Below are 72,089 nucleotides of genomic sequence, written 5' to 3'. Positions count from 1 at the left end.
TGATGATGGAAAGGCGGCTCACTCCCCTCCCTTAGTGTCTCCCCATCTGCCTTCCCTATGCAGAGTCCTGAGCGGAGTGTAAATGAACGGCTACTCACCCATGTCTTGGCATTCCACTGACAAGATCTCCCTTCAGTTGGGGCACCTCTGGCTATCTAATACTTGGGGGCACCTCTAGTTGTGTTCATCTTCCTCATTTTCTACATGGTGCCTTTACTTGAGCCATGGTAATGCAGAGTCCGTATACTCTTTTCTGATATAAGCCATGCAGTATACAACATAGTGTCATTTGTCACAGCGCAGTAGCAGGTGTAGCATTACCCACTCGAAACTGCTGGTTTATATTGAATTCCCCTCTCTTCACAGTGGTGACCTACTCAACAGATAAAACCAACACAAAGAGAAAGCATTAGGTGTCCTTTATGCTTCCCAGTTATTAGTATTAAGTAGCCATTGTGTCCCACAGATGACAGTATCATACAACCTTTGTGCCTCATGCCACCCTCACCACCAAGAGTAAGGAAGCAGAGTAAGGAGCATTATTAGAGCATGGTGAAATTGACTCGCCTGTCCTGCTGCCATGCACCCTCCACCATCCAATCAGCATTCCCAGCCTACTGTGTCTCCTAGCTGATACCATATCCCTGTTTCCTAGTCAGTATGTACAAATGGACGTCGCATTTCAGAGAGTCCTGGGAGCAGAAACCGATGCAGCGGGAAGCCATGGGGGGATGGGACATGCTGACTAGAGGAGAAGGAAGGACCATCCCAGCTAGACAGGCGAGGTTCATCCCCCCCCCCCCTTTAAGAAGGTTCTAGCCTTTTTGCTACCTAAAAAAAACAATGTGAGGATGCCCCCACTGCCATATTTGTTTATTTTAAACAATACAGATTACCTTGCTGTCCTACTGATCATCTGCCTCTAATACTTTAAGTCATAGACCCTGAACAAGCATGCAGATCAGATGTTAGACTTGAAGTATTAGTGCTTTTGTCACATGCTTGTTTCAGGTGTGTAATGCCAGGCAACTGGCATGGTTTAACCCTTTTGGGACCAAGGACGTTACAGTTACGTCCTGTTTGTGGCTGTATGCTGCTGAAGGGACGTAGCTGCAACGTCCCTTAGTCCAACTGCGCACACCCGAATGGGGGAGATTTAGCTAGCTGTCATATGACAGCTGACATCCCTCTTCATTGATCAGGAGCCATGGCAATTAGCTCCTGATCACGTGATCACTATGATCGTTGCTAATCGTAGTGATCACTAGGCAGCGGCGGAAGAAGATGACCCACTCAACTCTCCTGACATTCCTCTGGTGATTGTCGCTCTCCCTCCACTCTGCCCAGCATCTAACCTCCCACTGCCTCTAGTGTCGGATCCCGGCATGATGACGTCATCAAGCCGGGACCCAGAACTTAGCTGCATGTGAGGCTAGATGGTGGGGACAGAGGAGGCGGGGGAGAAGCTCGTTGCTGGATCTATGGGAGGTGAGTTATACCTGGCCTCCTATACTGGCAATACCTATGCCTGGCTAGCTTTTTAATATTGTGGTTAAAGAAAATAAATGTAGCAACCTCCATACTCCTCTCAGGTCATTTGTCCTTTGTGTGTGTTAGTGCGTGCGTGCGTGCGTGCGTTTGAGGAAGAGTGCAAAAATCCTAAAGGAAAGTAGTATCTTCTCAAAGCCAGTGGTGGAATATCATTAATTTCACTTCACTTTTACAATGGCAAATCGAATTGAATCGAATCCCGATCGGACATGTTGGATTTAACCGGATAGTAATCAAATCGTATAAAGAATCGTATAGTGTAGATTGGGCTTAAGAATTTTTGAGCGAGACTAAAAAAGGTTTAAGCAACCCAAATTGTTAGTGGTAGTTGCATGTGCTAAGCACAACCTGTCTGTCATAAATTCCATGACAGATCTACATGCAAATATGAAATCTCAGCTCTGCCAAGCCTACATATGGTTAGGGATGGTCAAAATTGGGGCAACATTTTTTTTTTAAATCTTGTCTAACTCTTCGGACATACTGTACATGGGCATGTGCACATGTATGGTTGTCACAAACTTATCTAGTAATTATTATGTGGATGGTTTGCTATTTATGACCAGCAATGCACAGGATAATGAGCACATGCATGCCAGTAGCCGCAGGGTATGCTTCCAAAGTGAGACAACTCACATTTAGGTTTATTCTGCCCTTCACACCCAGGGCTGGATTTCCACAAAGGACAGGGTCTTGAACTATTGTTGCCCTAGGACAGTGGCGTAGCTAATGAGCTGTGGGCCCCGATGCAAGTTTGACAATGGGCCCCCCCAAGCACTTTATACATAACAATTGATACGGCGCACCAAAACCTGCCAATGGCAACTACAGCGTCAGAGGTGCAAGCAGGGTATGGGGACAGTTTGTTAATGATTACTACTATTCAAAGTATCTATAGAAATGATTATTATGAGCACAGGACCAACAGAGAGCTAATACTGTAGGGCCCCGATGCGGTCGCAACCTCTGCAACCCCTATTGCTATGTCCCTGCCCAAGGGGATGGCTGGGCGAAGAAGAGGGACTGCTGTGTATGGAAGAGGAGGCTGTCAATAGGGAGCAACTCATGGAAGAGGGGAGCTGTTTCTCAAGAGAGCTGTGCGTGAAATAGAAGGGCTGCTTTACTTGGATGGTTTACATGGAAAAGGGGGTGCACATGAAACACATAAATTAGGGGAAGGCGCTGTACATGTATTACACCTGACCGGGGGGGGGGGGGGGGAGGGGGCAGGGAGTGTCAGGGCATGGAAGAGGAGTAACAAGAATGTTGACCTAGTGCAGTGATCTGCAAACTTGGCTCTCCAGCTGTTAAGGAACTACAAGTCCCATAATGCATTGCGGGAGTCTGACAGCCACAGTCATTATTCATAAAGGCAAATGCATTGTGGGACTTGTAGTTCCTCAACAGCTGTAGAGCCAAGTTTGCAGATCACTGACCTAGGGGCTCAAAAAGTAAAAATCAGGCCTCGTTAACAAAGTGGTTAGGCAATCCCAGGAACGCCGAGCTGAAGGATTGTAATCTCCCCAGCTTAGTAAATGAACCTCTATAGATGTCACCATTCTCTTTCCTTAGTGTTTATGCAGGGGTCCGTGTATAAGAAGCTGGAGCCTTGTCTTAGACCTCTGTTCCCTGTCTAGGCAACTGCAGATTTCCAATGGAACTGACTCCATTTACAAAACTGTATAGTGCATGGCAAAATGGTAAAGATGAATAGTAACCAGTCTTGTGAGGTTTCATTTTTTTTTTTTTTTGAAATTTCACCAAAGTGTTTGTGTACTGTATTCATGTGTTCATTTATTGTCAATGACAAATACAACTGTTAATCTAATACTTGTTGCAACCTTTTTATAGAGACCATTTATTAAAGTTCATGTACTTGACCTGATTTAACACTTCTGGTCATGCCTTGTGTAATACTTTAGTGCAGCCACCGTAGTGAATAGATTAATTAGCTTACTCTGGTCTAAGGAGGTCATCAGACTTGGCTTCAACATGAATCAGCAGGACCATTCAACTGCAAGGAAAATACGGTTCCAGCTGGGTGGATAATGATCGCCTTCATCTGAATTTACTTATTTTCTTTTCTTATGAGTTTTACACTACCATTTTTTTTTTTACAGAACAAAAGTCATCCCACTTTGAGTTTTTGAGACAGGTTTATTCAAGTAAATAAAATCAACATAGTTATGCAATGTAGTAGTTATGCTTTATCAGTTACCATTGAATACGGAAAAATTAGTAGTGTGATTTGTAGTCTAATTATGATGTGTAGATGGATAATATATGAAAATATATAGTTTACTTTCTTAAAACAAAGTATTTGTGAGAATTCAGGTTGGAGTGAGCTCCGAGATGTCTCCCAGTGCATCACTGCTGAAATATGCAAATCAGGGGCTGAGTCCTGTGTGAAAGCAGGTGGACGACGTCCACCTACTTTTTTCAGAGAGTGGACGTTGTCCACCCTAGCATGTGCAGGGAAGGCAACGCAGTGAAAGGGGAGTGGTGGGCACAATGGTGGGGAAGGGTTGGCGTCTCCCCCCTTCCCTTAACTTGGGGCTCTCTCTTCCTCACTCTCCCCTCCTGAACTAAACTTTGCGGGCAGCTGCTAGCGGACGTCAGTGGGCTGGGACTTACCTCCTCATCGTTCCAAGCACCAGAAAAAATTCTGCATGCCGCTGCTCTGGTCTAGACCAAACCAGACTAGCGACAATGCATAGCTCCCTCTGGTGCCCCCGGCAGACCTTTTACACCACTGCTAAGGTCATGTATATTTCGCCTCACCCATTACCACCCCCACACGTTGCTGCATGACCGCCCATTTTTTGGCATGCCGCATGGCACAGGGGTTTTTAGGGTGAGTCCACTCTCTTCTTTTCTCAGGACTAGACCCCTGTTGCAAATCAAACATTGTTGTCCTTGGAGGTTTTATCAATAAACTGTAAACTGAAGTGAGAAAGAAAACTGATGAGATGCACATTTATATCTATAGTCTGAATCTGGGCTTTTCCTAGAATCCCGTAGTCTTATTTTGCTCCTCCCTGAGGAAGATTCTCATTGGTCTATATTGACCATTGGAAATCCTCCTCAGGGAAAACACTCATTGGTTCACACTGTGGACAAACGTGGAGCCAAAGAGGAAGGTTCAAAGGTGCTTGGCATAGGCTCCAACTGCCAAAATAGTGAGTGAGTTGGTTGGCTGGCATCTTCATATAGATACTTCCCAGGAAGTGCTTTTGTCAAGAACAAAGGTAATACTGAAAATGTAAATCAAAGAATTGCAAACACTCTATATTTTCGGCTGTATGCCAACATATTAGGCCGTTATATGTCCCCACGCTCGTTTTTCTATTCCATCTGGAATGGGGAGCCAGGAACCTATCATTACCCCCATCAATATAAGGAATAGCTTTTGTTTGTATGTGGATTTAAGCAACTTGTAGGTATAAATATGATTACAATATGTATGCACATTCATATCTGTGCTGAAGATAGGCAGACACAAAGATAAACAGGTAGCCTTGCTATTAACCTCCTTAGCAGTAATCACAAGTCTAGCTTGGGTTGGAAAAAAACAAGCTAGGAGCGATTATCCTGAGATGAACTTGTGGTAGCTGCCGGGAGGTCTATGCAGAGCAATGCGCCGTGTTTTTACTCACCTCCTGGGGGATCCCAACGTTGGCTGCCATTCTTCCTCTCCTCCAAGGCTCTGCTTCCCCCTGGTGAGATCGCCCTCTGTCGTCATGACGACAGCCAGCAATCTCACTATCGGGGTTACAGCGCCACCTGGAGGACGGAGGGAGAACTGCAGTGCTGGATCTGAGGAAGGTTAATGACTGATGGTGCTGCTGCAGATCTCTCTGCGGTGTGATTTTTTTTTTCTTTTTTTCCCAGGCTTTAGGGTCTAAAAGCATGCTAAATAAAAATTGCACCGCTTTTAGACCCTAAAATCCAGAAAGTATCAGAACACCAAGGGGGTGAATTTTTTTTTTTCTGTTTAAGGCGAAACTAGATAGTTGTCCAGTGAGTTTCTTTTGCCTTGCAAAACACCAAATTGCCTCTATCCTCTAGGTCTTAATAAATTAACTGGTTGATCCCATAGTTAAGAAATGGCTGCTAGCTTTCATAGTCTCAATTCATTGCTTTCTCTCCCTGGGTCAGGGGAAATTTGCATACTAGGATTGTTAGTAGTAGTTTTTTTTTTTGTTCAACCTGCTTTTATTATGTAAATGGTCAAATAAATGTTCAAATTAATAAGTGAATGACTAGTCATCTAACATTGAAGTTATCAATCCATCTGTGCAGGTCATCCTGCTAAATATACTTTAGTAAAGAATACTAGCAATGTATACACTGTGACCTTTAGCTAGAGCATGACTACAGTAAGCTATATCACATGGTAAAATACATGTACATATAAATGGTAGGCATGGCAATTCCCAAAGGACAGAGCACATTCTTTGTGGCTTGAGTGCCATATGCAATAAAACTTTGTATGCTTCAATGTATGCTTCAATGTTGTATGCTACTTATCATTCTATCTTGTATAGGACATAGCACTTCTTTGGTATAATATGTTAAGTGATTATATATATTTAATTTTAATAACTATTTCATATATAGGTGTGTTGTAGGTAGGGTTGCTCGTCGGATTCCGCGGAATGGAGATTTCCACGATTGTGGTCGGAAATTGGCAATTCCATTCTGGTGAGCCGGAACGGAAAAGCGGTAATCGGAAATAGCGGAATTTTGTCGAAATTTAAACAGAAGCGTGTAAAAGCTGTATTAGCCAATCAGAAAAATTGGATGGGATAGACTCATCACAGAAGCTTAAAACATGCTGATTTCTGCATTAAAAACTGAATTTCTGTACCAATTAGAGTCTTAAAATCCAACCAATCCTACGTTCGCAACCAGCTCCTAGCTACCTATCATCAGCTATCCCACCCATTTTGTATATGAGAGAGGTGTGACAGTCACAAAGCTTGTGGGTTTCAGTCTGGTGTTGGAGAGAGGAGAGACAGACCCATATTAGTTGTTTCAACATAAAACAATTGTATTTTTAAAGACTGTACATAAAACAAAAGTCTTTTTAAAGACTGAGAAAGAGAAGTAGATTGAGTGTGAGCTATTAGTAGTAGTAGCTAGGTGTATTTGTGAGAGAGTGACAGTAGAGTGTTAGTTTGAGTGATAGATTGAAGTGAGAGTTAGGTGATTGATTAGTTGAGTGTAGTGCAAGTTTTTTTGTTGTTTGTTTGTTTTCGAAGTTCATTATTTTTTTGTTTTCTTTAGTTTGTTTTTGATTTATTTTCTTTATTTTACCACCTTATTTTAGTATCTGTTTTTTTAGTTCGTTAGGTGGATTTATTTTACTTTAGTTCTGTCGCTCATACCCCTTCCCCAATAAAGTTTTTGGCCCCACAACAATGGAGCGAGAGCAGCAGCAATTTCCTGCCACTCCTAAAAGAAAATGGAGCGATGGTGGTGTTAGTGGATCACGTCAAGTACGTGATCAGGCTGAGGGTGGCAGCAGCAGCAGGAAACGTTCCACCCTGATTTCGCACTCAGGAAAATGTTGACAGAGGAGCAGGCGAACAGAGTAGTTATTTCGATCAGGAACCCTCTACCCAGTGTGAGGAACTTGAAGCTAGCGGCAGCAGCACCAGTAGTGGCCAGGTTCCTCATGACCAGAACCCGACCGCAGCTGCTTCTCTTGACGAGGTTGCTTCCTCCCAGTACTCTCTTCCAGAATTAAAGCACACCTATGTCGATGAAAGAGATGTGCAGTAGGATTGGGATGAGGCATTGGAGGAGACCATGGGACCAAGGTCCCAAGAAGTGGTGGGTTCTGTGGTGACAGAAATGGCCCCTGTGTTTTATTCATCCAGTAATCCACCACCAATCAACATCACCAGTCAACTACAGAGTTTCGTGGTTAGGTGGAGGGTCCAGAATAGTCACTTATGGGTTCCAGTGCTTTGGTTGAACTGGATGATGTTTTGGAGAATGAGTTGGCTGATCCAACGTGGTCGCTATCTGGTGGGTTAGGCATTAACAGGCGTGAGCAGCATGGAGAAACCGAGCAGACGGTTGGCCACTAGCCTGTAAGTGCTTTCCCGTCTGTCAGTACCCACCAGTCCAATGCTGAGCATCGACGTGCTAGAACAGGTCACACCACTGCTCCGTCCCCTGCATGAAATTATTTTACTGTTCTGGAAGAGGATGAATCCAGGGCAGTCTGTTCTGTGTGTTGTAAATCGGTGAGCAGAGGCAAATCGGGCAGCGGGTTCGGCACTTCAGGGCTTATAAGCCATCTGCGCAACCACCACAGACGGGAGCTCGAATATGTAAAGAATTTCAATAAGATGGGTGGAGGAAAAGCAGCAGCAACAGGCCCCTCCTCTTCTTTTTCTAGTCGTCCTGTCCCTATCCAACCTGCATCCCATTCTACTTCAAATCCCTCTGCATGCCAGGCTGGAAGAGGGCTCCAGACCTCGGCAAGCACCTCATCATCACCCTTGTTGGTTTCCTCTGAATCACCAGTGTTCCAGCGTCAGGCCTCTGTGCTAGAAATGTTGCAGAGGAAGCGGATGCTCCCTGCAAGTGATCCTTTTGTTGTCAAAAATAATGCGCTCCTGGCAAGGCTGTTGGGCCAACAGCTGCTGCCCTACCAGTTTGTGGACTGTGCCCCCTTCCGCAGACTGATGAACAGTGTTGCTCCACAATGGCGGGTTCCCCAGCCGCCATTAATTTGCCAGGAATGCTATCCCTGTCTTTCACCAGCACATAGTGGAGTGTGTTGGACGGTCTATGGATCACGCTGTCGGTGGCAAGGTGCACTTCACTATGGATGGCTGGAGCAACAGGCATGGGCAGGGAAAGTATCTAACTTTTACCGCCCATTGGGTCACCCTCCATGGTGCTGCTGAGGAGTGTGCAAGATCTGGGGCATCTCAGCCGCCATGTGGGTTGAAGGGGAGGCCTGTTCTACTTCCCTCTGCTACCTGTTCTGTCCAAGGGCAGCAGAGGCGTAGCTAGGGTTTTCAGCGCCCGGGGACAAAGACTATTAATGCGCCCCCTAAGGTGAAGGGGCGTGGCCAAATGTGGACGTGGTTATGGGGGGAGCCAAATGTACATGGAGGTTAGCAGGCTCACGCTCACCCACCCTCCCTCAGTATGTACCTTCCAGCATGTTCCAAGACAAATTCAGCAATCATGAGCCCCCCCCCCATCAAGACAGATTACGCAATCATGAGCAAACATGAGGCCCCCAACATGACCAACTCAGCAATCATGAGGCCCCCAACAAGACAAATTTAGCAATAATGAGGCCCCCAACAAGACAAATTCAGCAATCATGAGGCCCCTAACAAGACAAATTCAGCAATCTTGAGGCCCCCAACAAGACAAATTCAGCAGTCATGAGGCACATAAATAGACAGCATTTCACATAAATAGGCAGAATGCCCCCTTAATATGGTAGACCCCTCTCACCTGGCATCAGTTCCCCAAAATACACTCAATCTGACAGCAGTGGTTCCCCAAAAATAGATAGCCCCAGGTCTATAGGTGTCCCCATAATAGGTGGCCAGCAGTATAGATGTCCCCAGAACAGGTAGCCAGGGGTAGAGATGTCCACAGAACAGGTAGCCAGGGGTATATGTGCCCAGTATATGTAGGCAGGGGTATGTGTCCCCAGTATATGTAGCCAGAGGTATATGTGCCCTGTATATGTAGCCAGGGGTATAATATGTGCCCAGTCTATGTAGCCAGGGGTATAATATGTGCCCAGTCTATATAGTCAGGGGTATATGTGCCCAGTATATATAGTCAGGGGTATATGTGCCCAGTATATATAGTCAGGGGTATATGTGCCCAGTATATGTAGTCAGGGTTATATGTGCTCAGTATATGTAGCCAGGGGTATATGTGCCCAGTATATGTAGCCAGGGGTATATATGCCCAGTATATATAGTCAGGGGTATATGTGCCTAGTATATGTAGCCAGGGGTATATGTGCCCAGTATATGTAGCCAGGGGTATATGTGCCCAGTATATGTAGCCAGGGGTATATGTGCCCAGTATATGTAGCCAGGGGTATAATATGTGCCCAGTATATCTAGTCAGGGGTATATGTGCCCAGTATATGTAGCCAGGGGTATATGTGCCCAGTATATGTAGCCAAGGGTATATGTGCCCAGTATATGTAGCCATGGGTATAATATGTGCCCAGTATATATAGTCAGGGGTATATGTGCCCAGTATATGTAGCCAGGGGTATATGCACCCAGTATATGTAGTTAGGGGTATATGTGCCCAGTATATGAAGTTAGGGGTATATGTGCCCAGAATAGGTAGCCAGGGATATATGTGCCCAGTATATGTAGTTAGGGGTATATGTGCCCAATATATGTAGGCAGGGGTATATGTGCCCAGAGTAGGTAGCCAGGGGTATATGTGCCCAGTATATGTAGGCAGGGGTATATGTGCCCAGAGTAGGTAGCCAGGGGTATATGTGCCCAGTATATGTAGTTAGGGGTATATGTGCCCAATATATGTAGGCAGGGGTATATGTGCCCAGAGTAGGTAGCCAGGGGTATATGTGCCCAGTATATGTAGTTAGGGGTATATGTGCCCAGTATATGTAGGCAGGGGTATATGTGCCCAGAGTAGGTAGCCAGGGGTATATGTGCCCAGTATATGTAGTTAGGGGTATATGTGCCCAATATATGTAGGCAGGGGTATAGGTGCCCAGAGTAGGTAGCCAGGTGTATATGTGCCCAATATATGTAGTTAGGGGTATATGTGCCCAATATATGTAGGCAGGGGTATAGGTGCCCAGATTAGGTAGCCAGGTGTATATGTGCCCAATATATGTAGGCAGGGGTATAGGTGCCCAGAGTAGGTAGCCAGGTGTCCCCCTCCCCAGCAGGAGGGGAGCAGCGCAGAGAAGAGGGAGAGCTGTGAGCAGCGGTAGGGAAGGGGGGCAATCTCCCCCCTCCTTCCCTCACCTTAGGTGCTCTCCCTCCCTCGCTCTCCCCTCCATTACTGTCCGGGTGGCTCGTGGCTGGCAGCGGCGGGCGGAACTCACCTCCGTCTCGTCGCAGCGCCGGATGGATCTGCCGCTGCTCTGGTCTGGACCAGACCAGAGCAGCGGCAGATCCATCCGGCGCTGCGACGAGACGGAGGTGAGTTCTGCCCACCGCTGCCAGCCACGAGCCACCCGGACAGTAATGGAGGGGAGAGCGAGGGAGGGAGAGCACCTAAGGTGAGGGAAGGAGGGGGGTGATTGCCCCCCTTCCCCGCCTTCCGCACAGCTCTCCCTCTTCTCTACTCCCCTCCCCCCCAAAAGAAAAAAAAATCCGCAGCTCAGCTAGGCGGAGGGCGCCCTTGGGGACCCGGCGCCCCGGGGCACTTGTCCTACCCCGACCCCCCCCTAGCTCTGCGCCTGAAGGGCAGTCCGCCGTTGCTAAACCTCCCAGCAAGTGGTCCCGCTCCTACACTGGTCTGCAGCACCATCGATGCCAAGCAGTGCTGAAACTCGAATCCATGGACGAGAACAGGCAAACCGGATCTGTAATCCTTGCAAGCCTTACAGGATCAGATTCGGCAGTGGCTTTTCCCCCTGAAAACTGGGGACAGATGTAGTGGTGTCTGATAATGGTGCCAACATGCTGGCCGCCATTTCTGAAGGTGGCTACTAGTGTTGATCGAACAGTGCTTAACACTATTTGATATTCCCCGAATAATGGGCCATTCGGGTTCGAGTCGAACACAGCCGAACACCGCATGGTGTTCGTGACGATGCTTTGGCACGCTGCTCGAACTCCTCCCCCCCTACTGTGATTGGCTGACCGTGCACCGAACTTGGCCGAGCAGTCACCCGAACGCGCGGCTCGCGCTGTGATTTGCCGAGCGGGTCACGTGGTTCGGGACTATAAATACCCGAACGCGCGTTATCGACGCCATTTGCTTTGGGGTTTAGCTTTGGGTAGGTAGGAGGGAGCGTCAGCGTAGCGCACTTCAAGCCAGGCCAGCCACAGGACCCTGGCCCCCAGCCTCACCGCTGACAGTAGCACCCACAGGGCCTCTGCCTCACACAGCACTGCTGCAGGCCTGCAGCCACAGAGGACAGAGCCTCTGCCTCACCCCTGCCAGCCAGGCCAGACAGGCCAGCCACAGGGCCCTATTCTCATCGCTGACAGCACCTACAGGGCCTCTGACTCACCACTGCCAGCAGGCACTGCCAGCAGCAGTGTTGCACCAAAAGACAGTACATTCAGTGGCAGCTGGGATCAGTTGTCTCCAAAAAAACACACTTTCTTGCAAATACTGTGTTAGCGTTGCCGGTCCCATTTTCAGGAATATCTTATTTCTATTACATTTATCACTGCATGGCAACAAAATGCATTGCTTTACGCATGCATTTTTTCCTCAGGCAAGGCCTGGGTTGTGTCACAAAGTGTGGCCTTGCTCTCCTGTACCTCCTCTTCCATCCTGTGTGCTGGCTTAGCGTTGCCGGTCCCATTGGTACTAAGAGAGCTTTTCAGGATCTCATTTGCCCCCCCCCCCACTATTTCCAAGCCATATTGCAGAAGTTTCCCTCATTTTTGTGTGTGGTTTTTCTGCCCTGCAAAGCAGGAATATTTGGGTTCCTATTTACTTCCATTATGTTCGGGATTCGGCACGAATATGCCGAATATCTGGACCATGTTCGGCCGAACCGAACCCGAATATCTGGATGTTCGATCAACACTAGTGGCTACACTTACTTAACTTGCTTGGCCCACGTCTTCAACCTTGTAGTCCAGAAATGTTTACGAACTTTTCATGGGTTGAAGGACGCTGTGGCCTAAGCGCGGAAAGTGTCAGCCCACATCCGTCGCTCCGCAACTGCCACCGCAGCCTTGGAACTGCTGCAGCGCCGCCATAGCCTGCCACAGCACAGACTTATTTCTGATTGTCCGACGTGGTGGAACTCCACCTTCCACATGCTGGAGAGGTTGTGGGAGCAGCAAATGGCGGGCAGGCTAGTGTTGGGCGAACACCTGGATGTTCGGGTTCGCGAACGTTCGCCGAACATGGCCGCGATGTTCGGGTGTTTGCGCCGAACTCCGAACATAATGGAAGTCAATGGGAACCCGAACTTTCGTGCTTTGTAAAGCTTCCTTACATGCTACATACCCCAAATTTGCAGGGTATGTGCACCTTGGGAGTGGGTACAAGAGGAAAAAAAATATTTGAAAAAGAGCTTATAGTTTTTGAGAAAATTGAATGTAAAGTTTCAAAGGAAAAAATTTCTTTTAAATGCGGAAAATGTCATTTTTCTTTGCACAGGTAACATGCTTTTTGTCGCCATGCAGTCATAAATGTAATACAGATGAGAGGTTCCAGGAAAAGGGACCGGTAACGCTAACCCAGCAGCAGCACACGTGATGGAACAGGAGGAGGGTGGTGCAGGAGGAGAAGGCCACGCTTTGAGACACAACAACCCAGGCCTTGCATGAGGACAAGAAGCGTGCGGATAGCAATGCATTTTGTCGCCATGCAGTCATAAATCTAATACAGATGAGAGGTTCAATAAACAGGGACCGGAAACGCTAACCCATCACAGATGTTCATTGTTCATGTTACTTGGTTGGGGTCCGGGAGTGTTGCGTAGTCGTTTCCAATCCAGGATTGATTCATTTTAATATGAGTCAGACGGTCTGCATTTTCTGTGGAGAGGCGGATACGCCGATCTGTGACGATGCCTCCGGCAGCACTGAAACAGCGTTCCGACATAACGCTGGCTACCGGGCAAGCCAGCACCTCTATTGCGTACATTGCCAGTTCGTGCCAGGTGTCTAGCTTCGATACCCAATAGTTGAAGGGTGCAGATGGATTGTTCAACACAGCTACGCCATCTGACATGTAGTCCGTGACCATCTTCTCCAGGCGATCGGTGTTGAAGGTGGATCTGCACGCTTGCTGTTCTGTGGGCTGCTGCATGGGTGTCAGAAAATTTTCCCACTCCAAGGACACTGCCGATACCATTCCCTTTTGGGCACTAGCTGCGGCTTGTGTTGTTTGCTGCCCTCCTGGTCGTCCTGGGTTTGCGGAAGTCAGTCTGTCGGCGTACAACTGGCTAGAGGAGGGGGAGGATGTCAATCTCCTCTCTAAAGTCTCCACAAGGGCCTGCTGGTATTCTTCCATTTTGACCTGTCTGACTCTTTCTTCAAGCAGTTTTGGAACATTGTGTTTGTACCGTGGATCCAGAAGGGTATAAACCCAGTAATTGGTGTTGTCCAGAATGCGCACAATGCGTGGGTCGCGTTCAATGCAGTCTAGCATGAATTGAGCCATGTGTGCCAGAGTCCTGCCAGAATCCTCCTCATCCTCTTGTGAGCGTTATGATAGTTGTGATGCATCATAGTCGTCACCTTCTTCCTGGTCTGCTTCTGCTGACCATTCGCGCTGAATTGTGGAAGTCCAACGTGCACCGCTCTGGCCCTCGTCAGTGGTGGCATGAAATTCCTGCTCCAACTCCAGCTGTTCCTCCTCCTCTTCTTCGTCATAGCTGCTGGGGCCAGCGTTTCCTGAGGCAGATGGCCTGATGTTGGTATCATCACGCTGATCGTTTTCTCCTTCAGATTCCCCCAGTTGCATCATGACAGCTGTTTCCTTGATTTTCAACATTGACCTCTTCAGTAAACACAGCAGTGGTATGGTAATGCTGACTGAAGAGTTGTCACTGCTCACAAGCAACGTGGATTGCTCAAAATTTTGGAGGACTTGGCAGAGGTCCAACATGTTGGCCCAATCGGATCCACAGAAGCTTGGCAGCTGTCCGGATGCGCCTCGGTACTGCGCCGTCATGTACTGGACCACTGCACTCTTCTGCTCGCAAAAGCGGGCTAGCATGTGCAGCGTAGAATTCCAGTGCGTAGGGACATCACACAGCAAGCGATGGTGGGGGAGATTGAAGAGCTCCTGCATCTTGGCGAGAGCCCCCAAAGCAGTACTGGAATTTCTACAATGTTTGTCCACTCGTCGCACCTTCAACAGAAGATCGGGCACGCCTGGGTATGTCCTCAGGAACCGCTGAACTACTAGGTTCATCACGTGCGCCAGGCAAGGGATGTGTGTCAGCTTAGCCAACCTTAAAGCGCGAATGAGATTACTCCCATTATCACACACAACCATGCCCGGTTTCAGGTCCAGCGGTGCCAGCCACAAATACGTCTGTTCCTTTATTCCCCTCCAAATTTCCTCCCCTGTGTGCTGCTTATCCCCAAGGCAGATCAGCTTCAGCAACGCTTGCTGACGCATGCCAACAGCTGTGCTGCACTGCTTCCACGATCCTACTGCTGCTGGGTTAGCGTTTCCGGATGAGGTACAGCTTTGAGATGCGTTGGAGGAGAAGGAGACAGAGAGGTAGGTGCTGCTGTTGTTATCCAGTGGGAGGGATGGCGGTGCAGCTGTTTGCGGCGTGGGCAACACCCGCGCTGTAGCAGGTGAGGAATCGCTGCCAGGCTCCACAAGGTTCACCCAGTGCGCGGTAAGGGAGATGTATCGACCCTGGCCGAACGCACTCGTCCAGGTGTCAGTGGTGAGGTGAACCTTGCAGGCAACGGCATTCTTCAAGCTTCGGGTTATTTTGCTGACCACGTGCTCATGCAACTCAGGCACTGCAGAGCGCGCAAAGTGGTAGCGGCTGGGAACCATGTAACGTGGGATGGCCACTGACATCATGCCCTTGAAGCTGTTTGTCTCCACCACTCGATATGGCAGCATTTCGCAGGCCAGAAGCTTAGCTATGCTGGCTGTTAGTGCCACGCCCCGGGGGTCATTTGCTGGCAATTTCCTCTTGCGCTCAAACATCTCAGAGACAGACAACTGAACCGTAGGGCTGCACACTGAACGGCTGTTGGTTGTTGTGTTTGATGAAGACTGGGAGACCTCAAAAGCACTATTCCGGAAAGTGACAGTGTCAGCGTCGTCTGATGTTTGTGAATGTTGTTGTGAACCACGCAATGGCTGGGCTACTGCTGCTGCTGAGGAGGGTCTGGTGGTGAGTCTGGTGACCCCAAGGGAGGCAGTGTTGCTGGTACCCTGTCCTGCCGCGTTTGCCCACAGAGTGGGATGTTTGGATACCATGTGGCGGGTCATGCTGGTGGTGGAGAGGATGTTAATATTTTTCCCCCTGCTCAGGCGGGTCTTGCACACCTTGCAAATCACCATGGTACCATCCTCACTGCAGTCTTCAAAGAAAGGCCAGACTTTGGAGCACCTGCCTTGCTGGCGATTTCGGTTTGCGCCTCTTTTGCGTCTCACTTGAACTTCCACGCTTGTGGTGCCTGAAATTTCGCGCCGCCTACCTTGTGGCACAAGGCGAACTCGTGCAGCAGTGGGTTCTTCAACAGACTCATCTGTGCTGCTACGACGGCGATGTTCTCCTTCACATACAAAATCTGGGTCTGTAGAGGTATTGGGTGAAAAAACAAGAGAAGTCCGGGAGCCCAATATGGTGTAGTACGTTAGTGGGTATGAAAAGATTTGAGTAAATACAAATTTATTACTCACAAAGGTAGGTTGCTGTATGAGGCAACCACTCGTTCGCGCCAGTGGGGAAGTACCGTCCCCACTCGGTCTTTGTTCTTGGTCGCAGCTCCAAAAAGTTAGATTTATCGGAACACTCCGATAGTAATCTTCCCCTGAGAGAAGGGGTTAGGTAGAATTATGGAGAGAGATGTCCCCTTTCGGGAAATATACAAACTGGGGTTTTCTTTTAAATGACGATTTTATTTTGCACAAGTCTTGTGCAAAATAAAATCGTCATTTAAAAGAAAACCCCAGTTTGTATATTTCCCGAAAGGGGACATCTAGAAGGTAGGACCACACCATTTAAATATTGAATGCTGTATCTACTTTAGAGTGAATTTATACTTCCTTGTTACCGGGCGCCTCCTACTCCCTCCATAAAATCTGGGTCTGTGTCCACATTGTCCAAACCCTCCTCTTCCATCTCCTCAAACTCGTCATATGTGATTGTGGGCTGCCGCCGTGGAGTAGAGCTCCCCAGAACAACCTCTGCGCAGCTCACTCCAACGTCGTCTTCCAGATCTTCTCGGCCGACCTCCTGCAATTGAAACCCCTCCTGCCCAACTTGCTCTGGGATTTGGGTTTCCTCGGACTCGCCTTGCATTTCAGTGCGCAGTGCATTTCCTATAGTAAATGGTTGTGAATCCGGGCACAACATTTCTGGCTGTTCCATTGACCTTTGAAAGGTGGAAGTTTGTTGGGCTGGGAATAGCTCCTGCGAATACCCCATTGTGTCCTGAGGAGATTCTTCGGACTGTTTTTTTGGCAGTTGTGTGCGTGGTGTCGCTGCCGGTTGTGTCAGCTTTGTGCCCACTGGCTCCTTGTAACTGGCTGAGGACTTGGACCTCGTGCGTGATGTGCTGGTGCTGCTTAACCCACTGCTGGACGCTTGAGAGGTCATCCAATTAATTATCTGGTCCTGTTCTTTTGGATTTGTGAGGGTTGATTTCCTGGACAACATGGGCGGTATTGAGTGGGTTTTCTTCGGTGCTCCACTGTGGCCTGTACGTGAACCGTCAGGGGACACACCTCTTCCCTTGCCCCTCCCTCTTTCACAGGATTCTTCTTCATTTCACTTATCCTTAAAGTACACGCTGACTGGCAGCAGTACAGTGGCCGTACAGAAATGCTATATAGTGGTGGGTGAGCGGTTTACTACTATTCCCAGCAGCGACACAGAGCACAATGCTATACAGTGGTGGGTGAGCGGTGTACTACTATTCCCAGCAGCGACACAGAGCACAATGCTATACAGTGGTGGGTGAGCGGTGTACTACTGTTCCCAGCAGCGACACAGAGCACAATGCTATACAGTGGTGGGTGAGCGGTGTACTACTGTTCCCAGCAGCGACACAGAGCACAATGCTATACAGTGGTGGGTGAGCGGTGTACTACTATTCCCAGCAGCGACACAGAGCACAATGCTATACAGTGGTGGGTGAGCGGTGTACTACTATTCCCAGCAGCGACACAGAGCACAATGCTATACAGTGGTGGGTGAGCGGTGTACTACTATTCCCAGCAGCGACACAGAGCACAATGCTATACAGTGGTGGGTGAGCGATGTACTACTATTCCCAGCAGCGACACAGAGCACAATGCTATACAGTGGTGGGTGAGCGGTGTACTACTATTCCCAGCAGCGACACAGAGCACAATGCTATACAGTGGTGGGTGAGGGGTGTACTACTATTCCCAGCAGCGACACAGAGCACAATGCTATACAGTGGTGGGTGAGCGGTGTACTACTGTTCCCAGCAGCGACACAGAGCACAATGCTATACAGTGGTGGGTGAGCGCTTTACTACTATTCGCAGCAGCGACACAGAGCACAATGCTATACAGTGGCGGGTGAGTGGTGTACTACTGTTCCCAGCAGAGACACAGAGTGGCAGTAAACACAATGCTATACAGTGGTGGGTGAGCGGTGTACACAGAGTGGCAGTAAACACAATGCTATATAGTGTGGGTGAGCGGTGTACTACTGTTCCCAGCAGCGACACAATGACTGGGGGGACCCTGGATAGCCTGGCTGGAGAGAAAACTACCCTGCCTGCCTACCCAAAGCTAAACCCACAGACAAATGGCGGAGAAATGACGTGTATCGGGTATTTATTTACCCGAACCACGTGACCCGTTCGGCCAATCAGAGCGCGTTCGGGTCCGAACCACATGGCCCGTTCGGCCAATCACAGCGTTAGCCGAACGTTCAGGGAACGTTCGGCCATGCGCTCTTAGTTCGGCCATATGGCCGAACAGTTTGGCCGAACACCATCAGGTGTTCGGTCGAACTCGAACATCACCCGAACAGGGTGATGTTCTGCAGAACCCGAACAGTGGCGAACACTGTTCGCCCAGCACTAGGTCAGGCTATACCTGTCTCAGACATCTTCCTCCAGAACAGGGCCACTGGACTACATTACTGGGGACCAGTGGCAGCTGATTGGACAGGTGTGTAAAGTCTTGGAGCCATTTGAGCAGGCAACAAAATTGGTCCGTGAGGAGCACTGCAGCATATCAGAAGTGCTCCCTATTGTCTTGGGGGAGTGAGTGAGCATGCTCAAGTCCTGGACGAGGAGGCAGAGCTTGTGGAAGCGGAAGAGCCCATTGTCCGGGGGTTGGAGCATGATGACAGTTCCGACAGCCAGGAAGAGGTGATTAATGGCAGACATCTCTTCCCTATGGCTGCGCATATGCTCCAGTGCCTCCGTAGGGACCCCCGGATTAAAACTCTAAAATCAAGGCTCGACATGTGGGTGGCCACCATCTTAGATCCCCGGGGGAAGGGGAAAATGCGGCAGTTCATACCCCCCCCCCCCTTCCCAAGCAGATGACAGGATGAGCCACATCTGGGATGCCCTTCTTCGTTGGGCTTTAGATGCATTTACTGAACCTGTATCCCGGGCCCAAGCTACCAAGCCTCATCATACTCAGCAAAGGTCTGGTGTTCCCACTCCCAGCAGCAGCACCAATAGCCAATCTGTGAACCTGCTGAGTATGTTGAAGGAATTTTATCAGCCAATGTCAGATACTCCTTCTAGCAGCAGCACCACCAGCGGGCAAAGTAGTCACCGCCAGCTCCTGGCCCGTATGGTGAATGATTACTTGGGGTCAGCCAGTGCTCCAGACAATATGGAGAGTGATGACCCCATGGAGTATTGGACAAAACCTGGATACCTGGCCTGAACTCGTTCAGTATGCACTAGAGGTTCTTGCATGCCCCGCCGCCAGCGTTCTTTTTGAGCAAGTATTTAGTGCTGCAGGTGGGGTGGTCACCGACCAACGGACCCGTCTGTCCACAATGTGGACATACTAACGTTCATTAAAATGAACGAGTCATGGATCAGTGTTGATTACAAGGCCCCGCTCACTGATTCATGATGAAGATTAGACAGACTAAATTAAAATGTTGCTGTTTTTCAAGCCTCAAGTGGTCTCCCTTCCTTTTTTTTTTTTTTTGCATTTTAAGATCATAAAAATGCAGCTTTTGCAGCTGTCTGGCGTTATATTCTACCCTATATTTTGGCCTACTGCTGCTCCCAAAAAAAAAATTGTAATCAGGATTGTGATTCAGCCACCACTAAAACTAAAGTTATCAGCAGGACTGCCAGGGAACTGGTATTTGTTTAACCCCCAGAGACCCAGTGTTGTAATATTACAACATCACATTTAAGGCTACAAAAATAAACCCTCCCCCATTTTTTTTCTTTTTAAAACTTCATGTACATTACTAATAGAACCTATTGTTCAGTTCTGCAACACCATTGGATGGTTTAATGTGTAAATAGGTCTGTTTATCTGGCCATGAACTCATACAACCCTGTTGCCTGCTTTGGAGTACATCATCTTGTTGTTTTGGACGGGATACATCAGGACTAAAGTAAGTGAAAAGCTTGAAATATTTTTTTATGTGATCATTAATATGTGTAGATCATGCAGATTTTATGTCATCATTGAATATACTGATTTTAAGAGATTTAGAGCTGGTTATTTCTATGTTGTAATTTTACAACAGTGGGTCAAAGTGATAGCAAGGTTTTGTCTGCACTTTAAACTTGAGAAGGTGATAAATCTCTAGGAGGTGAGGATTAAAGTGTTTGCATGTCTAATTGAACAATAGGTCTACTTGATAGAAGTTGTGGAATGGAAAGTGTGAAGTTTTAGGAACATGTGAATCTTTGCATTAGAATAATTAGTTAATTTGCTTTGTAGTTACTTAGCTTTTCTTTCAACTTTCAGAATGTCTGAAACCAAGAAAAACCAAATCATGTATAGTGTGCAGGATGTAATTGAGGCCATCCAGAATGGGGACAGTGACTTGGAAATGCCCTTTGACACAGATTCAAGTGACGAAGAGGAATATGGAGTTATCGGTGAAGTGGACAAGGAAAATAAATTACCCGATGACCACCTAACTTCTGATGTTCAAATCATCCCAACAGAGACAGAACATCCTGATGCCAAGGCTGGGCCCCGTGACAGATATCGATGGCTGAAAAAGAATTTCATCTCTCCCAGTACTGATTTTTCTGGTCAGGATGTCAGTAATGATGTCCATTCCCTCTGCACACCACTGGAGTACTTTCAGAAGTTTGTGACAGAAGATCTGATCAACGCTCTGGCAGATAACACAAATCAGTACAGTTTTCAGAAGAAAGGATCATCTATAAACACAAACACAAAGGAAATAGAGCAGATGATTGGCATGTATCTGAAGATGGGTCTTGTCCAAATGCCTGGAGTCCGTATGTACTGGGAAGCAGACACAAGATACAGTCCTGTCGCTGATGTAATGTCACGAAACAGATTCCAGTCTCTGTTGACATCATTACATTTTGTGAACAATCTAACCGTGTCTGAGATGGAACAAAAAAGTGACAAACTCTGGAAACTCAGACCATGGCTTGATGCTTTCAGAGAGAAATGCCTAAAAGTGGTCCCTGAAGAACATAACTCTGTTGATAAAATGATGATCCCTTTCAGGGGGAAATTCAGCAGTATCAAACAGTACATGCGTGGCAAGCAAAACCCATGGGGGTTCAAGCTGTGGGCAAGGACTGGAATCTCTGGTATACTTTGTGATTTTGATGTGTACCAAGGCAGTGTGAATGGAATACGGGCAAGATCTGAACTTGGACTATCAGGGGATGTTGTGATGAAACTTGCTTCCACACTTCCACATAGTCACAACTACAAGATCTACGCAGACAACTTTTTCACCAGCATCCCATTGATAGTTAGGCTGCTGGATTGTGGAATTCATTACACAGGAACAGCCAGACAAGTGCGCCTTCCAAACTGTAATCTTGAGGATGAGAAAAGCTTGAAGAAAAAGGGAAGAGGAAGCTTTGATGTCAGAGTGGAGTCAAATCACAACATTTGTGCTGTGAAATGGTTTGACAACAGACAGGTTACACTTGTGTCTTCCTTTGCTGGCCCACAACCAGTGGAGAAGATTCAACGCTGGGACAAAACTGCCAAAAGATTTGTTGAAGTTGAGAGGCCTTATATCGTGGCTGCCTATAACAAATTCATGGGCGGAGTGGATTTGTTAGACTCATTTGCAGCAAAATACAAGTTTCCACTGAAGTCCTGCCGCTAGTACCTTTACTTCTTCTGGCACACCATTATCCTAGCTGTGATCAATGCTTGGCTCCTGTACAAAAGGGACTGCAAAGCTTTGGATATCCCAAAGAAACAGATGCTAAACAGGAGAATGTTTCAGGCCCAGTTGGCATCTTCTCTTATCCTGATCGGAACGGCTGGGTCAGTGTCAAAGCGAGGGCGACCATCTGCAAGCCCAGTTTCATCAAGAGGGGGCACCTTGACTTCCCAAAAGAGGCAGTTTACAGATGATGGAGGTTCTTCAGCTGCCATGACAGCCAAAAAGTCAAATGCACACCCTCCAAAGGAAGTTTGCAAGGACATGATTGGACATTTTCCCATCAAAGCCGATAGAGGACGGTGCCGACACTGTGCAAAAGGCTATACCAACACACTTTGCAGGAAGTGCAATGTTCGCCTCTGCTTTTCAGAGCAAAATAACTTTTTTTTGGAACTACCATAACTGAATAAATGAACAAATAAAACATGCACATATAGGGCTCGATTCACAAAACCGTGCTATGAAGATAGCACAAGTGCTATTTTTGCACTAGTGCTATTTCATAGCGTGGCCGTTTTTGCCCGTATTTGCGCTAACATGAAATTTTTTGTGCAAAAACACGAAATTTCTTGATTACCGCTGATAGAAGTCAATGGGCGCTTCACAGGGAAAAATGTGCGTTTTAGCGCTAAGCGCAAAAAAATAACGTTTACACACAAACAAATTCACAATAGTGCGAAAACGCAAAAAAAGGTGTGAAAAAGGCTGTGCTATGTGTTTTCATGGTTTAGTGAATCAAGCCCATAGTCTGGGTCCAATTTTTTTTATATGATACTCATTTTTTGTATTAAATTGATAATAAAAATTACTTTTTTCTTTATTATACTATTGTTGTTGTGTATATACATAAACTTAGGTAGGTCTTTATAAGCTGTAAAGTACAAATAAACTTTTAATTATTCCTTACATGTGTTCAAGGAGAGAGAGTGACACTATTGAAATTCTGCTACCTTACAGGCCCAGCGTTGCAATTTTACAACATCCTCCCCAAAAGTTACTAAAATGTCAAAATAAAAAAAAAAACACTGATTTAGGGATCACAAGCCTCCTATAACAACATGTGAACGTTCGAAAAAAAATTTTTACGTTTTTTTCTATATTTGGGTCTCTGGCGGTTAAAATGAAACATCCATTAGGTTCCCTTTAACATTGTGGAAATGGTTCCGCTGGAATATGGAATTCTGCGGAATACCACGGGGATCCGCCGGAATGTAGCGGTGATGGAATTTCGTTACAGCAGAACGCTGAATTACCGCGATATCAGAAATCGCCTGTTCCAATCATCCCTAGTTGTAGTATAATGGCGCGTGTGCATGGCAACGCAGCGCACAAAACACACGCTAACAGTGGCAGTGAAGCCTATTTTTTTATCAACTGTATACTTCACTGTATGTGACAACACATGGATAGCGTGTAGTGCCACTTTTCCTATCCGGGTGCATTCCTCCTGTGGCAGGGAAAACAATGGCCACTGTGAACCAAACCTCAGGGCTCCTTCACCTTGAGGCCCATGTGTGCTGCAGTCAGTTATGTCCAGGGATGGATTTTTACTCTTTACCATCCATGACAATGGTCAGCAGCTACCCCCTTCAGTATAGCCAGATGTCCCTCCCCCCCCACCCCCTCCAGTATAGGTAGCCCATTGACCCTTCCCTCTAGAATAGACAGCCAGATGACCCCCCCCCAACACCTCCAGTACTCCAGTATAGGTACCCAGATAACCCCCCCCCCCCCCTCTCCAGTTAATAGTCTGACCCCCCCACTTTTGATGACCCCTCCCCCTTTTCTCTAGTGTAAGAAGCCATATGGCCCTCCCACTTCTGTATAGAAAGCCTGCTGCCCACCCACCGCTTGATCCTGTGGTGCCCTTGGCCATGGCCTATGTGACCTTGGCTTAAATCCGGCCCTGGTCATGGCACACTGCACATAGTGTACAGTCTACATGGTAACATGACAGGCCAAAGACTCTTATGTTACCATTTACAGTACAGCTATGCATTCCTGTGTTCCTGTACATAGTAATGTAGCACTGCCAGGAACATTTTATTGTATGAAGCCTTTTGCAATTCCGATTTTTTTTTTTCCTCTAAATCTGATTAAAAAAAATCTGATTGTATAAAAAATTGGAATCCCAGGTACAGATTGCCCGAACGGTTCCAGGCGAAATTTGGGTGGAACTTTTCCGGAAGTTCGATTCACCCCCATAGTGCACCATTAGGGTCAACTTTGACCCTCTACATCACAGTCAGCAGGCCCGTTGTAGCCAATCAGGCTACACTATCTCCTGGAGCCACCCCCCCTTATATAAGGCAGCCATCGCTGGGCATTACAGTCGTTCGTCTCCCTGCAGTAGTTAGTGAAGGGAAAGCTGCTGACACACTCTCATAGGAAAATATTAGTTAGGCTCTTGTAAGCTTGTTAGCTTGCTCTTGGCTGATTGTTATTCCTAAAACAGCACCCTACAACAGCTCTTTTGATAGTTAATCTTGTTCTTGTGGTTTTTTTTTTAATTTGTTTTTTTTACCTCCCCTCCTCCCTCCCTCCTCCCCCCCTCCTCCCCCTCGAAAGGTTGGTGGTTCAAGCCCACCCAGGGACGGCCTTGCCTTTTGTGAAGGGAACTAATGTACCCTTCTTAAACTTGAAGATTGTATACAAATGTAAGCCGACTGCAGAGTGGCGAAGCGGAAGTGTGCTGGGCCCATAACCTAGAGGTTGATGGATTGAAACCATCCTCTGCTAGGCACGATTTCATTTTTGCACCTCGCTTTATCGCATGGGCAAAGCGGTTTCCATAGCCCTGTAAGAGAAAGTGTAATAAGGGCCCTGCCGTAACATAGATATTACGGTAGCTAAGACAACTCCTGGGCCTTTCTTGCAGTTGAAGAGATGAGTGAAATGGCTGGCTTCAGCCTGTAATGTTAGTTGACCTGGGTTTGATTCCTGGCCAATGGTGGTATAGTGGTGAGCATAGCTGCCTTCCAAGCAGTTGACCTGGGTTGACCTGATTGATGTATACACACGCAGTAGTTTAGGCCTGCAGTTTAGCATTGAATGTGATTTCTGCCCTTGAAACACTGCTTTGTGTGAAAACTAATTTTTTTTTTTCCGGGACTTTTGACGTCTATCCCAGTCAACCATGTCTCCCTCCAGGTGTTAGATGCTTTGTAACCTCTTTTCCATCACTTTTCTGGCCAGCATAATTTTTTCTAATTTTTCAAGTTCGCCTCCCCATTGAAGTCTATGGCAGTTTGCGAACCTAAAATCGGCGTTTTGGGCCATCTCTAATCCCAGGTAGTATGCAAGAGGACTGACACACTTTTTGCTCCAGCCGCATACAGTGAACAGGATAGGGTCTGCAAAAAAATCTCTCTTTTCTATATAGGAGTAAACCGAGAGTCTTATCTATTTGTCGTAAATACCTCACAATCCTTGCAAGATCTCTTGTAATTAGATTAGATCAGATTAGCTTCACTGCCTTCTGATTGTTCTAAGATTGTCAGTCATCTGGAATAGAGTCTGAAGAAGGTTTACAAGCTAAAAGCTTAGTTTTTCTTTTAAGCTAGCCAATAAACTAGAGCTTGCATTTTATGCAATGCTTAGCTACTAAGATAAGGAATTACACAGTGTTTCTCACCCTCCTGCCCAGTGATGGGCTGAAATTTTGCATCAAAATTCGCATTTCTGCATCATAATCGTAACGTGAAATTTCAGGGCAAATCATAAATGATTTTGTATGTAATAGTAGTATTTCATAATTTTGCTTAATTTTTCGTGAAATCTTTTGCCGACTTTGGCAGTTAATAGCAAAGCCTCCCTACATACTATTGCTACATATTTTAAGGAGAATAGTGGGTACAAGTCAAAAAAAGAACTTTCAAAAAGACGTAATTTTAACCACTTCACCATTGAGGGGGTTTACCCCCTGACCACCAGAGCAATTTTCACCTTTCAGCGCTCCTTCCATTCATTCGTCTATAACTTTATCATTACTTATCACAATTAAACGATCTATATCTTGTTTTTTCCACCACCAATTAGGCTTTCTTTAGGTGGGACATTATGCCAAGAATTATTTTATTCTAAATGTGTTTTAATGGGAAAATAGGAAAAATGTGGGAAAAAAAAATATTTTTCAGTTTTCGGCAATTATAGTTTTTAAATAATGCATGCTACTGTAATTAAAACCCATGAAATGTATTTGCCCTTTTGTACCGATAATAAAACCGTTTAAATTATGTCCCTATCACAATGTTTGGCACCAATATTTTATTTGGAAATAAAGGTGCATTTTTTTCAGTTTTGCGTCCATCCCTAATTACAAGCCCATAGTTTATAAAGTAACAGTGTTGTACCCTCCTGACATAAATATTTAAAAAGTTCAGTCCCTAAGGTAACTATTTATGTATTTTTTTTATTGTACATTTTTTAATTTTTTTTTTAATTACAAAAAAAAAAAAAAATTGGGAGTGTGGGAGGTAATGAGTTAATTTTTTGTGTAAAATTAATTTATTTGTATGTTAAAAATGTGTAGGGTGTAGTTTTACTATTTGGTCACAAGATGGCCACAGTAACTTTTTGTTTTATTGCGACCTCCAAGCGTCCTTCCAAAAGCTTGGAGGAAGTACTTGGAGGCTGGGTAAGTTTGTATCTTTTCACAATGATCGCGCTGCCCATCGGAGAGCAGCGGATCATTGTGGGGCTTAGATCAACGAACGGGAATGAATTTTCCCGTTCATTGATCTCCGGGCGGGCGGCGGCGTGTTTACTAGCGGCGGGCGGCTTGTTTACGAGCGGGAGCGCGGACAGCGGCGGGAACGCGGAAAGTACAGATTTCTCCGTCCCTGGGGGTTAAAGGATGGAAAAAGGGACGGAGAAATCCGTACGGGCGGGGGTAAAGTGGTTAAAAATGCAGTTTAAAAACCTTTGCATTTTTTAAATCGATTTTCTCAAAAACGATATGGTCTGTTTGGAAAATTCTTTTTTTCCCTTGTACCTACTATTCCCTTTAACATAGGTACTCATTTTGGTGTCAGTACCGTGTATGGGGGCTTTGCGATTAACCTCCAAATTCGGCACAAAATTACTCAAAAGTGCACGAAAATTATGCAAATTTTTATGCGAAATTACGAATGACTGCGAAATCAATTTAGTTTGCAAATCGTAATTACGTATAGACGTAATTGCGAAAAATGTATGTGAAATTTTGCAAAATCGTAATTTTGCTGATTACGATCATCGCTGCTCCTGCCTCTTCACCCTCCCCTTGCTTGTGGAGTCATGAGACAGTCTGGGGGATGGAATTATTTGTCTGTGATCTGTCTACACAGGAGCAGCTTGCTGGCAAGTCAGGATTAAAACATGCCAGCAAACTAGTAAAGTACATCTGTAGGTAACTTTTCTTCAATAATGGCACCATTATTTGCACAATCTGCGCTGCTCAAAAGCCTCTGAGTTCTGATTGTGATGTTGGTATCTATCATTGCTGAACTAGTTAGCCTTAACTTTATCACCTAAGTTAGGCAAAAAAAAATCTAAATCTCGCCATACAAAACATCATCAATTTTGATCACCTAAATGGGCCTCGCCAGCCAGCCATTGACCCCCCCCCCCCCCCCCCCCAAAATGAAATAAATATATAAAATAAAAAGAAGTGAAGCTGGCTGGAGCTTCACTGGGTGGTAGAGAGAAGAATCGACTTTGAACAATCTGGGATCTGGGGGAGGCAGCAAAAAATGTAAATGTTAAATTATTAAAGCCCCACGCAGGTAATATAATTAGAGAATATAAAGAAAAATACATAATCATATGATTCCTACAGTTAAAGCTACATGCCAACATTCAGTAGTTGCAAAAGCTGGAGCAGATGTAAAGTAGAATTGAGAATAAATCCATCTCCAGTCATCAGCACATTAAAGTAGCAATACGAAAGGTCAAAGAGGAGAAACTTACTCCAAACACTGCTTTTCTTCTGGAAGTCCTATAATAGTACTAAGATAAGATACTAAGGAGGAACACTAGCTCAAAAATTGCAATGTTAAAAATAAATATCGCTGGAGCCAGGCTGAGTAATGTATAAGAGGCTGGATCAGGGGGATCAGAAGCGAACGGGGTGTGCTGGCCATCAATACTAGTTAGCCTAGTGCTAGCTAAAGCTTTTGCAGGAATGTGATCTGTTAGATTTATACTGGGGGACTATGAGGCTGCAAAACCTCCTGAGCGGCATAACGCTCAGGAGGTTAAACAATACGAGTTGCCTGGCAGCCCTGCTGATCTATTTGGCTGCAGTAGTGTCTGAATCACACCAGAAACAAGCATGCAGCTAATCTTGTCAGATCTGACAATGTCAAACACCTGTGTAAAATTGGGAAGGGTAAGGGGAATTTTTGGGACCCAGACCACATTTTCTTTGTTTTGCACTGTAAGTTAAACCTAGCCCACACTATTGTTTATAACAATTGGACACGTGACAAGGGCCAAACAAGTTAGAAAAATGGTCATTTATTAGGTAATATGCAAAGTTTAAAAGTGTACAGCAAGACATAACATAAAAACAGCGATGTTGCAACTACCACCACACTCCACACTGATCTGATCACACAAACAGCCACAGCCTTGCCAAGCGCATGCGGGCCCCAAAGTTAGTAAGGCTACCTCACAGTTAGGGTCATGCAGGTCCGATGGAACTTAAGGATTTAACCACTTTACCCCCGCCCGTACGAATTTCTCCGTCCCTTTTTCCATCCTTTAACCCCCAGGGACGGAGAAATCCGTACTTTCCGCGTTCCCGACGCTGTCCGCGCTCCCGCTCGTAAAAACACGCCGCCCGCCGCTAGTAAACACGCCGCCGCCCGCTCGCCCGGAGATCAATGAACGGGAAAATCCATTCCCGTGCGTTGATCTAAGCCCCACAATGATCCGCTGCTCTCCTATGGGCAGCGCGATCATTGTGAGAAAAAACTCACGTGTCCAGCCTCCTTATACTTCCTCCAAGCTTCCGGAAGGAAGCTTGGAGGTCGCATTAAAACAAAAAGTTACTGTGGCCATCTTGTGGCCAAATAGTAAACTACACCCTACACATTTTTCACATACAAATAAATGATTTTTACACAAAAAATTAACTCATTACCTCCCACACTCCCCATTTTTTTTTTGTAATTAAAAAAAAATTCAAAAATTTACAATTAAAAAAAATACATAAATAGTTAGCTTAGGGACTGAACTTTTTAAATATTTATGTTAAGAGGGTATAACACTGTTACTTTATAAACTATGGGCTTGTAATTAGGGATGGACGCAAAACTGAAAAAAATGCACCTTTATTTCCAAATAAAATATTGGCGCCAAACATTGTGATAGGGACATAATTTAAATGGTTTTATAACCGGGACAAAAGGGCAAATAAATTTCATGGGTTTTAATTACAGTAGCATGCATTATTTAAAAACTATAATGGCCGAAAACTGAAAAATAATTATTTTTTTCCCCACATTTTTCCTATTTTCCCATTAAAACACATTTAGAAAAAAATAATTCTTGGCATAATGTCCCACCTAAAGAAAGCCTAATTGGTGGCGGAAAAAACAAGATATAGTTCATTTCATTGCGATAAGTAATGATAAAGTTATAGACGAATGAATGGAAGGAGCGCTGAAAGGTGAAAATTGCTCTGGTACTCAGGGGGTAAAACCCCTCAGTGGTGAAGTGGTTAAAGACAGTTCAAGCACAAGGCCACATTCATAGCAAATTGGCACCAATCTCTTAAAGAAGGTAGGTGCCAGAAGCCAGCAAGCGAACAGGCACAGTATCCACACGTCCAACCGGTCATATGTAATCCTCACTCTGGAGTTAGCAGGTTAAACTTACGCCCCTAATTGCATCAAAGTCCAGCTGTTTTACTCACGACACTCAGGAGAGTAGATTTCAATCCAGGTCGCCTCGCCGTTAACAAGCATGCAGCAGATCAGATGTTTGAGCTTTTCTAAGGGTCTATGGCTAAATGTAATAGAAGCAAGAGGGTCAGCAGGATAGCCAGACAACTGGTATTGCTTAAAAGAAAAACTCACAAGGGCAGAGTTTTCACCCTTTTACTAGCATGCACAACACAAAAGTTGAAACGCAAACTGCAGCACAAGTACAATGAGATAAAAATTGAAGTGGAACTTATTACAAGCACACGTCGCACAAGACGGATGAGAGGATTAGTTGGGAAAACACAACTTGAAGTGAAAATTGGAAAAGGTTCACCTTATTACTCAAGTCCTTTCCCATAAGAAACTTCCAAGAAATCGACTCCTCAAATAATGCAGAGGTACTACTGACCAACAGAAATAAATAGATGAACTATTACACTCCAAAAGCATTTAGATTCCATTTTTTGATTGGATGTTATTTGCCAATCCCAAGGGTGCCATGAATGATTAGCATAGTAACCGTGGTTTTATTTTCTCACTGGTTCAATTTGATTTCCCGCTAACAGCAAATGTAAAGCATGTAGCATTTTTACGGGTTTGCCTTTTGGTTAAATCTATGGGAATGCCAAAAGACTGCATAGAAAATGTAGCGCTATGTGATTTTCTTGTAATCTCGCAAATTCAGATTTTGTCCCCGTACACAAGGTGCAAATTGAGAAAATTGCAGCAAAATTGTGTTGAAGAGCTTTCAGGGACTAGGAAGAAGCAGATATACTTAAACACAGCAATGGGAGTGAAAAGCTATGCAAACTCAATCTGTTACCCTGCACTTTCCAAAGCAGAAATGCTGCTGCCAGTAAAATTTCAAAGCTGATTATAAGCAAAGGGAAACGCAGTATTCAAAGATACTACGGTATATTAATATAACAGATATGACATAGGCGTACTTTTGGCATCCCAATGTTCCTTCAACAAAACGGGAAAGTGGAAAACTGCTAAAAATGTAAAAAGCAGGCAAGGCATCTGGAGTGGAATATCCTGTAGGAATCCCAAAGAGAGATCTGGAAATGCATGCAAGTATTTCTGATCTTAAGAACATCTGAAGGAACACCTACAAATGTGAAAGTCTAGTTACTAAATATGACACCACTACAGTCTCACCTATAACAAAACTGAAGAGGTAAAATACTGAATTTGATATTCTTAAATCAAAGTTATATTGTCATAGAGAGGTTTTTGGAGTAATAAGGTATGGTGTGGTTTCAATATGCTTTATAATATTTTGTACTATAATAAAAGCAAACATTATTTAAACTACCAACCTGAACTTAATGGTAGAAATCATTTTCTTCAATATGTAAAAGTAAAACATTAAATGTATTACAGTGGTTTGCCATTCCCAGTAGCATTATTTATCTCTTAAAGGTAACCTGAGATGCTAGGCACATGGTGGCTGACATATTTATTTCCTTTTAAACAATACCAGTTGCCTGGTGGTTCTGCTGTTCTCTTTGGCTGTTGTAGTGTCTGAAACACACGGTCATCCAGCCAGACTTCATTCAGAAGACTCTGATCTGCTGCATCCTTGTTCAGGGTCTATGGCTAAAGCTTGGTACACACTTTCAAATTATGATTGGCCAATCACTGACCAATTTTACCACATCCACGTAATATGAGAGCCAACAGATGTTGACTATTATGAGAAGATTGTGTCGGTTAACCCTCATTCTACATGGATGTGGTAAAATTGGTCATTGATTGGCCAATCATAATTTAAAGTGTGTACCAGGCTTCTAAGTATTAAAGGCAGAAGATCAGCAGGGCAACCAGGCAGCAGGGATGGTCAGTGAGATGCAATCCTTTCCAAGTTGATGCCGGATCATGCAGCTCTTTCAGGCAAATTTATGGAAATGCAAATGTCAAATTCTGGAATTCAGCTGGTCCATTTTCAAGCTGCATAAGTTAACATACAAAATTGACATAATCCTGCAGGAACTGGGAATGATTTGCATCTTATTAACTAACCCTACCAGGCAATGTGCATTGTTTAAAGGATACCCAAAGTGACACAATGATAGACGTGTATGTACAGTGTCTAGCACACAAAGAACTATGCTGTGTTCCTTTTTTTTCTTTCTCTGCCTGAAAGCGTTAAATATCAGGTATGTAAGTGGCTGACTCAGTCCTGACTCAGACAGGAAGTGACTACCGTGTGACCCTCACTAATAAGAAATTTCCCTTTTTATCTCTTTCTTGTTCTCAGAAGCCATTTTATGCTAGGAAAGTGCTTTATAGTTATAATTTATTATCAGTGAGGGTCACACTGTAGTCACTTCCTTTTTTTTCTGCCTTGCAAGATAGGATAAATGGATAAGAACTCTATTTTATCAGTTCTCTTATCTTTCAAATTCATCTGAGTCATGTATTCAAACTGAAAATGGACAATTTAATGAATTGGTCCCCTCTGTGGTAATACTGCACAATTTACATTAGCAGAATCTATGCAGCTGATTATAACGCTGACTCGCACACTACAGAGAGCTGCTGTTCTCACATGTAACTAGCTAAGTAAATAAACAAACAGGCTGCTAAGTATGTAACTAATTAGCAGCCTGTTTTTTCTATTTACTGAGCTAGTTACAGAGAACAGCACGGCTCTCTGTAGTGTGTGAGTCAGCTTTATAATCAGCTGCAATGTCTGCTATCTGTGAAGTCCATCACTTAGTATGCTAATGAAGCAGCTCAGCTGTCTGCGAAAGCAGAATTACTGATATCATCTACTTTTTTTAACACAAGATCTATGGAGAAACTAATGCTCTCCATATTAAATAACTGATATGTGATTAATGCTAAATCATTTTCACTAAACTGCCCCTTGAAGTGGCATTTAATAGCAGTTGAAAGGTTTACATTTTCAGGGCAGTTTGCACATTCTTCCAACCACCATTTTCCAAAGATGTGAGGCAGTGGCGTAGCTAAGGAGCTGTGGGCCCTGATGCAAGTTTTACAATGGGGCCCCCCAAGCACTCTGTACATAACAATTGATACTGTGCACCATAACCTGCCAATGGCAACTACAGTGTCAGAGGTGCAAGAAGGGGATGGGAACAGTTTGCATAGATAACTGGAGTTTAACTCTTCCTGTACTGTAAACCAGGGGCGTTGCTAGCCCCAAAGATCAATAGCACGTGCCCCAGATCTATTCTGGGGTGCCCCGGATGCCCCCAGGCAGAGTAGAGCCATCACAGCACCCAGCATGGCATCACACAGTGCCCAGCGTGCCCCACAGAGGCATCACAGAACCCAGCATGTCATAACAACACCCAGCGTGCCCCGTAGAGGCACCATAGCACCCAGCAAGACACCATAGCACCCAGCATGGCACCACAGCACACAGCAATAATGTATATTCTGGGCGCTATGATGGCTCTATGTGAGCATATTGGGTGCTGTGATGCTATGCTAGATGCTGTGATGCCTTTATAAAGGCATGCAGGGAGCTGTGGTTCTTCTATGGGGGCTTGCTGGGAGTTGTGGTGCCCCAATGGGAGGCCCGTGGGAGCATGGGTGGGGGTACACTTGAAGGTCAGGGAATGCTATGGAGGGGACTGGCAGCAGGCCAGACCAGCCAGCACAGAAGCCAGGTAACTCTGCCTAGTTATGTTTAAGTGACGCAGCCTATTTATGTGATATGCTGCATTTCTGGTTTGCGTTAATGGGCGGGAGCTTCATCCAACATTTTGCTGTGCACTGCAGGCCTACTTAGACTGCTGTTAAGTTCATGTAAATTTTGCTCCACCCATGACACCAATGCATGGCCACACCCATCTTTCGGCTGGAGTGTCCAAAAGTGCTCCAGATCTTAGGATCCTAGCAATGGCTCTGCTCAGACGCGTATCTGGAGGCGTGCATATAGGGCAGGTGCTATAGGCGCCCTTTGTCAGTCTCCTTGGGGGGGCGCATCTGTGAACAAATAAATCACCCTCTCCTACTTTTAGAGTTCGCATTCTGCTGGCCGCCTGCCGCCAGCATTGCTACCGCTATGCCGCCCGACGCACAACTAGTAGAGTGGGAGGAGAGGAGGACTGTTTTGCGCTGTCCCATTAACCTCCCAGCTGAAGCTTCTCTCGTTGCCGTGGCAACGTCAGCGCCGCTCGCATCGTCCTCCTGTCCTGATTGGCTGCATGGACACCCAGCTGCAGCTTCTCTGGTTGCCCTGGCAACTTCGGCACTACAGTACTCACATCCCCTACTGTCCTGATTGGCTGCATGGTGCCATGTGTTGTGTGCCGCTAAGCCTGATGGGGGTGGAAGATGATTGGAGGAGGAAAGTGTGTGTAGCTTTAGCCGGGAGTATGATGACACACACACACACACGCATACAGTGAGTGCTGCTGAGAGCCTGAGACAGAGCATAAATCACAAGGTAATTAGAAAAGAAATTAAGTAGTATAATACTTATTATAACAAAATATTCTGCAGCAGCAGCTTGCCAATACTTTTCCACAGTCCCACATTTGATTTTACTCAGTTTAAGTCCATTTTTTTAATTATTATTTATAAAGCCCTGACATCTTCTGCAGCACTGTACAGAGTATATTGACTTGTCACTGTCGCTCAGGAGCTCACAATCTAATCCTACCATATAATTATTTTGTGGTGCATGTATTGTATCTGTAAGTTTTGGGTATGTGGGAGGTAACCAGACTGCAAGGAAGAAACCCACACAAACACGGGGAGACCATACAAACTCTGTGCAGATAGTAACCTGACTGAGATACGAGCCGGGGACCACCCAGCGCTGCAAAGCAAACGTGCTAACCACTATGACACAACGCTGCCCAATTTCCCCATATTACAGCAGGCCCCTGGTTTCCCACATTTAAATTCTTACAATTTCCATCCATTCTACAGCAGGCCACTGTTTTCACACATAAGTTCTTCTGGGGTTTTTCCCAGAATAACTGAAATTATGGGGGAAAGTACTGCTGTGGCCTGCTGTAGAATGGATAGAAATTTGTTAGAACTACTGAAATGTGGGAAAGCAGAGCCTGCTGTAATGTGGGAATTGCAAATGACTTTGTCATAAGATTCCTCCAGTTGAAAATTATGTTCACATGACTTCCTTTACTTACCTGGTGCTTCTTACAGAATCCAGGCCCCGAAGTCTTGTAGTTCCCTTGTCTTCCCGGTCCTCAATCTTGATCCGCTGAGCGGTCCTGTAAACTGTGCACACTACTGCGCATGCGTTGGCTCAATGGCGGGGCTCTTTGATTGCACTCCCATAGAACGTATTGTCCAGGCGCAGAATGCTCCCAGTCACGGGAGCACGATCAAGTAGACGTACCACCAGGCCAGTGCATGGGCAGTAGTGCACGACTTTGGACCCTTTTACACTTAATGTGTTGGTATACTGTACATTGCTTTTTTTTTCTCCATAACAGTGCATTGTAGAAAAAGCTTTCAGTTAAAATGCGTATAGTGTGAACTAAGCCATTGGGAAACATGGGCATTACTTTGAAAATCAGTTGTCCTTTCAGTTATAACTGAGAGCAACTGATTAAGTTGAAAAAGACCCTTAGCTGAGTCGCACACTTTACTGGGTCACACAATGGAACAAGGATGAGGACCAAGAGGTCAGCGAGGGAGCAACAAGACTACGGGGGCTGAAGGTGCCCCAGGTAAGTAAAAGAACAATCTTTATTTTAAAGTCGGTTATCCTTGAGGCTGGCACTTAGATATGTGTGTGTGTGTGGGGGGGGGCGCAATTTCAGCTCTTGCCATAGGCGGTGTTTTACCTAGATACGCCTCTGCCCCTGCTGGAAACAATATTATACTCCTATCTCTGCTGCTAATGTTTTATTCTTTGCTACGAATGTTCTAGTAATTATCCGTACTACACCACCAATTCATTATATCACACATTTTTTTTTTCGCTGCGGTGTCGCTTTAACAGGCAAAGCAAAAAAATATTTCTTTCACCGCATTAGGCTCTTAAAAATTGCTGTTGAGGTGAATTTGCTACATGGAGGACTTCTTTATTGGACTGTAGATCTTAAAACTCCTCAAGGAGTTTTGAATCAGAATACCAATTATTGGCTAACTTAAAAAAAATATAAATAAGAGTAAGCTTTCGGCTATTCCACCATATACATGCAACATCAAAAGGAGATGCACAGATTTTTTTTATTTTATTTATTTATTTTGAGATTAAGATGCTTTATTGTAACAAAGCATCCAAAAGGGTCTTCAGTGCTTTTTATGACAGCTAGGACCCTTTGTATACTCAATCTTCACATAACTGAGACTTTGCCTGAGACTATTGGCTGGATGGTGTAATGGTTAAGGGCTCTGCCTCTGACACAGGAGACCAGGGTTCGAATCTCGGCTCTGCCTGTTCAGTAAGCCAGCACCTATTCAGTAGGAGACCTTAGGCAAGTCTCCCTAACACTGCTACTGCCTATAGAGCGCAGCCTACTGCCTGCTGCTCTGGCGCTTTGAGTCCGCCAGGAGAAAAGCGCGATATAAATGTTATTTGTCTTGTCTTGCCTGGTACACAGGCATCGTAAATTACGAGTTCAAGATTTAGCTACAAGCAGAATGGATGCAGTATGTCTAGGCTTAAAAAGAATTATGACATTAAATATCAATACCAATGTAAGAAATTGGCTCCCTTGTTCAATATTTTATCTATAGTTTTGAACCAATTTACAAATTTCTGTTTCTGCTATTGGTTTCTCTTTCTGTGATGTAAAGTTGACTTCCAGTGCAGTATCCCGAAGATCATATAAGCGGTGTCCATGGGAACGAAAGTGTGTAGGGACAGGGAGATCAGATTCGGAATCGTCAATGGTGTACCTGAAGTTTTTACAGTTTCTCCCACGTAAGTTACTTTGTGGCATTTTGGGATAGATGAGCTCATATGCAATTAACTTTTCCTACCAAGTTTTCTCCTAGGTGATATTTTCCCACCTTGTCAATATAATGCCTTTTAAACCCCCAGCAAGCAAGAAAATACTCAAAATAATCTTAATAGTACTTTTCATCCTTTGTGTGATACTTTGGCAGTTGAAAAGTGCTGAAAGGGCATAAGGGCCGTGTTCAGATGTACCGGTTTAGTAGAATCACTGGAAGTGGTGCTTTGTACTCTGTATTCCTGTTGTATACCTGACATTGATATACTGTCAATGGAGTAGATGTGTCTGCAGGTCTCACACTTTTATTTTTTCTTTATGTGCTTGGGATGAAAACTATTTCCACCCCTATTAATACATCTTAATGACGTGTTTTTGTTTAAAAAAACCAAAAAAATCTATGTACCCCAACATTTGATGTTGCGTGTATATAGCGGTGTGCTCTAACGTCTTGTCAGCATACAGGATTTGAGTCTGGTGAAGGTGGAATAGCGAAAAGCTTACTCTTAATTTTTTTAAGTTAGCCAATAAATGATGATATCCTGATTATAAGCTTCTTGCTTCTACTGATGGCTAACACTGTACAATACTCTACTGCTACTTACGTTTCCTGGAATCATGTTATATTCTGTGGTTTTTAAAATTATGAATTGGTCCTAATGTAAAAAGTATTCTTCATGTTGTATTGGTTAATTAATTTTGAATTTTAATACACATTTTTAGTACTGTATTATAGATTTATTAGCAGGGGCGTAGGAATAGACCCTGCAGCCCCTGCAGTTGCAGGGGGGCCCCTAGCAAGTCAGGGGCCCGGAGGAGGAAAGGCTGTCACCACCGGCGTACCTACCGGGGATGCGACTCTCTCAGCCGCAGGGGGGCCCGGCCGCCCGGGGCTGCTCTGGGGCCCGCTCACTGTGCGTGGGGGGAGCGCTGCTCTGGACCCCCCAGCAAGGTGCTCAACTGGCCGCAGCGTCTAATAGACGCTGCGCCAGTTCATTCCCCGCAGCCCCGCTCCACCAGCAGCCTGCATAGTCTCCGGCAGGCAGAGCAGGGCTACGGCAAGATGGCCGCCGAAGAAGCCCTACACTGGAGACTATTTGTGTCTCTAGTACAGGGCTTCGGCAGCCATCTTGCCGTAGCCCTGCACTCTGCCTGTCAGCGCGGGAGATGTGCTGCAGGAGGACTCGGGGAGCTGCGTGTTAGATGCCGGGAGAGGAGAAGACTTCTGTCAGGTAAGTGAATTGTTTTTTTTTCACAGGTGCATTTTTTTTTCTAGTGTCTGCTGCCCACATTATGATTTTCTGGTCACTGCTGCCCACATTGTGATTTTCAGGTGTCTGCTGCCCACATTGCGATTTTCTGGTCACTGCTGCCCACATTGCGATTTTCTGGTGTCTGCTGCCCACATTGCGATTTTCTGGTGTCTGCTGCCCACATTACGATTTTCTGGTCACTGCTGCCCACATTGCGATTTTCTGGTCACTGCTGCCCACATTGCGATTTTCTGGTGTCTGCTGCCCACATTATGATTTTCTGGTGTCTGCTGCCCACATTACGATTTTCAGGTGTCTGCTGCCCACATTACGATTTTCAGGTGTCTGCTGCCCACATTAGGATTTTCAGGTGTCTGCTGCCCACATTAGGATTTTCTGGTGTCTGCTGCCCACATTGCGATTTTCTGGTGTCTGCTGCCCACATTGCGATTTTCTGGTGTCTGCTGCCCACATTACGATTTTCAGGTGTCTGCTGCCCACATTGTGATTTTCAGGTGTCTGCTGCCCACATTATGATTTTCTGGTCACTGCTGCCCACATTGCGATTTTCTGGTCACTGCTGCCCACATTGCGATTTTCAGGTGTCCTCTGCCCTCATTACGATTTTCAGGTGTCTGCTGCCCACATTACGATTTTCAGGTGTCTGCTGCCCACATTACGATTTTCAGGTGTCTGCTGCCCACATTGCGATTTTCAGGTGTCTGCTGCCCACATTGCGATTTTCAGGTGTCTGCTGCCCTCATTACGATTTTCAGGTGTCTGCTGCCCACATTACGATTTTCAGGTGTCTGCTGCCCACATTACGATTTTCAGGTGTATGCTGCCCACATTAGGATTTTCTGGTGACTGCTGCCCACATTGCGATTTTCTGGTGACTGCTGCCCACATTGCGATTTTTCTGGTGACTGCTGCCCACATAAGGATTTTCTGGTGACTGCTGCCCACATTAGGATTTTCTGGTGTCTGCTGCCCACATTACGACATTCTGGTGACTGACTGCTGCCCACATTAGGATTTTCTGGTGACTGCTGCCCACATTACGATATTCTGGTGACTGCTGCCCACATTAGGATTTTCTGGTGACTGATGCCCACATTGCAATTTTCTGGTGACTGCTGCCCACATGGCGATTTTCTGGTGACTGCTGCCCACATTGCGATTTTCTGGTGAACTCTGCCCACATTACGATTTTCTGGCCCACATTACGATTTTCTGGTGAACACTGCCCAAGTTACGATTGTCTGGTGAATGCTGTCTATGTTACAATTTTCTGGTGAACTCTGCCCACATTACGATTTTCTGTCCCACATTACGATATTCTGGTGAACGCTGCCCACATTACGATTGTCTGGTGAATGCTGCCCACGTTACAATTTTCTGGTGACTGCTGCTCACGTTACTATTTTCTGGTGACTGGTGCCCACATTACGATTTTCTGGTGAACTCTGCCCACATTATGATTTTCTAAAGGCCCACATTACGATTTTCTGGTGAACTCTGCCCACATTACGATTTTCTGGCCCACATTACGATTGTCTGGTAAAATGCTGCCCACTTTACAATTAATTTACAGTGAAACGCTGGCCCATTACGATTATTTGGCACCTATGGGGGGGGCCCCATCCAAATATTCGCAGGGGGGCCCAGTGATTTCTAGTTACGCCCCTGTTTATTAGTGTTCTTTTTTCATTTTTTTTCAATGCTTTACAGAGAGCATTGAACTGTAGGCCTTGATTCAATAAACGTTTCTATTAAGTTTTCTCATAAGATGATTTGGCTCCTTTCAATAAAATACTTCACATTTTTAGTACTACAGTATTCACATAATTTAGTACTTTTTACTTACAAAGTGCTAAAATGATTTAAATAAGATGAATAAGTTCTGCTGAGAGAAAACGAGAAAGTCCAGGATAAATGTTTATTGCATCAGTTGTCCATTTCTTATTGATAAAATTGCTTTAGTTTCCTCGTAATAGGCTTGATTCACTAATGCTGGATACACATGGTTCGTTCCCGCACTCGATTCCCGTCGGTGCGCCGCTCGATTCCCGTCGATTTGTTTATTTCCGACATGTCCGATTCGTGGTTCGATGGATCATTAGGTCGATTTGCCATACTTTACATGGCAATCGACCTAAAAATCATCGAAATGCGCTCGGAAATGTTCGGGAATAATCAATTTGTCGGGAATCGAGCGGCGCATTCGATGCGGGAACGAAACGTGTGTATTCAGCGTAAGACAAATAACATGCCTTATCAAAGTTAGTACGCCTTATCAAAGTTAACACTCCTTATCAGAGTAGCATAGTGAGTGCTTGAACTTATGCCTGCTAAATGGATAATTGGCAGGGGCTGTCCTGAGCCCTTGCGGGTTCGTAGCGCTCGCTATGCTACTTTGATAAGGAGTGTTAACTTTGATAAGGCGTATGCATGCTATATTTGTCTTAGTGAATCAAGCCCAATGTATGCAAGATCGTCTAAAATAGATTCATCATGTTTAACTTAATTTAAATTATCACTTTACTTGCCTCATTTTTTGTACTATAGTGCTTACTGGTTGCTGGAAAGTTGTTATATTAAGAAAAGAAAACGCCAGATAGCTCATAGAAAAGTTTTGTATTCAGGGATGTTGACTACATTTCTAAACATTTACTCAAACCTACTTAGATATGTATTTGATTATCATTCTTTCATATCCTTGTATTATACATTTTTAACAACATAATATACATTTCCCAATATTAATATGCAATAATTATGCTTCTTATCATCTAAAACCTGTGCATCTTTAATAAATACAAACTAAAGTAAATCTGTGTGACAAAACTAAATGTAAAAGAATACTTTCTTAAAGAGACACTGAAGTGAAAAAAAAATTATGATATTATGATTTGTATGTGTAGTACAGCTAAGAAATAAAACATTAAGATCAGATCCATCAGTCTAATTGTTTCCAGTACAGGAAGATTTAAGAAACTCCAGTTGTTATCTCTATACAAAAAAGCCATTAAGCTCTACGACTTTGAAAGTCGTGGAGAGGGCTGTTTTCTGACTTTTATTATCTCAACTGTTAGTTAATTTTTTACTTTTTCTCTGCCAGAGGAGAGGTCATTAGTTCACAGACTGCTCTGAAAGAATCATTTTGAATGCTGAGTGTTGTGTAATCTGCACATATTAGAATGATGCAATGTTAGAAAAAACACTACATACCTGAAAATAAAAATATGAGAATATTTTTTTTGCTGCTAATCTTCTAGTAATTATTCATAGTACACAACCAATTCATTATATCATATATTTTTTTTCGCTTCAGTGTCTCTTTAAGCTAGAGGAGAAAAAACCTTTATGGAAAATAAGAGCCTTTTAGCAGATGGCAATAAATCATGTGGGTTGAGCAGTAACAGCAACTGCAGATGAGGAAGTGAAAGGTTCAGGTTCAGTAAGAAAACACAGCATTTATTCAGTTATGTCCTGTGTGATGGATAATGTGGAAATCATGTCACACAATGTAAGACAAGACAGCAAAGATCTCATCAGAGCGGCGGGCTTGGTGGAATTCACTCTGTACTTTAACTGTTAGAGACAGTTTGGCATATATAGATGGGGGATATTTAAAAAGAGGCAAAACACATTTTACCAGTGTCAGCGTCTAGGAACTGATCTGCCAGCATATTGCTGCACGCTCTGCGGTCTTACGCGACCCTCAGGGTGAATTACTTTTTTTTACCTGCGGGATCCGTCCATCTCTGATCCAGCCTTGGTAATTCTTGCTGGACTCTAACTGAGATTGATTGGATGACAAGATTGTGTTTAACATCTTCTGATGCGGATTGTATACTTTATAATTTTATTGTTTTTTTCTTTTTTATAGGCCGCGACACGTGTGTTAGGCTAATAACACAACAATATGTATTAAAGGACCACTATCGCGAAAATCGTAAATTTTAAGTTTTCTTCCTGAGTAAAATGAGCTATAGATTACTTTTCTCCTATGTTACTTGCTGTCACCTAAAGTAAGTAGTAGAAATCTGACATTACCGACAGGTTTTGGGCTAGTCTGTCTCTCCAGAGGAGATTTTCAGCAAGGCCTTTAGTCTTTATAAAGACACTCCCTGAAAAAGATTTATACATAGATACTGGCCAGCCTCCCTGCTAGCTGCACATTTTTTGGGCAGTTGGATAGAGCAACTTCCATTCGCTAAGTGCTTTTGAAACTAAACAAAACCATCAGAATACCCAATGAGGACATGGGCTAGTCTAACACCTGTCGGTTCTGTCAAATTTCTATTACCTACTGTAAGTGACAGCAACATAGGGGAAAAGTAATGTATAGATCATTTTACTCTGGAAGACATTTACTTCTTATTTGCATGTTTACATGAATTTAAATTGTAATTTTTTTTGTGATAGTGGTCCTTTAAGGACATAGTATTTATGTAATGTCATATATGACTACTGCCTGTTATCATTAAAAGTTACGTTTTATGCTATATACTAACATTTACTGAGCCGTTAAACCCTCATATTTTTTGCTCTTCTATTATGTATAAATTCAAAGGGGAGGCCATTTTTGATCACCTAATATTTATATAGGTAGTGATAATCTCCGGATTAAATCCCAATGGGTTCATTCGGATTTCATCCTCCCAATTACTACAGCTGAGCGGGTGGGCGGATGTGCACACCCGCTGAACATCCGCCACCATCTTCCTCTGCTGCATCTTGGGGTCTCCTGGCTTTTTTTTTAGTTAGATTTGTTTGAGGCAAGCATACACAGGGCCCTTAGATTCGCCCCAGGCCCTAGGCAGCTGCCTAGAGTTGCCTTGTGTATGATCCAGCTCTGAGCTAATGCAGTCAGAGTGGAGTAAGATCATTCATCTGTGTACTTTTTTTTTTTTTATATTTCAGGATAAATTAAAAACAAAACAGAGGATTAGCAGTCAGACTAGCAGCATTGTTAAGTTCGGTTTCAAATAATGTGCATAAAAGTACACACACCCACACACACCCACACACACCTACACACACCCACACACACCCACACACACACCTACACACACCTACACACACCTACACACACACACACCTACACACACCTACACACACACCTACACACACACCTACACACACACCTACACACACACCTACACACCTACACACACACCTACACACCTACACTCACACCTACACCTACACACACACCTACACCTACACACACCTACACCTACACACACACCTACACACAGACACCTACACACACACACCTACACACCTTCTCTGCTGCAAATAGTGAGGGCTCTTTCACAGTGCGACGTTAAAGTCGCACGTTATAAAATACTTTAACGCAGACTAACGCACAGCAATGCAAAGTCTGTACGGCATTCACAGTCCACACGTTGCGTGTGTAACGTGTAGCGTTATTAAAAAGTGCTGCATGCTGTGCGTTTAGCAATGAATCTGCTGAGTTACTTGTGGTGCACATGCTCAGTAATGTTTTCCGTTTTTAAAATGTTCCGCAGGCGTCATTTTCGTTCCATAGTAAATACATTTTCTAACGTGCGACTTAAACGTCGCACTGTGAAAGTGTATATTGCGTTAGGGCCGCATTGTGTGACCTTAACGTCGCATCAAACGCAATGTCCTACTGTGTAAGTAGCCTAAGCCTTTGCCATAGTTGCAGGGAAGCATAATTTAGAATTGTCTGCAAAATTAACAATCATAAAAAACAATTCATAGTTCCCTGCAGACTGAAATAGTAAGTACATTTTAAAGGGACCCTTAAAACAAAAAATAAATGGAATCTGGACTTACCTGGGGCTTCCTCCAGCCCCCTGTAGTCTGCGAGCTCCCTCAGCGTCCTCTGGATACCCTTTGTGGTCCCGCTGGCTGCTTTATTATCCCGGTGATTTTGGCTGAAGACACCCATGCGTCTGCGCTCCCGGTGCAATCACACGGCCGCTGTCTTAAGCCTCCTGCACATGCGTGGTTCAGCCTTTCCAGAACAGGGAATGTGTAGGATGCTTACAGCAACCCATGTGGTGAAGCGCCGGGTGCGTGAATGGGCCGCTGAAGTCGCTGGGTTATCAGACACCAGTGGGACTACGGAGGGGACCTAAAGGGTGCCAATGGACTTCATGGGCTACGGATGGCTGGTGGAAGCCCCAGGTAAGTCCAGATTCCATTTATTTTTGTGTCCAGGGTCCCTTTAAATAAAAGTTTAAAAGACCTTTTAGGTGTTTGGGAATGGGATTTATGGACTTTGAGAGAGCTATCTTGTGGATTTCTAGCATTATGAACACCTTAAGATTTTAGGACAGTTTTGATGTATTGCAATTGATAGGGATATCTATTTTATCATTCCTGAACATTCAATAATTAATGATTTTCCACAAATTGTAAAAAGCTGAAACACATTGTTTTTGTTACAGAATTTTAATTAGTGCACAAAAAATTAAAACTGCTCAGCCATTGTCCTTTTTCCTGAAGTATAGCTTTTTTTTTTTTTTTTTTTTATTGCTGGGAGTTTCTTTACAGTTGAACAAAAGAGAGCAGCACAGTTTTGTTGCAGAGCTGCTGGGATTACAAATGAAAACATTTTAAAGCAAACCTGAAGCAAGAAAACTTACTTTAGGTTAGATACTCCCCTATAGAGAGGGGAAAGGCTCTGGATCCTATAAAGCCTTCCTAGTCCTCTCTCCGTCCTGTTATTCCACCAATGTCCCCTGTTTAACTACCTAACGACCGCATCACGCCAATTGGCGGGAACACGGCGGCAGCCCCAGGACCGCTAACGCCAATTGGTGTCAAGTCCTAGGGTGGGGTTTTGCAGGAGATCGCGCATCGATGCACACGCATCTCTGCTTGAATGACAGAGCTCCGCTCTGTCGTTAGTCTCCCAGTGGCGATCGCCGCTAGGAGAATGATAGACGGCAAGACTGCCGTCTATTTACATGGTGCAGCGCTGCGATCTATGGCAGCAATGTACTGGGGACAGCCGTGTGACACGGCTGTCCCCCGGGAAGCAGGAGAGCGATCGGCTGATGTCTATGAGAGCCAATCGCGTTGATTGGCTGGCTGGGGGAGGGAGGGTTACAAAAATAGAAAAAAAAAAACAATATTTATTTAAAAAGAAAACAAATATTTGTAAGAAAAAAAACACTGCAGGAGCGATCAGAGCCCACCAACAGAGAGTACTTTTGGTGGGAAGAAAGGGGGAGGGGGAATCACTTGTGTACTGAGTTGCACCGGCGTACCTACCGGGGATGCGACCCCATCAGCCGCAGGGGGGCCCGGGGCTGCTCTAGGGCCCGCTCACTGTGCGCAGGGGGGGGGGGGTGAGCGCCGCCGCCCGCCCGATTCTGGACCCCCCAGCAAGGTGCTCAACTGGCCGCAGCATCTAATAGACGCTGCACCAGTTCATTCCCCCCAGCCCCGCTCCAGCAGCCTGCATATTCCTCCGGCAGGCAGAGCAGGGCTACGGCAAGATGGCCGCCAAAGCCCTGTACTAGAGACTATTTGTGTCTCCAGTACAGGGCTTCGGCAGCCATCTTGCCGTAGCCCTGCACTCTGCCTTTCAGCGCGGGAGATGTGCTGCAGACTGCAGTGCAAAAAAGGATCGTCGCTGGAGAGGCCGGGAGAGACTCCTGACAGGTAAGTGAATTGTTTTCTTTTTACAGGTGCATTTTTTTTCTGGTAACTGCTGCCCACATTACGATATTCTGGTGTCTGCTGCCCACATTACAATTTTCTGGTCACTGCTGCCCACATTACGATTTTCTGGTGTCTGCTGCCCACATTACGATTTTCTGGTGTCTGCTGCCCACATTACGATTTTCTGGTGTCTGCTGCCCACATTACGATTTTCTAGTGCCTGCTGTCCACATTACGATTTTCTAGTGCCTGCTGCCCACATTAGGATTTTCTAGTGACTGCTGCCCACATTGCAATTTTCTGGTGTCTGCTGCCCACATTGCTATTTTCTGGTGACTGCTGCCCACGTTACAAATTTCTGGTGACTGCTGCCCACGTTACAATTTTCTGGTGACTGCTGCCCATGTTACAATTTTCTGGTAACTGCTGCCAATATTACGATTTTCTGGTGAACTCTGCCCACATTATGATTTTCTGGCCCACATTACGATTTTCTGGTGAACTCCGCCCACATTACAATTTTCTGGCCCACATTACGATTGTCTGGTGAAATGCTGCCCACTTTACAATTAATTTACAGTGAAACGCTGCCCCATTACGATTATTTGGCACCCATGGGGGGGGGCCCATCCAAATATTCGCAGGGGGGCCCAGTGATTTCTAGTTACGCCCCTGCTGAGTTGTATGGCCCTGCAGCAAGGCCTTAAAACTGCAGTGGCCTAATTAGTGAAAAATAGCCTAGTCACTAGGGGGGTGTAAGCCCATGCTCCTCAAGTGATTAATATTCCTGCCTGGCTGTGTCTTTGGGCCTCCTTGGACAGGCTTTAGAAGGACTTGGCTCCCCGAATAGTTCTGAAGACTTGCAGCTCTGTACTGCACACGTGCAAGTCCGTGCTTGCGCAATCGCAGTACGGAGCTGCTAGTCTAAAGAAGTACTCGAAGACCTGAGTACTTCCAAAACCTGGCCAAGGAAGGACAAAAATATATTCAACCTGCAGGTTGAATAATTTTACTGGGAGGACAGCGGTAGAATGAGAGCACAGGGAGAGGGTATCTAACTTTATTTAAATAACTTGCTACAATAGACCTGACTATTATGGGCAGATTCGAAAAGAGACATATTTATCTCTAATCGAATCTGATTAGAGATAAATTTGTCTCTTGGTTTAAGTTGCCCATAAACTACAGGCCAATTCCCGTCCGATTTAAGCATGAAATCTTCTGAGCTCGCCACATCTGCTCCACTGCTGCCCCCCCCCCCCCCATGTATAAATGTTGCCCCGTGTGTGTGCATTTATACATTACCTGTCCGGTAGCAGCCTCCATGCGGTGACAGTCTATCTTGCCGAGCAGCCGCATAGCCATATACACACGTACACTATAGCGGCGCATAGTGTCTGACGTCAGACACTATGCACCGCTAATGCGCATGCGGAACCCGGCGAAATGGGCGGCCACTGTGTGGAGGCTGACACCGGACAGGTAATGTATAAATGCACACCAGGCACAATTATGCATTGTGGAGGTGAGGGCATCGTCACTCTTTCCGAAATCGCCCGCCGTACCGCCGCACACCTGACTAACCAACTTTGGCCTGACATCTTGCGGCATGCACGATTGAAAATGTGACCCATTTCCATCCCGAAATTGGTCATTTTGTCAGTCGGGCATGCACTTGGCAGCACTGATTTTCATCCAATTAGATTATAACAATCTAATTGGATGGTCGATCGGCTGCCAAATCTTCTGATGTATGGGCACCTTAACTATTTATGCCGTGCAGACGTGAGCCTCACGTCCACAGCAGCAGCTGCTACAGCCACAGGGACGTGCTAGTCACATTCCTACAGTTTGGGGTGACAAAAGTCCCCTTTGCCAATCCATACATGTCCGCCGAGAATAAATATTGTTCTTGTTGAAAAAGTGTTTGTTCTTAAATAGAGCTGCCGCGGTTCTTTCCGCCGCTGATCGTTGGATTTATGAATGGGAACAAAGTTCCCATTCATTAATCTCCCCGCAGGCCACCCGTGATTGCAGGCTTCTATTGAAGCCTGCGTTACTTCCCTAGTTACAATGTAGCAACAAATTGTTTCCAATGTAGCATACTTATACACTAATGGCATTTGCTCAGCAGGGACATCTTGTGGCCAAATAGTAAAATGACACCTACTGACTTTAGGGAATAAAAAAAAATTTAATATCCATGTCAAGAGGGCATATTATACATTTTATGGGCTAAAAATTAGCGATGGATGTAAAACTAAAAAAAATTTACCTTTATTTCCGAATAAAATATTGTCACCATACATTATATTAGGGGTATAATTTTAACGTTGCAATAACCGAGACAAATGGGCAAATAAAAGTGTAGATTTTAATAACGGTGGCATGTGGTATTTTAAAAATATAATGGCCAAAAACTGAGAAATTATTTTTTTTTCCATTTTTTTTTCTTAATTATTCCCGCCTAATTGGTGGAGGGAAAAACAAGGTATAGATAATTTTTTTGTGATAAGTAGTGATAGTTATTGGGGAATAAAAGGGAGGAGCGCCGAAATGGGAACATTCCTCTCGTCCATGTAGTGAAAAATACCTGTGGGCTGAAGTGGTTAAAGGTCTCTTTAAAAGATTTTCATGCCAGAGATTTGTGACCTATTTTTAGTTTGTGCAAAATGCATTAGATGAAGGACATGTATAAACACAGACATCTTGGAAGACTATGGGTTTGATCTGATTAATTAAAGGATACCCGAACTGACATGTGACATGATGAGATAGACATGTGTATGTACAGTGCCTAGGACATAAATAACTATGCTGTGTTCCTTTTTTTTTCTTTCTGTTCCTGAAAGAGTTAAATATCAGGTATGTGAGTGGCTGACTCAGTCCTGACTCAGAATCAGAATCAGAATCGTTTTATTTCGCTAAGCATGACTGGGTCAGGCCCGGAATTGGGTTTGGCACAGTGGAGCAGTACATAGAAAGAAATGCAGGAAAAACCGTTGGAATGACAGTAATACCTCATACTCAAATATAGACATATACAGATATACAGTCAACATTAGATGTACATATCGCTCAGTATTCATCTTACAAAAACACACACTGCTGAAGTCTACCGTGCCTATGCAGGTGGTAGGGTTCTGATAGAGGGTGGTAGAATATTAAGGGAGTTCAGGAGGCTAAGGGCCGTCGGGAAGAATGAGTTCTTGTGTCTGGTGGTCTTGGTGGGAATGTCGCTGGCGGTGGCTCCCACATACCAGACCAAGACAGGAAGTGACTACAGTGTGACCTTCACTGATAAGAAATTCCAACAATAAAACACTTTCCTAGCAGAATATGGCTTCTGAGAGCAAAAAAAAAAAAAAGAGATAAAAAGGGGAAAATCTTATCAGTGAGGGTCACACTGTAGTCACTTCCTGTCTGAGTCAGGACTGAGTCAGCCACTTACATACCTGATATTTAACTCTTTCAGGCAGAAAAAGAAAAAAAAGAACACAGGCACAGCATAGTTATTTGTGTGTTAGGAACTGTACATACACATGTCTATCTCATCATGTCAAATGTCAGTTCGGGTATCCTTTAACTAGAAGCAAGCACCGAAGGAACAAGTATCTCCTGAACTAACAGAGGTCATTCAGCATTGGGATCTTACATCATAGAGATGAGCAATGCAGTGCAAGTTTTCTGACTTTGTTGCAAAGTAAGAAAGTAACTTAAGTGAGGTCAACTTATTAAAGTTCTCTAGAGCTGGAATACACTTGAAAACAATGTATGATATTATTAGGCCAAAGGTAGTACTGTGCACCTGGGCCATAGGCCAAAGTGGGATTAGTGAATTAGTGTCTTTGCTATTGCAGTAAGTGCACATCCTATGTTAAACTTATTTAACTTAGACTCAGATTTTTGTTGTTGTTTTTAATCCTGGACTAATTGCAGGCGCATGTACATAACTGTATTGGCACAGCTGTTCATTTAGCAACTTATACCGACAATGCCAGCCAATAAAGAAAATCTATTCCTTGTGTCTTCTTCAACTCTATATTTTAGCGAAAAGGCCTTAGAACACTATTGTGATTTTGCAGCATAAGTCTTTTTTCTTTCTTGCTTTCTTGCTTTCTTTCTTGCTAACTTCCTGCTAACTTCATGCAGATGCCATAAGGAAGAAATGTACTATATGGATACTACTTGTGCTGCTTTCTGTTTTACTCTCCTCTATCATCCGAGTGTTAGTTACTGAGAAAAAATCCCTACTGTTTAAACATAGCATTAAATGAATTCATTCTGACGTGTTTATATTGTTGTAAGCTGCAGTGGTTCACATCACTAACCACAGTTTGGAATTGTTTATTGACAACCTCCTGAATGATTGGCCTGGCTTGCTTCCTTATAGAGCATATAGAACACATTACCACTGAATAAGCCTCAGGTGAAGCTGTCTCACCACCATCTGCATAAAAGAGTACAGCTTATTGTTATATCATTGTGAGACAAGGTCAATTGCATGTGACATTAATGGACTTCATGCTAATCTTTGCAGATATTTAACTGTTGTAAGCTGGACTCTGGAAAAGCTAAATTTAGAAGCCCAGAGCGAGCAAACGAGGGAGAGTTTAAAAAAAAGAAAAACCCTGGCATTACAACGGTGCTACTGTTGATTCCTTGATGTGATGATCACCTAAACTGCTAAGTCAAGCACAAGTACTTTCATTCCAGGCCAAATGCCCATTGTCACTCGCTAAAATATAACAACCGTCCTAACAGAAGCATAACATTGAGAGATTTTATTTCTAATTAGGATTGAAAGAAAAAAAATAGTCCTATAGGTTTGGCCATGTGTTGCTAGAGATTTATTTTTCTTTTAGAACAAGAAGAGGTCTACAATTGTGCAGAAAAGCCAAGTATTTCCAGGAAGCTGTTTTTTGCAACTGATTATTTTGATGATTAAATTGAGTGTTTTTCCCCAGTCACATCGACCTGCTCTAGTTTCATGTTCCCATATAAGTTATTATAGAATTTTTCCTGTTGAATGCTCACTGTTCTTCATGGCTAATTTTTAAGCATGGACGTTGCAAAGAAATAAGCCACTTTAAAAGCCGTGGAACGTGCCTAAAGTTCTGCGTAAAGGACGCATTTTCAGTGGAAGTAATTTGATTTTGTGAACTTTTATTTTTTTTGTATACACTGTTTATGCTCTTTTTTGCTTTGCTTGCTGACGTGAGTTGTAATCTGGTGCATACATTTTTTTCCTGTGAGAGCTTTAGGATTGTGGTGCTTTAAAACTGATGGTCAGTTATGTCTTTTTAGAACATCTCAACACCAAGATCAGTACGGTAATTATGGTGCACTTGCACCTGGTAATTTTGATGCTCGATAGACAATGTTAATATCAAACTTACTGGCGCCCGCTGTGTAATTATGGTGCAGGGTACATAGCAGAGATATCCCGGTATTTATCAGCGGACCAAATTAGTGGTTTTCAATAAGTAGGGAGTAGGTATGTGTTAGTGTTAAGTGTTGGGATTAGTGTTAGGTGTAGGTAGGGGAGAGTTAATGTGAGCGTTTAGGTCACAATAGGTGATAGAAGAATATCGGTAACATTACCAAAATTATACTACATCCTGCGAACAAAACTAAATTTCGGCTTTACCAAGCAAATAGAACAAGGAGCCTTAGGATAAAATACATCATGGGTGATTGACTATCAGCAACACAAACATTACCAAGGATATCTTTGCACTGGTGGATACTGTTTTTCTGTGCACCAAAATTTCCAAGTACTGTATTTACATGTACATCTTCACAGGACTCAACACCCTTACACAAAATCTCACTCCCTCATCATATGCACCTCAGTACTTACTAAATCCCCCAAAGTTCCAGCAATGACATCAATTGAGGCTCTGGTGGGCATCCCAGTATATTCTGGAAGTGTTCATTGACCTGATCTCTTCTGGGAGTGGACATGCTATTACTGTCACTGACCGATGACTTCTATTTGACTGAACGACTTTAGGAATGGCTATAGAGAGGCATAGAGTGAGCCATGCAACTCTCATACACAAGTATCTAGGGGGGGGGGGAGTCTGGGGGGACATAATACTCATTTGGGTCAAGTTGGAGGTGCATGATGGAGGGAATATACCGGTAGTTAACCACTTCCTAAAATAAGTCTCTGCACTCTCCTCCCAGCAAAATTTTAGATAACACTGTTTGTTTCTCTGACCTGATAACATCAGTACAGAGTTGTAAAGGAATTACAGCAAACCCATCTCCTCCTCCCAGGGAATTCAATGGCAGAATTAATTAGCAAACAAGTGTAGAATACACATTACAGGAGCAGACAGTAGCAGATTGTACACTTAATTGTTAATCTAATACATTATCAAAACAAATGAACTGTTAAAATAAACAGGAGAGATAGACAATGTGTGGGTTTAATGTACAATAAAACTGTTTACATTAAAGCTATAATGTATGAAAGTGGATACATTGTGTATTTTTTTCACTTTTTTTTTCTCCAGGTTTTTCTTTTAAAATGCATAGAAAATAAGTTAATTACTAAAAACACATATCAGCCACAAAAATCCTTATTTCTCCTAAATATATATAAATATAATATATATATATATATTTAGGAGAATATATATAATCATTTAGTTGTGATAATTATTGATAAAGTTATTGCCAAAGTTATCAGAGCTGAGCTGAAATGTGAAAACAACCAGGGTAGGGAAGTGGTTAAAAGGATACTTAAGCCTGTGGAAAGAAAATCAGTTCTACTCACCTGGGGTTTCTACCAGCCCCCTGCAGTTGTCCTCTGCCCTCGCAGTCACTCACAGATCCTCCTCTCCCCCGCCTACAGTCTCACTGCACCTGCGCAGGCCTAGCCATGCGCCTCCTTCTTTTTCAGGGATTTGAAGCGGCTGGCATGCGAGCGGTCACCCGGGAAACCATCTGTATACATAGCGCTTATACCCAAGTCTCCACTTGTGAGTGCAATTGTTTTTATCTTTCTGGTCTTATTGAACAGTTTTACACTATGTGCTGTACTTTTAGTTTGTACAGTTAGTTGCTGATGCATATATGCAGTACTGATTGTACCTATCCCTGTATGCTATCAATCCTGCCTCCAGAGATCCTAGGAGGTTTGCGGGGTGAGTGCAGACATTTAGAGGGAGTGTTGGTGTGCTCACCTAGGGTGCTAATACTAAAACAGTAACCCACTGGAGTTGTCCATTTTTGAAGATGGAGGTGGGACTTATCTATTGAAATGGAGTTGCACTGTTGTCTTATTTGCTGGGTTTTTCTTGCATGTGTTTGCCTTGAGAGGAAGATAAACCAAGGAACCAGTGGAAAAAGGACTATATTGGTGGATGGCATCCTGGACTCCTATGTGAACTGTTTGGTCTTACTCTGTTCTAGGCCTTGAGTGTATAAGTATTTATCTATACCCTGCATCAGGTTTGAAGTACGCACACCACATATTGCGGATTGATATCCATAAGCGCAACCCCCCCCCCCCCCCCCTTTTTGTATTAGCAGATCAAACTGAGCAGGATCTTTTACAACCTTGAAGACGGCATACACATAAGTGCCTAGCAAATTGATTGTTGGCATTAAGTTTAGGACCAGGGATTCAAAATGGCCAACTTTAAAATGGCTGCCATGGTCAGCACCCATTTTGAAAAGTTTAGCTTTAGGTATAGCTCAGGGTGCAAAGCCCCACGTGGCCAGGGCTCCACATTCTGGCATCCCAGCCTGCATGGGAACAAGGGGTTACAGTGGCTTGGGAGGGGGAACCCCACTTCATTTTTTTAATTTAAAAAATGAACAGAAAAAAGACATTTATATACATTTTAATACAGTAACTGTCATTTTACTGCATTTAACGTGTGTGTGTGTGTGTGTGCGTGCGTGCGTGCGTGCGTGCGTGCGTGCGTGCGTGCACACAGAGAGAGATATAGATATATGTATGTACGTGCGTACGCCTCAATTTATGGCTTTAAAGGAACTTTAAGGAGCCGCATTGACATAAAACAATATAGTTTTGACATAAAAGGATAATTATCATTGTATGTCAAAACAATATTTAGTGTTTTAAAACACTTCAGCGGCTCCATTATTTAATTTTTCACTGTACCCCTCCCACCAGCATTCAAAATACTAAAGGTACCCCCGGAAATCCCCCCCCCCCTCGTCTTTAGTAGCCAGTCAAAATCGTCCTGTCCATCCCCCATACCATGCTAATGTCATCAAGTAAATAAAGTTGCTGAACAAAGCAGCTGATGTCTTGTGAGCATTTCAAGCCAAGAATCCATAGGTGTTTAAATCAGGAAGACCCAGCATACAATCCTACAAGATAAGATTAGTTTAATGTAATGTGACACATTCATGTGAATTGGTGGTTTGGAAACTCATTACAATCTTTTAGTCATAATTAAAAAAAAAAATAATAAAAAAAATGCAGTAATCTAATGGGGAAAAAATGCTGACACTAGCTGATCGAGGTTACAGCTCATTAGCTGGTACATTAACCAACAGGGAAAGTTGTTGGTTACCATGGAGAATAGATGTGAATGGGATAAAAAGGTTCACATTTTATTTACACCGTGATCTCCAGGGGCCATATGCAATTCACTTTTTCTCCTGAGTTTTCTCCCAGGTGATATTTTCACAACTTGTGAATAAAATGCTTTTTTAACCACCAGCAAGCAGGAAAATACTCTAATTTTAATGTTTTTTTACCTGCTTTTGGTACTCTTTCAATGGCAAAGAGAAGATGAAAAAATATCTCCTTGAAGAAAACTCAGGTGAAACAGTGAATTGCGTATGGGCCCAGAATTTGTATTTTATACTGTGAATCCCTGCGACTATAGACTTCAATCTGCTGACAGCTACTCTGTACAGTAAGCAAGGTACTGGGGAGTGGTCTGCAGGTAAAATTAACTATTGGGCTATGAATGAATGAAAGAACAGCAATCCTCCTTTTTACATTCTTTATAAATACACCCTTTAGAATAAAAAAAGGTTTTGAGGGCAAATCAAAATAGTAATGGCATTGCGTGGGTTAAAAGTATATTTGCAGATAGATAAACATTCTAACTTTCGTTTTAACTTTGTGAAGGCTCTCTACTCTTACTGATAATTTGTGTGACAAAGATGTTTGTTCCCAAACACCCATCAAATAGTTGAATAATTGCCTGGACCGGTCACTCTGCCTAGCTACCAACGGCACCATGGGGACTCAAGTTGGCATTAGGAGGTAGCAGAGAAATGGTCATGGCAGAGTGGATAGCGGGCGCACACCCTTCAAAAATCAGTACAGCACATTTAAAATAGGCCTACAACCAATGAAGGTCAATAAAAGGTTAATGTAGGTTCTACCAATGAAATGCTTCGGCAGCTCAGACACCAGAACACTGGAAAAGTTACTGAACAAGCACGTACAGTAGATTTACATTATGCAAGTTCCATTGGGCTACATTCAATAACCTTTACTGTGCGGTGAAAGAACATGTGAAGCTTAATGTGAGCAATGCTTGATGAGTAATGCACACAATGCAGGTAATGTGAAAGCTATTACATATTTGCCAATGTGTGCCTCCTCAGCTAATAGCTTCTGTAACGGGGCACACTTTGTCAAGGTATGTAATAGCTTTCATGTTATGTGCTTTACACGTGTTACGCATCATAACTTGCACATAAAGGGGAACTGTAGTAAAAAAGTAATGAATAAAATTGCATTTTAAAATCTTAATTTATAAATTTAGTCAGTATTTACTCACTGTTAAATACAGTAGTTCCTCATCCTGATTTAAACCCTCACATTAATCCCAGGTGGCGACATCTTTAGTCCTGTCAGGAGCAGAAGGTGTGTTTTCTGAGGATTTCCAAAGCAATTGAAAATGCCTGATATCCCAGAATGCTCTGGTAGAAGAATTGTGCATAGTTAAGCAGGCTAAGTTGAGCATCACTGGGAGGGTGAGGCTACGTACCAATATATACAAATATACAATATATACAAATATATACAATATCTACAAATATAGGAAGAGTCTCTGATGCTGTAACCAGGAAAAGTAATTTAATAATTTACTGCATCCTCCTATATGCAACTAGGGTGCCTCTTTAAACTTCATGTGTGCTATCAGAGCATAATACCTAGTTAATCTCTGCCTCCTTGTTTCCTTATCTTCTAATTGGATAATTACAGGTTTATGTTACTTCCCTTTGCCCCTACACCACCCAGCTTTCCGCACACACTTCGCACACACTTCTAGACTTGTCTGTTTTTTCCAATAATTGCTTATGACAGAGAACAAAATCATTGTAAATTAATCACTAGAAGCATTCTGTTTATAGCTTAGGGAAATAAATGCAGGCTGCTAAGTTAAAATCAGGACAAACCTCTCACCTTTTGTCAAGGCATAGAAGATGAATATTTAGCGCGGCAGCTGCAAGGTTAACCCTTGTCATCATCCACACTGATATCAACTTGGTGTTGGTCCATTGTTTCATTTGGAATGTTAAGCGGAGATGTTTTGACCTACCACATCCATTATCACAGGCTAAAAATAACTTAACAGGACCCACTTCACTAATGTTAGGATACAGCTTGCTACAGTGCATAATATGGGATGTAGGAGAAATCTGCATTTCCTTCTTATAGGAAGCTATTATTGAAACGAGGTCATTTAGGAAAGCCAAAATGTTTGCTGGTATCTCAGAGCTTAATCCAAATATCAATTGATTTATGAACCAACTTTGCATTCTGAGGCTTTCTGAAAGGAACCATGTAGTGAGAGGGATATGGTGCTTTTATCCCCCTTTAACGAATGCTGCTTGCTCATTATTCTCATGCTGATAGAGAGAAAAATTAGGAGCATCAAAGAGCTCTAACTGGAGGGTACCACCCATGAGGCAGTGGATGGAGGAGCAGTAACTTCACTAAAAGTGAAGATCTAAATAGAAAACGAAATAAGGCCCAGTTCACATTGGCATAAAAAGTGGTCCATTTAGTGAACCTTACCGCAATAGATATACATGGATTCAATGTTAACCAATGGATCCATTCACATTGATCTGCTTAGCAAGATCAGTTTGGCACATTCCACTAAGCAGACTGTATGTTTGGGGAAGCCGCAATTTTTCCAGACAAATGAACCAAACTGAGCGTAAATGGAGGCTGAAGCAGTGCATGGGAGTCAATGCCAAATGGATGTATACAACCCACTGGCTATAAAAACAGCTCTCTCTAGCCAGTTCCTGTCAACTCTCTATGATCCAATGCCGTCTTAGTTTGCACATGTGCCCTGCACTGATACAGGCCTGTGTACCTGCAGCACATACATACACGGCCGTTGTACCTGCAGGCCCACACACGCATGGCCTGTGTACTTGTGGAACCATGCATACATGCATTTGTAGGCTATAGGGACTTTATTTTTTAATAAATTAATAAAAAAATAAAAAAAATACACATATCAAACTGATTTGGTCTGCCACATTATTGCACCTGTCCCTCAGTGGACATAAAATAGTTGTCCAAAATGTCCCGTTTTCAAAGGCACACAATTATGGCCCTTGTGGCATGCCTCCGCATAGGCCTAAGCGTTAAAACATCTGGAAGGTCAATCCTGGCAAATAAAATTGTCGGATGCACGCTGCATTTACATCTGCTGCAGCGTTGTCAGGCATAATTTGCAGTGGTGTGTGAAACATCCTCCATTTGTGTGCCAGAATTCCGTAGGTACATTTAACCATTTAATAGGAGAAAAGCTGGAGTTGGCACTACAGCGGCATAGCATACATAACTCTGTATATAGAACATGCAGTGGATAGAGATGAATTTCAAGCACACCCCTTCTCAAGAACCTCTTCAGCGTGCTCTAGCTGTAGAATATAGGTGACGGTTAATAAAGATGGAAGGAAAGCTGGCACTGCTGCAAATGTTTAATTTATTGCTTCAGGTTTCAAAAAGCTGCAATTGATGGTGCACATACCACCATTAGTGAGAAGAGGCGGTGGTGGTGGTGGGTGCAGGGCACAGAATGCCTGATGGCCGTTTCACACTAAACATCGCTTCTACTGAGGCTTACAACCATAATAAAATACTGCGATTGTTTGCAGATTTTCTTTTTCACGGAAGCAGCGCAATTGTGAAAATGCATCTGCAGACATACTCGGGGTTGTCGGGATGATAATTATGAGGTTTAGGGGTCAAAAGTATTGCATGGAACCATGGGGAGTGATTTGAAATCGACTGACGAATGTTCACTCTCAGCACTACCCTTCACTTCTATATAGTGGCAGTCGTATGGGAACACATGGATGTCCTCTTGTGCCGTATCTATACATCATTATGACAGGACAGGAGTCTCCCATGGTTGATTCTTATTTATAGAGACATGATGGAGAAAATAATGTTGTTTTGTTTCCACAGTAGACAGCCAGGTAACTGCACACATTTCTCAATATACTTAATATTAAAAATAGCCTAGGTTCTGAGTTGAAATCCTGTAATTATCAAGAAAATTTGCTGCCTAATTATTCCTAATGATTCTTCAAAATTATAATGCAGCTGCAATGGTAAGCACACAAAATAGCTCTTACTGGAATGGCTTGTGTGAGAGCAGAAAGAAATTGCAATGAGCTCCAGTTTTTTATTATTATTTTTTTTAATTTGTGTCACAAAAAAAAACTGTTTTTAAAATAATTTGACACAAATAAGTTTTGTAAATGTATTTCTTAACAATGAAGAAGGGGCTTATACTTTACCTCTGATGCCTGATCACTCCCAATTAGTCAGAAACACTCCTCCCACATAGGCATGTAAGTGGAGTCATTGGTCTGCTAACTAAAGCCAAACCTGACTGACCTGACAGGGTTTGGACTAGTCCATCTACTCATGGAGGGGTCTCAGGTATTTCTTTATTTACAAAAGCACTTAATGGCTGTTGCTTAGCTCAACTGCAAAACAAATTGTGCAAAAGAGTAGGGAGGCTGGCCAGCTTCTTTATATAGATCCCTTACAGGGAGTGCTTTTGTAAAGAACAAATGAAACCCAGAGAATCCTCCACGAGAAGATGGGCTAATCCAAAATCTGTCAGATCTCCCAACTCTTCACTGCCTTCTGTAAGTGACAACAGCATAGGAGAAAAGTAATTTTTATAGTGCATTTCACTCTTTGAGTAACATAAATGTTATATATGCATTTTACAATTTTCCACAATAGTGGGGTTTTAACTACTTAAAGACCACCTCACGCCAGTGGTTGTGATCGCGGCGACAGTCCTAGGACCGCCTAACGCCAATTGGCGTTAGGTCCTGGAGCCGGCTACTGAAAGAGATTGCAGGGTGCGCGCGCATCTCCTTCTCGGGGGGCGAAGCTCCGCCCCCTCTTCAGTCTCTGAGCGATCGGCAGCAGCACTGTACTGGGGACAGCCGTGTGACGCGGCTGTCCCCCCGGGGGACAAGAGAGCGATCGGCTCTCATAGGGAGAAGCCTATGACAGCCGATTGCGTGATTGGCTGGAGGAAGGGAGGGGATTTCTAAAAAAAAAAAAACAGAACCAGTAAACATTTTTTACAAAAACATGAACATAAATGTTTATTAAAAAATAAAATAAACACAAGGGGGGTGATCAGACCCCACCAACAGAGAGCTCTGTTGGTGGGGAGAAATGGGGGTGGGGCGGGGGGAATCACTCGTGTGCTGTGTTGTGTGGCCCTGCAGCTTGGCCGTAAAGCTGCAGTGGCCAATTATGAAAAAAAAAAACTCTTTAGGGGGGGTTTACCACTGTGGTCCTCAAATGGTTAAGCAGTGTTATTGAAAGAAAAGCCATGTATAAGTTAGCATTATCATGATTACAGGTATATATTTTAACAAAATAAAAAAGATGATGGTGCAGCTTAATGCTACCCAACATTGCTTAGTATTGTTGCCTAGATATCTTTTTGATAGTATTAAAATGGAAAAAAAAAATATATATATATATATATATATATATATATATATATATATACTAAAAATCTGTTTTTTTTTATTTTTCAGCTGAGAAACTTATGAAGGAAATGCAAGATGCTGCTGTAAATTCAATTCCATTTTATGCTTTATGATAAGGTAACACATGAAAAGGATAAATAACTTTTTTGAAAATGGTGTGCCAAAATACCGTTCCCTTGGTTGGATATAAGACTTTAATAGAAAATATATGCTTGAATTGATTTTTTGTGTAGTAATGGATCCTTTGAATGATTCTTTTTGGCGAACCTTCTTCCTGCATTTCTGCATGATATAGGGAGAGAGAGGGCAGCGTGTTCCTATCCAGCTGACTCAGACTGACTCAGCAGCAGGTCAGGACACAATTTTTCTCTCTGAAATAAACATCAATTCCACAGCAAAAAAAAGATGCTTTCAATTTACCGGATACAACACTACAAAGCAACCAGGTAGACTACATGAAAGAAAAATGGTCCTGCAGACATTTGTCTGAAACAGGAAAAGATGATGTCAGGAAAACCGTGTGTTTCTGTGATGATAACCTCATTTACAGGAACACGGCGATGAAAGAAAAGCACTTACTGACTCCCTCTCACTCAGTGATTAGAATGACAGTTACCTTAAAGAGGAACTCCAGTGAAAATAATTTAATATAAAAAGGTGCTTAATTTTTACAATAATTATGTATACATGATTTAGTCAGAGTTTGCTCATTGTAAAATCTTTCCTCTCCCAGATTCACATTCTGACATGTATTACATGGTGACATTGTTACTGTGGGCAGATTATGTAGCTGTTCTGGCTTTAACAGACAGCTATCAACAGCCATTTCCTGTGTGTGTCATTGTTACATTGTGGCAGTTTGCCCAGAGTACCGTACGGTACCAGAGCCTCTTGTGGGAGGGGTTTCAGCACAAAATCAGTCATACAGCGCCCCCTGATGGTCTGTTTGTGAAAATCATTATATTTTTCATGTAAAAGTGGGTATCAGCTACTGATTGGGATAAAGTTCAATTCTTGGTCGGAGTTTCTCTTTAAAGGCTTCCTGCACTTTTGTTCAAACATGTGCAATGGTGTATGTGCTATACAAGTCCATTGTTGTTTAATGTAATTAAAAATATATTCTGTAGGTTATAGAACTTTCTAATATTGGCTCAAAAAAATCAACCTAAGTCTACTAGTAATTATGGCAACAGTGCATGGTTTGGTATGCAGGGCCTCCAGATTCCAGAAGTCTTATCTGTCTGCTTGTGTGGAATGGTTCAGCTCACCTAAAGCAGCGTACACACGCCGGACTTTAGGCAACGACGGGTCCGTCGTTGCCTCCCGCTGGGTGGGCGTGCCAGCGACAGTCCGGCGTGTGTACGCTCTGTCGTCAGACTGATACGGCTGTTTCTGAGCGATCCGCCCGGCGGATCGCTCAGAAACAGCCGTATCAGTCTGACGACAGAGCGTACACCCTGGACTGTCGCTGGCACGCCCACCCAGCGGGAGGCAACGACGGACCCGTCGTTGCCTAAAGTCCGGCGTGTGTACGGACCTTAAAGGTTTCCGCAAATTGGAAGTAAAATTGCTGGCATGTTAGGAGCCCTTTCATAAATCTAAAAGCAGATGACTAAACATCACTATTATTTACACACCATCAGAGAGAGCTCACTGATGAAAATGGAGGCATACAATGGTCACTTGTTTTATCACATTTTTATTAAAATAGTAATTTGTGCCATGGACAGATGTAACCAACGGTAACCTGCTCAGGTTAGGTTATCCTGAGTCGCCGGTGCTCGATCCTCCGGTGGGTCACCAATCCACTTCATGTAATCCAATAAACAAGGAAGAAAGCACACAACTGACTTTTCAACTTGTGTTAATCTAAACTTTAGCAAATACACGTTTCGGGGTAACTCCCTTCATCAGATGTACGTGCTCCCACAGAAACACAGTGTTTAAATAAATGGACCAAGTGCACCACACCCATCAAGGACAACCCCCTCTATGGATTATGGACTTATTTCATATTGGATAATAATGTGGTAACCCTCATAGGAATGTCATGTCATGGGTCAGCTGACCAAAGAGGGGGTTGTCCTTGATGGGTGTGGTGCACTTGGTCCATTTATTTAAACACTGTGTTTCTGGGGGAGCATGTACACCTGATGAAGGGGGTTACCCCGAAACATGTTGTGTATTTGCTAAATTTTACATAAACGCAAGTTGAAAAGCCTGTTGTGTGCCCTTTCCCTTGTGTGTTTAATTTGTGCCATGCACTTTAGTGCTTCAAGTTTTCTCAAAACCTCAGTTCGGGGTCATTTCTGACTGTTTTGCTGCCCTAGGTAAGGCATATGTATTGCTATGTTTTTGACGTTGCTAAGGCCTCACACTCGACTCACACCAGCCTATAGGCCGGGTAAATACATAGCTTACAACTTCACACTGTATTAGGATATTTATTCAATTATTTACATTATTTACAGGTATAGCAGTGAATCATGGATAAGTAATAGAGTAAAGAATCAATACATTACCGGATATTGCATCATCACTCCGTATCGGGGGACCAGCGATCGTCAGGAGGCAGCGCATACACAACATCACACAACTCGTCAGTAGTGGAGAGTCCCATCAGAGCAAGGGAAGTCTCTCTGTCTTATACTCATAGCTCCACCCATTTATCCTATTGCATCTTGGGATGCTCAGGCATGAGCTTCACTACGGTTGGATGACTTATAGTCAATATTCTCATGAACAGGACTAGTTCTGGTTAAGTCCCGTGTGAACGTGCAATTCCTGAAACAGTTAATTCAGGGTTACGCGCTTATTGCAACACAATGTTATATAACCATATCACGTGCCACGCATGCTCAGTACTTGTTGTGATAGGGTGTGTTCGGCCTTCAGCCTATCCACAACGTGGAAGTATGATTCATCCCTCGTGATCACTGCGTGATGCAGCGCAAACAACATGTTTTGATAACTTGCAATAACCTCTTGGTCTGTCCATGGTTTTCTATGGAGAATGGTCTGCCACTACTAAAAGATACAAAATATGTCCTATCTGCCTACAGACTAGCTTGCTAATGTGTTTTTCTCCTAACAGCCAGTCATTCACACAAGCTCTTCAGACTTGTATCACAGCATCTAAAGTCATTATCCACCTCCCGTATGCCCCCCAGCCCCACTGGTTCCTGAGATATGGTTTATCAATGGGAGGCTGTAATTTGGTGTACAGGTAGTTGGAGGGGGGTCTCTGATCTGGTCTGATGATTTATGGGGGCATAGCAGAGCGCGGGGGGAACGAAGGGGGGATCGAGATAGCAACAGAGGCTGGGCAGTATAAGCAGACCCAGCCTCTGTGTGCTGATAGCATTGTTAGAACTCACCTCGGGTTCTCTTTAAGATATGGGTTTTTAGAGACCTAGTTCTAGATTCTTATTTTGTCTTTATGTGCATAAAGAATACAAACAGCACTGGCTTTATGAAATTATATTTCAGCCTGCTTTACTCACTTAATTGACAAATGGTATTTAACCTCCCCGGCATTCAATTTCCCCAAGATTTCTGTGCAAAAAGTGATTCAATTAATTTCAAATAATTTTCAAGCTTTTTTTGCCTCCAGATGTTGATGACTCTGTGTGGCCCTGATTCGCTGGGGGAAGATGTACGGTAATCAGAGGCAGAACCAATCCACCAAGGGGGAAGACATTGGGGAAGCTATCAGAGGTACACGACAAGGGATCAGCACGCCAGTCGTGAGTATAGGTTAGCCAGACATTATTACCCAGTACAGGTTAGCCAGTTATAGGTGCCGCAGTATAGGTAGCCAGGTATAGATGCTGCAGTATAGATTGGCCGGGTATAAATGTCCCCAGTATAGTTAGGCAGCTATAGGGGCTGCAGTATATGTAAGTCAGGAATAAGTGTCCCCAGTAGCAGCCTTTACCCCTCTCCCTCCTGACCCCCCCCCCCTCTCCTGACTCCCCTGGTGGTGCTGTGTGAGTAGAGAACAGGGAGTTTTACTCACTGTGGCTCTCTCCAGCATTGATCGCAGATTCTCCTCTGCATGCAGCTCCGGGATACTGCTTACAGTACTGTACTAGGGACGCGGCTTGATGTTGTCATCAGCTGCGTCCCCGGTACTGTGAACAGTAGCCCAGGGTTGGACGCAGAGCAGAATCGGCGATCATCTCTGGAGAGAGCCTTGGTGAGTAAAACTCCCTGTTTTCTACTCACAGCGCCACTGGGGGATCAGGAGGGAGGGAGCCACTGGGGTATCAGAAAAGAGTGAGGGGGTATCAGAAGGTAGAGAGGGAGGGGGGATCGGAGCATCAGGAAGTAGGTAGGAAGAAGGGGGGAGATGTTGCCATACTGCTCTGCCCCGCCAGCTCCATGTGGTCTTCCCTGGGACTGATAAATGCAGGTTGGCACACTGTGGGTACTCAGATCGCTACCCACAGTGTGCTGAGAGGCATCCATCAGTCCCAGGGAAGCACAAAAGCAGAAAAAGTGGAGCCTGCAGCGCAGCTAGAAATCTCCGTGGTGGCATGAATGAGCCTGACTCGTCCATACCGCTTTCAGCAAGTGTTAGCTGGATGAGCCAGGCTCATCCATACCGCTAGGAAGGTTAATCGTAGTACATGATAATTGGATCTAAACAATTTCTAAGCATTTACTATTTCTGTTAATTAGCTAAAATACTAATTTGGTGTTTAAGCTGTATCATTTTCTAAAATTCTAAATTTGTTATTTTTGACTAAGTATATCAAGCCCGAGTACCACCTGGAACCATCAGAAGTAAAATTACACGTACCACTAGGCTCTAAAACACAATATAAGCTTCAAGTAACTGATAAAGGCCCATATGCAGTTCACTTTTTCTCCAGAGTTTTCTCCTTGGTGATATTTTCACAATTTGTCATAAAATGCATTTTAAACCATCAACAAAGCAAGAAAATACTCAAAATAAATTTGATAGTACTTTTTCATCTACTTTTAGGTAAAGTTTCAATTGAAAACTGCTAAGTTGTTTTTTTTTTTTATATAAAGAGAATTTGAAAATTATCTCGTAGGAGATAACTCAGGAGTAAAAGTTAATTGCATATGGGCCAAAATCTAAGCTGTACAGTTTTCAACTCAACTGTATTCTGCTGCCTAAACTGCTATTAAATAAACTAGAATGGTGGAAAAGTGGCATGGCCTTTGTCTTCACATGTGCATTTACATATGCTTGTAAGCTCTGTGCTTGACTATGATGGGCCTGGGCATGTGCTGCACAAAAACACAAGTGGTCTGTGATTTCTAGGACGCATGAGGACTAAGGAGTTACTTCCACTCCAATATGTGTGACCTGTCAGTTGTTGATTATCTGCAGTTTGTTAAACAAACACGGGACATTTTATCAGGTCAGCCGGTGAGAAGATTCCTCCTTCACTTCTTTATACGGGCGACGTGTTGCAACAAAGGTGCAATAATAGGTGAACACAGCCTTGCAGTATTTTAGAAGAAGCAGTAAAGCATCACAGTGCTTAATATGCTCCTACCAAAAGTATTGAGGGCATCACATTCAAAATGAGCATATATTTAAAAAATAAAATAATTATTATTTTACAGTATTAGCATTTACAATGTTGTTTTTTGTACTATTTTCAATTTAATAGGTTTGCAACTCAATACATTTTATTGTTTTTGTTTTCTTTTTTCCTTCATATTTCACTCAGAATCATCTTTTTGGTAAAGAACGTGCAGTTTTTCCTAACCGTAAAGTACAAAACAGAATGTGTAGTGCTGATATTGCAGACGAATAATCTAAAACTGTGAAGACATGTGAAACCTGTATACAGCATATACAAGCAGATGCGCTCAACCCAGTAATGCATACTGTATACTAAATCAAAAAGAAACAGTTACATAACATTTAATCCAGGCATGATAAAATAGTCCATAATTTGACTTTCTAATAAACTAATACATACTTTTAAACTGTGAGCAATTTTTTGTAGTGTCTTAGGCCTGGCGAATGTTTTGCAGGTCAAATACACCACTCACTCAAAGAAAAATAGATGTTTTGAAGTGTTTGCCAGACAATCTAATAAAAACATGAAAAAAACAATTGATTTACCACTTTGCGTGCCTGGGGGTTTCCCCCTAAAAAAACAGAACAATTTTCTACATTTCACACTGCTCCCATTCATTAGCCAATAACTTTATCACTACTTGTCACACATAAATGATCTATACTTTTTTTTTCGCCACCAATTAGGCTTTCTTTGGGTGGTACTTTTAGCTAAGAATTATTTAATTTTGTATGAATTTAAAAGTAATAAGGGGGGAAAAAATGAAAAAAGTAATTTCTCAGTTTTCAGCCATTACATTATTTGTCCTGGTTATTACAGTGTTTAAAGTATTATCCTAGTACAATGCATGGCGACAATATATTATTTGGAAATATCTGTCTAAAGTGTCTTTGGATTTTTCTTTAATTGATATGGGACTTTTTAATCCTCCACCCCCCCTAGTTAGCCAGATGTGCTCCTTTATATCCCCCCTCCCCCATAGTTGGCAAGATGTGCCTCTGTACCCCTCCCTAGCCCCAGATGCGCCTCTGTAACCCCCCTACCCCACCCCACCTCAGTAAGCCGGACGTGCCTGCTACTCCCCCCCCCCCCCCTATAGTTAGCCAGATGTGTTTTTTTATTACCCCCCTCCCCCATTCATAGCCAGCTGTGTGCCCCTTTATACTTTCCCCTCCCCCATTGATAGGGAACTGTGTGCCCTTTAATTTGTGTCCCCCCCCCCCCCCATGGATTGCCACGTGTTGGCCCTTTAAGACCTTCTCACCCCCAAATGCCAGGTGTCTTCCCCCCAATCTGCAGAGTTGGGCGCAAGGAAGCATTACTAGTAACAATCTCTCACCAGACCTTGTTCCACCGGCGATCGCAATCTCCTCCCTGCACTACCGCTGTCAGCCTCACTATGCTGACCGGATCGGGTCCCGGCTTGATGACGTCATCAAGCAGGGACCCGATCCGTTCGGCATAGTGAGGCTGACAGCGGGACTGCAGGGAGAGGATCCCGATTGCCACAGGAACAAGGTCAGGTAAAGATTGTTAGATTGTAATGCTCCATGCTGCCCGATCGCAGCATGGAGGGGGAGGGGGGTATTACAGAGAATCGGGTGGGGGGATCGAAGCCTCGGGAAGGGATACCTGTGTAGTGTAGTTAGGGGGAGGGGGGTTAATGAGCCCAGGAGCGCGCTAGCACGCCCGCTGTGTTCATTAAATGACAGCAACTTATAATCACGTCAGGTGGCTTTCAGGAGCCACTTGCAATGACGTGATTATACTGTATGCGGGATGTAAACTGGTTAAAAGCTAAAACGTACTTTCTATACTGACTGGGAAAGGCAGGCTGAAACATGACAGCTATAGTTCATATTCTAGGAACAGGGACCCCACAAGACCAAATCCTGGAGCAGAAATAAAACCAGGAAGAAATCTGCACTAAAATTAAAGCACGCCATGTGGACAGGGGTTTTGAGAATCTCACCATATATTATTATTATTATTTTTATTGAGTATTTATATAGCGCCGACATATTACGCAGCGCTGTACAGTGTGTTTATATATATATATATATATATATATATATATATATATATATATATATATATATATATATATATATATATATATATATCTTGACACTAACTGTCCCTCAAAGGAGCTCACAATCTAATCCCTACCATTGCCATATGTCTATATTATGTAGTGTAAGTACTGAAGTCTAGGGCCAATTTTTTAGGGGGAGCCAATTAACTTATCCGTATGTTTTTGGAATGTGGGAGGAAACCGGAGTGCCCGGAGGAAACCCACGCGGACACGGAGAGAACATACAAACTCTTTGCAGATAGTGCCCTGGCTGGGATTCGAACCAGGAACCCAGCGCTGCAAGGCGAGAGAGCTAACCACTACGCCACCGTGTTGCTGAAGACATACTAGCATATCTTTACTTACAGTGATGCATGCCGCTATGCTAATGTTGGTATTGAGAAGCCAGCAATGTAAAAGTGAACTATAAATCAAGACCTGGACTACCTCTCCATCACCTTTATAAAGCAATGGAATCTATCATATATATGCATGCAGTATTGGTTCAAATGGCATACCAATGCAGCCAGGAAGTCAAACCATTTTCTGTAAAATGCAAAAGTAATTGTAGGTAGAATATTCCATACAGAGGTATAAAAAGTCCCCCTGTATATAATTACAGGCCAATAATAAATAGCAATGCTAGTATGAAAAGGTTTCCTGACTGGTTAGCAATGGTAAATATATCAACCTATACATAAGGCAGTTAAAATTTTTATTTTTTTAAATACATCATATAAGTATTCTTGGCTTAAAGTGAACTTTGACTGAGAGGGTTATGGTTGTTTCCTTTTAAACAATACCAGTTGCTTGTCAGTCCTGCTGATCTCTTTGGCTGCAGTAGTGGCTGAAACAAGCATGCAGCTAATCCAGTCTGACTTTAGTCAGAGCACCTGATCTGCATGCTTGTTGAGGGGCTGTGGCTAAAAGTATTACAGACACAGGATCCACAGGAGAGTCAGGCAACTGGTATTATTTTACAAGGAAAAATCAATATCATTCTCAGTTTAGGTTCCCATCTTCACCACTTCACCACTGAGGGGTTTTACCCTTATGTACCAGAGCAATGTTCACCTTTCAGCGCTCCTTCCATTCATTGGCCTATAACTTTATTACTACTTATTACAACAAAACAATCTGTATCTTTTTTTTTTCACCACAAATTAGACTTTCTTTGGGTGGTACATTTTGCTAAGCATTATTTTAGGTGCATTGTAACAGAAAAAATAAGAAAAAAACAATGGAAAAAATTAATTTTCTCACTTTTTGGACATTATAGTTTTAAAACAATACATCCTACCGTTATTAAAATCCACACATTTTATTTTCCCATTTGTCAGTTATTTCAACATTTAAAATCTTTCCCTAGAACAATATATGGCAACAATATTTTGTTTGGAAATAAAGGTGCATTTTTTCAGTTTTGCACCCGTCACTTTTTACAAGCCCATATTTTCTTTTTTTCCATATTAAAAAAAGTTCAGTCCCTAAGGTAACTATTGTCATGTCATGACTAATTGTCATTTTTTAAATTTATTGCAACATTTTTATTTGGGTTATTATGGGATAGTGTGGGAGGTAAGGTGTTAATTTTAAATGTATGTGTGGGTCTTTTTATTAAAGTACTTGTATGTAGGTGTAATTTTACTATTTGGCCACAAGATATATCCTCACGCATTATTTCCTGTTAGCGTACTAGAAGTATGCAAACAGGAAATAATGTGTGAACGTGTTACTCCGATATTTATAACCACGGCATCTCATTAATGCCGGAGATCATTAACACGGGGACTTAGATCAATGAATGGGTACAGCGTTCCTATTCATTCATCTCTCCTCTAACGAGCGGTGGCTGTCCGATTCACTAGATGACTATCTACATCCCTGGGCAGTAACTGAAGTCCTGCAGGATGTAGATAATCTGCCACAAACCGCAAAAGTGGTTAATGAGCTCAATATTACCATCAAATTATATAAACAACAACAAAAAAGAGATTTTGAAAGTTCCTTTATAATTATTTTATTTGGTAAAAACAATATGTTCTAATAATGTGCAACATATCTATTGGGATTATATTTACCACCACCCACACAAAGTAGAAGACATACAAAAGTTAGGTGAATAAATCAAATTCAGCTGCATGTCGCCAGCACGGCGTATGATTTATGGGGGCATAGCAGAGCGCAGAGGGGGGCCGGGGGGGAAGCAGTATATAAAAACAGAGGCTGGGTATTATATGTAGACCCAGCCTCTGTGTGCTAATAAGATTCTTAGAACCCACCTCAGGTTCTCTTTAAGCAAAAGAAAAAAAGGTCTGCGAATAGGAAATGGGGACAATGGCCTAGTTCACTAAGGGTTGTTCAGAAAATCAAAACCATTTGAGAAAATACCGTATTCAGTATTTCTTTTTTTTTCTTTAACTCCTTAGTGAAAAGGAGCAGGAAATTGACTAATCCCCAAAGATGACGTTGAGGAAAGGAGCAGGCAGTAGGCAATCAGTCTCCCTCTATTTTTGTGTGCAAAGTAGCCTGTGCAGAGGGAGATCCATTTTTGTATTGCTTTTCATTGCCTACGTGGGTATCTGGGCTCCCTGAAAATGCTGCAAATCCGGAGTCTCCGTCCAGTTTTTCAAACCGGATCCATTTTTTAAAGTGTGCTAAGACTGGCGCTATTTTAAAAATTGGTATCCAGTTTTAGTCTGGGCCAAAAAACAGAGCCATGGATACGTTTTTTAAACAAGTGTAACCCACTAAGCGGATCAGAAATAGATTTTTTTTCCTCCCCTCTGTCCCCACACTTTAGACTGTATCCTGCCATCTAGCATGCAATGTGTGCTTTTTTAACCTGAATATTGCTACAAAATAGAGACAATGACCCCCCCCCCCCCCCCAAACTATGCTGGAAACTGTAGTGCAGCACCAACAAACTAAAGAACATTGCTGTTTGCCAGAACTGTGTAATATTGATTCTGGTTGTCCCGATAGGACCAGAAATAGTGTGCAATTGTTTACATCAGCATAATGTCCTGTGAAGGACCCTCTACAGTCAGTGGTGCTAGTGCTGATCACTAGCAGTCATCCTAAAGACTGGGGGGGGGGGGGGAATGGAGCTGGGAGACACGCTGGCAGATGAGCTGTTATTCTCTGTTGGTCCCTTTGCTCCTATTGCTGGACACCATAATACACAACTGTTTGACTCTTGATTAGTGATGTAGTGAACGTAAAATTTTTGGTTTACAAACGTGAATTTTTTGCAAAAGTTTGTGAATGGGCGAACCACCATAGACTTCAATGGGCAAGTGCATTTTAAAACCTTTAGGGACGGTTTCTGACCACAAAAGTAATGGCAAAGTTGTTTAAAGGGGCCTAACACCTGGACAGTGGCATGCCGGAGGGCGATACATGGCAAAGTCCCACCAAAAATTACATAGTTTACGCAGAGTTGTGTTTTAATCTCTAAAGGGCAGAAATATTACATTCCTAAATTCGTGTAATTAAGTGCTTTGAAATGTCCGGCGTGCGTACATGGCTTTTAATTTAATGTAAGGTTTAGGCCTGGTCCACACTGACAGATAAAATGCCATGTTTAACGCACCACAAACAACGGCAAAAAGCTTTAGTGATCATGTCAGGTGAGAAAATCATTGTTTTTACTAGTTGACATCTCCAGGACAATCTTTGTGTAGTGGTCACCATGCTTGTGCGCATGTTCGCGGGAGTGCAGGTGATCTTGGTTTTCCAGCCCCTATGGGTGGGCTGAGGTAGTTCAATGACCAAAAAAACCTCTGATTCTGCACTGAGGCCTTATACAGGGGGCAGTAGTGGATACTAGATGTCAGTAGTGGTTCTTGACACTCAAGTGTTTTTTTTTTTTTCAAACTGAATGTCACTTCATGCATGTCGGGTCACAGATAGGTTTATGCTATGTTTAACAATCAACTCAAAATATAGGCCCTGCCAGTGAGGCCTTATGCAGGACAATAGTGAAAACCAGATGCCAGCAGTGGTGGTGAAGGATAATTGGGTTATGGTCATTGCACTACTAGGACCAGCAGACCTGTCTTCAACAGCTATCGTATGCACTGGATGCACAGAACTGCAATATAACAATAGCAAGAAAAAGAAAAACAGCCCTTAGAAGGGCGATTAGGTGAACTACTGTAGCAATAAGCACTGACTGCACCTGTCTGCAACAGCTAAAGTGCACTGTGTGGATACACTGAACAGCAATATCACAAGAACAAAACAAAGCCCTTAGAAGGGCTCTGAGGGTTATGTACCGTATTTTTTGAAACCTAAGGCACACTTTTTTTCCCTCCCAAATGATGTAGAGAATCTGAAGAGATGCACACCCCACTGTAGTTCTAATGAAGATGTGCCCAGGCTGCTCGATCCCCACTCGAGTACATATAGTAAGAAAGTAAAGCCGGCACCATCAAAAGCTCTTTTACTTTTTATTCAAAGACTGTCATCCTAAACAGCGACGTTTCGGAGCAGATGTTATGCTCCTTTATCAAGCTATGACAGTCTGGACTAGGAGACTGTCATAGCTTGATAAAGGAGCATAACATCTGCTCAGAAACGTCGCTGTTTAGGATGACAGTCTTTGAATAAAAAGTAAAAGAGCTTTTGATGGTGCCGGCTTTACTCCCTCCCAAATGATGGGAAAAATGTTGCTTCGTCTAATGGTCCGAATGTGGCCTCACAGCCTCCCCTAAAATTAATCCCTGGCAGTCTAGTGGTCCCCTCCTCCCTTCCCACTGCACAGCGGCTGCAGCGTGATGTAGTGTCACTCACCCTGCGGGTGCAGTGACAGCGGCAATGTCCCCGATGATCCTCCGATCCCTCCCTCTCGTGCGCGTTGCCTGCAGCTATTTGTCACTCGCCCTGCTCCATC

General features: G+C 43.6%; 1 protein-coding gene and 1 long non-coding RNA gene across 2 annotated transcripts; both read left to right on the top strand.

Moving 5' to 3' along the window:
* The first annotated feature begins 20,371 nt into the window (after positions 1–20,371).
* Positions 20,372–21,733, top strand: LOC137562341 (piggyBac transposable element-derived protein 3-like). Its single transcript, XM_068273677.1, has one exon. The coding sequence runs from the start codon at positions 20,372–20,374 to the stop codon at positions 21,731–21,733; it is 1,362 nt and encodes a 453-aa protein (XP_068129778.1).
* An 11,887-nt stretch (positions 21,734–33,620) lies between these two features.
* Positions 33,621–65,464, top strand: LOC137561574 (uncharacterized). Its single transcript, XR_011030058.1, has 3 exons — positions 33,621–34,132; positions 59,600–59,668; positions 65,263–65,464. It is a non-coding gene; the product is annotated as an uncharacterized lncRNA (long non-coding RNA).
* Positions 65,465–72,089: the final 6,625 nt, after the last annotated feature.

Source organism: Hyperolius riggenbachi, chromosome 3, assembly GCF_040937935.1.
Source record: "Hyperolius riggenbachi isolate aHypRig1 chromosome 3, aHypRig1.pri, whole genome shotgun sequence".
NCBI classification, from domain to species: Eukaryota; Metazoa; Chordata; class Amphibia; order Anura; family Hyperoliidae; genus Hyperolius; species Hyperolius riggenbachi.
The sequence above is the reverse complement of the archived record's forward strand: the minus strand, read 5'-3'. Positions and strand labels throughout refer to the sequence as shown.

Excerpts from the sequence above, each read along its gene's own strand:
- LOC137562341 (XM_068273677.1), top strand. The coding sequence starts at position 20,372 with ATGTCTGAAACCAAGAAAAACCAAATCATGTATAGTGTGCAGGATGTA.